The sequence below is a fragment of the Saccostrea cucullata genome, unplaced genomic scaffold, assembly GCF_032062105.1.
Source record: "Saccostrea cucullata isolate Sc308-1 unplaced genomic scaffold, CSIRO_AGI_Scuc_v1 ctg46, whole genome shotgun sequence".
In the NCBI taxonomy this organism is placed as follows: Eukaryota; Metazoa; Mollusca; class Bivalvia; order Ostreida; family Ostreidae; genus Saccostrea; species Saccostrea cuccullata.
Genome location: NW_026935190.1, coordinates 289569 through 347357, shown reverse-complemented (window position 1 = coordinate 347357; position 57789 = coordinate 289569). Strand labels below are relative to the sequence as shown.

Sequence of the window (57789 nt, the reverse complement as noted above, 5' to 3'; positions counted from 1 at the left end):
ACGGTTTCAATCCTGTAGTGGAAACAAGTTTACTTTAATGGACTGCCTTTATAAACATTTTTACTCTTGAGCATAAAGGGAATATACTTTATGAAATGTGACAATGAACAGTGACTGTTCAACAGTCCACTGAATTTTCTTATTATGCCCCCTTCGAAGAAGGGAGGGGCATATTGCTTTGCTGCTCTCGGTCGGTCGGTCTGTCTGTCGGTCCACCATCAGTTTCTGTTCATTTTCTTCGCTGAGATGAGATTTATGGTAAGAATATCTAATTCAAGTTCTGTTTTGGGTACGATCGAGCCATTTTGGACAGAGTTATGCCCCTTGGACTTTGAAAAATTCCAATTGTTTGTAGTTTCCGTTCATATTTTTTTTTTACAGAGGTTGAGCAAATTGAAATGAAATTTGGTATACAGATTTATCATAAGAATATCTAAGTCAAGTTATGATTTGGGTACGATCGAGCCATTTTGGACAGAAATAATATGAAGTGTACAATTCTGAATGTGAAACTCACGATCCCCCAGTTCGGTTCTCCATCATTGCATAATCAAGCAACAGCTCAGTGAGAAACTGCGACAACATTAAAGTCATTAGGTGATAATTCCTTCAGTGGACTTCTTCAAACTGTTGAACATACACTTGTATGTAGTAACAATCCACTCAGAAATTATTAAGGTATTTCTTCTTTCCATGGGGTATGGAAAATATAATATTATATAAAGCCAAAAAATGCACATACTTCACTGAAAAGATTTATTCATGATCATAACATTATCAGAACTCTAATCCAAGATCTCGATTTCTTCATAATCTTAGAATCTTTAATATAAACATGTTTAACAAGACATTTCTCTTTCACCGTGTATCATATTTGAAATTGGCATTGTATTCTGCAAGCTTGCCTCAACTCACCGCACCTCCATTATTGATAACAAAACAAAACCAAAACAAAACCATGAAGAAAGTCAATCTTTATTTTTCTATTTAACTAAAATGGTCATTAGTTCTACACGTATAACATCATGTACACAAGTTGTGATTTTGTGAAAACACATTTCATTTTGAATGATAAAATTATTTTGGGGGTGGGGGAGGAGGAGGGGCAATATTTGATGCTCCCGGTGGCATACCAGGGGGAGGAACAGGAGGGGGCACTGGGGGAGGGGGTGGAGCTGGCATGTTGGGAGGGGGGCCAGGAGGGGGAACACCCCCAGGAGGCATTGGGGGAGGGGGCATACCCTGGCTCATGGGTGGTACTGTTGGCCGGGGTGGCATAGGAGGCCCTCCTGCTGTTTGCCCAACTGGGGGTGGGGGAGGCATTCTTGGGGGAGGGGGCATACGTGGAGGAGGAGGAAGCTGTGGGGGTGCTGAATTGTTGCTGGAGGGAACTGGTACGTCCTTCTTTCCCTCTGTGGGTGGAGGAGGGAGTGGCATGGGGGTCTTGGATTCTATCTTGAATGCAAACTGTAGGAAAAACTGAAAAAAGAAAAACATCACATTGTAAACGTTTCGTGGATTTTTACAACATATATTACTTACAATCATCACATTCTGTGCAAAAATAAACTTTACTGATTAAAGAACTATGCATGCTAACTCTCGTTTTCTACCTATATTTTTTACTCAGTAAATCTCAAATATCAATTCAGTATTGAAAAGTTAAAATATATAAATGGTACCGTCCTAAACTATTAAAAAACAGGGGGGGGGGTGTTGATTTGAACAAAACTAACACTATAACTGAGGATATTTTAATATTTCTTTGACTATTAATGGTTCTACAAGATTTTCAAATATTATATTCCTAAAAGTTTTATCTTCAAACCCCCACCTCCCCAGGTATTGATTCAGATTGATTTGATCAACCTTGAATCTACACTATCTGGGGATGCTTCTGCATTAATATGCCTAATTATGGCTTTGCTGTTCTCAAGAAAAGGGTTTTTGATGATTTTTCCAATGTATTTCAGTGTAAAACTTTGACCTATTGTTGTCCCACCCTACCTAAAGAGATCAAGATTTTAACAAACACTACCTAAGAATGTTTCCAAATAAATATGACCAATCATAGCTCCATGGTTCTTAAAAAGAATATTTTTTCCTATATATTCTAGTTTAAAACCTTGATCATCCATTCTGACCCCACCCTACCCCTGGGGCATGTTTTAAAAAAAAATAAATTTACACTACATTCCATTGGTTCCATATAAATATGACCAACAATCACAGCTTTGCTGTTCTTGAGAAGAAGATTTTTAAGATTACTCCTAGGTAAAAATGATTGTCCATTGTGGTGTAACCCAACCTCTGAGGTCACGTTTTCAATAAACTTGAATCTATCCTACCAGAAAATCTTTCCATATAAAATATATAAATATGACCAACCATGGCTTTGTTGTTCTTGAGAAGAAGATTTCCCCTATATATTCCTTTGCAAAACACATATTTAATTCAATGTACTTTAACAAAAGTGGATGAACAAATAATTTAAGATTTTAATTCTATTTTAACAATCTCCATTGGTTTATTAGACTTGGGACAGAAAATTCTTTATGTAATTGAAATCCTTTGTTAGTTGTCTGATATTTATTTGTACTTTAGAGAAATCTACATTTCCAGTCTTCATCACCATACTACTCAATTAATTCTCAATACAAACAATTAGATAGTCTAGCAGCTTTAAATAAGTTGCATGAATCATGTTATACTGCACTTCATATCTTGATTTCTACTTGATATCTAATACTTTAAGCAATTTCATCTTTAATGGACGAAGATAATCAAGGCATGTCTCGATTTTATTTATCTCAAGTCTAACCGACCCTTAAAACTATGAAAATACTTATATTTATTAAACTGACCTTTAGGACAATTACATTACATGTATCTATGGTGATTGATTATCAAATGTGACTAGGTAAGGGAAATAACTTCTCTCAGAATTTCAAACATCTATAAATATAAAATGTCTAATTTGGATATCTGTACACCATGCGCTTTCCAATGTGATGAAAAGGCTGTTTATTGTTCCACAGAACAGTGCATCAAATACAGGTACTTCGTAATAGTCAGAAATTATACACAACATCAATTTGTTTCCCCTAATTTGTTTAAATTTTAGTTTGATTATCTTTAAGAACCTACAATATCCTATAAAATCTCTACAACAGAAATTCAGTAAATAGAATAAGTTTCCTTGCTCACTTCAATTTTGTTTATGTGCACATGCACTCGTTTTTGTTTTATGAAGACATGTTTACCTAAATTGGGGTTATAAACAAAAACTACTGGTACTTTAATGAATCATACATCCATTGAGCACAAAAAATTCATTCCCTTAACTAGATTTTCCCTTTTACCATGGAAAAAATAACTTTTTCATATTATTTAACCTGCATCATGTCAAAAAGAAGCTTTGGTGGTGTAAAATGTTGATGACAAATCAATTCAGATTGATTAATGAATATAGATAAACAATCACATTAACTGAAAAATTTCACACTCATACGATCCCTACCTGCTTTGTTTCCCTGTTCCAGTGTGACCATAGCTTTTTGGGATCTTTGTCAACTTCCCTGCTAGGGACCTACATGTTACAAGAAAGATAACTCTTCAGTACACAGATATCAAGTTAGTCACATCAGAGTTGCTAAGCTGCATGGGCCGATACGATCAGTACCGGTATGCAATTTTTTCATCTGGTTCTATCAATTCTACCTTGGTAAAATCCACACACTATCTAAATATTTATCTTTAATTCCAATTCTTCATGAAGAAAATAAAATTACATGAGAAAAGAGTTAGGGTGTTGTCCATGAACTATAAGCATTTATCATTTCTGCTTGACTTGATTACATACTTTGAATGCTATGGTTTCGTAAGGTTCCGCAGCAAACAACAGATACTGCCACTTCCTGTCCGGTGGTTCCACCTTCTGTTCATAAGCTGCCATAAATCTGTGGCGCGGAGCAATTCCCTCCACAATCTCAGGGTAATCAATCTGGATAATAGAAAAAGAAGTTTATACAAAGAAATATAACTCTTACTTCCTTTCTCTTACTTTAGACAGAAAATGTTTGAAAACCTATGATCCCCTTACCAATAATTATACACATAAAAAGACAATTTATTTATTGTCTCTTTCAGGATTGTTCACTAATATTTGAACTATTATAATCACATAGAGGACTGACCTGAAACAGCAAGCTCTGTTGGCCATTGTCTGGGTCCCTCTGCTTAGTCACTGGAAAGTAAGACAAACTAAAACATGAGACCTCCTCTTACCATATATGTGACAAGTTTCAGACATAAACACAGCACAGAATTTTGAAAATTCTCACATTAAGGAAAATATATTGTACACCAGAACAAATGGCTCCATCCCAGGGGATGACAAATCCAACTGCCCGACGCCTGGGGCTAATGAACTTTAGGGGTGGGCAAGTGAAATTTTATCAACTACTTGCCCGTGGGCAAGTGACGTATCAAAAATAAAATCAAAGTAAGCCATAGATTTAAAGCTGAGCATAGAGGTTTGCATGATCTACTCAGTATTTATCTTCCTCTTTTCTTGAAATATTTATAAATACAGTATTAGTTTATGGTAGGGCAAGCAAACATTCAGGTAGGGCAAGTGAATTTTGACCAGTACTTGCCCTTGGACAAGTGCCTTAAAAATCCATTTTTCAGCCCCTGCATCTTCATATTTTTTTCCTCAAAATTTGATTAAAGCTACATTTTATACTTGATTTTCATTTCTAGCATACTGACCTCACAGAAACATATTTAAAACCAAAATAAATCAATCGACAAACACAGACCTTTATATCCTGGCCTTCCTATTTTTACGAATTTCTTGATGTCCACCCTGGCTTTCTCAGGAGCTGGCTGAGCTGGGGCCTCTTTAGCTTCCTTGGCAGCTCGACGAGCCCTGACAACAGAGGTTTACAAGTATTGAGATTTTAGAAATTATCTTACAGAACTTTTTCTTTTGCATTTGCTTTCATTTGTAATTAAGCCACGTTAACAATTATGAAGTGGTTTTCATTCAACTCAATTTTTTCGCTAGTTAGTTTTGCTTTCAAGATATAGAAATGTGTTCAAGAATTTTTTTTCTTTATTTTTGGGTGCTCAAAAATTTGTAAAGCCTTGTCTACAATATATTCTCAGAGTTAGAATGAAATTACTTAATATTAATTTATCTTTTGGGCAACATGTTAATCTTGGATGTGAACTTACAAGTTTGCCTGATGCTTCTTTCCTTGTGTGTGTGCCAAGTAGCTTCCCTGTAAAAGTCGAACAGTCTGAATTATGTAATTTCAATTCAAATTATCACCTTTAACATTGTTTAAATTTTCTGAGTTCAGTCATGATCATAAATTTGAACTCAATCATAAAATTATTTTTAAATGCACATATTGCCTTGTCAAGACTTACCTCATTGTTGTGAAGAGTAAGACATAGTTTACATTCATATGACCCCAAATGATTTTTCATGAAATATGGATCCTGAAAAGACAAGAAAAGATAGGCTTAGATTTCTTTTTGGTCCCTGCTTAGGAGCATCTATTAGAACCATGAAAAAGTTCACAACCTGAAAGCGGTTTTTATCCCCATCAACAATTAAGCATCCGTAATTTCTCATAATAGGAAACATACAGATCACAGGTAAGTCACAAACTTGTCAAACGCTTTATCTTTTTAAGACACTTTTTTCAGAAAAGACATAGCTTAAGCTTGTTGAGCTACCATTTATATTTTTTATACATTAGTATCAGATACACTTTGTGTAAGAAAATCTTGGATAGGCAGGGTTGTACCGGTACTCTGCTTTTTCAAAGAGAAAAGTATGTATCTCAATTCCGATAAAATTCCATCAAAATTGAGTAATTTTCTGTCTTCTTGTGGCTTCAGTGTATGATATGAAGCAAAACAATGCTGGTTTAAAAACAAACATCACATACAAGTTTTTTTTTATCTGCAACCTTTAACAGTGTTAACTTCCTTTTTTTGTAATTCTTATATTAGACTGTTACCATATACATGTACTCTGTTATCACATTTTTCAGCTATAGATTAATGAATCAATTTCAAAAGTAACCAAACTATGATCCCAGAATATTAAATTTTTATAATGAATAGTTTCTGTTTGAAAAATTGTACAGTATTGATGTCACCATTTGCCTTTTTACATTAATCAGCTTGAAATATAAAGTTTCAAGAGATCGATGAATTATATCATAAACAAATTTCAAAATTAGTCAAACTATCAATATTATCTCATAATTTAATATTTTAAGTAGATAAGCTCTCTGTTGAAAATTTGTACAATATTGATGAAAGTAGTTGCAAAACAATGTTCACTTGCAAAAGGTGTACAACATATATTTCTTACACTGTTTAAATATTGTATGACTGATCAAAGTTTTCAGTAAGCACAAGTACCTGTTGTAGACTTACCTTATTGAGGTCGATGGTTTCCAGGGCCAGCTGTCTCAGCCTCTCCCTCCTGTCCCTGTTAGACTCCGAGGCTGAGGCCACGCCCCCTACACCTGTCTTACCCCCAGCCCTGTGCTGGAAGTCCATCTTTGTTTACTTCTGTTTATGCAACTGGATGAAGAACTTTACCAAACACAATACATCTACAAAAAATATAATAAAACAGTTAAACTTGGTAATTTTTTTGTTGTACTTGTAAATCATGCAAATTGTTAGAAAGGTCATATCAATCCTTTGTCTCCTGCTATGAAATAATGAGTTTATTCCTTTATCTTGATGTGCCTCTGCCTTCAACTAAAAGATATTACCTGAAACCTCAAAAGTAAATTCTTATCTCATGTTCAATTCCTACACAAATTATCTACTGAATAGGTATTCAAAAAGAAATGAATTAATTTAAGAAAATTTAGGGAGAAAAAAGTTTTTCTTAAAGGCGGATCCAGGGCCGGCACACCGGACATATAAAATTTATATGTCCATTATCTTAAAATCAAGGAAAAAACATCTCATATTTGTAAAAATTTGTCAGCTTCCGGGGGATTCACTACCGGACCTCCACCAGGGCCTTGCCCTAGACCCACTGGGGCTTCAGTGCAGCCCTCCAACCCCCTGCCATCTACCGCGCCCTCCCGTTACGAAATTCCTGGATCCGCCACTGTTTATTCCTTCAATATTATTAAAAGGTGATGCATACAAAAACTGGTTGAACATTTTCTGTGAAGTATAAGAAATTGAGCTAGTTATCTCAACAGTGGAGGCTAAGACCCTGGACGGCTTTAAGAGTTAAGACCCAGCTGTCCAGTGCCAGCCACTACACATCACATCTCTGCGCTTTTAATCTTTTAATTTTATGAGCACTGTATATAGACACTCACACCCTCACGTAGTGTGTGAGAAAACTTTAGTGGTTTTGCACTGTATGGGAAGAAGAAATATATAGAAAAGCTGTATGGTTTATTTATTACCTTTTTATAGTTTACTGACACAACTGAAAAACAAAACATTTATAGACAATGTAACATTACATTGTCTCTGCACGCATGGTGTGCTGCCATTTAACAGGCAGGAAGTAGACCCATGTGTCTCAGTAATAAAGAAAAGAAAGCTGTAAGGCGGCCGTTTCCTAAAATGATCTATGTAAAAGGTATTGATTAATAGTAAAATACAAGTCTGAAGTTGGCTAGGAGAGAGCGGGGGGCTGGCAAAGAGTTAGGTTCCTTATATAATATACTAGTCAGGGCTCTCGATTCTCTAAAATTGGGGCCGTTCAACGGCCCCGTTCCCAATGCAAAAAAGGTACCTTTTTTCCCAAAAGAAAGGTGTAAATTTCCCAATTTCCATCCAGAGTAAAATCTTAATTAAAAAATAAAAGTCCATCAAACCTAATCGCAAAAAAAAAACCCAAACAAAACACATTTGCAAATGAAAGTGAAACTGTACTACTATTTTATTAGTTCGCGCCAAATGCATTCGTAAACTGGTTCGGGGAACCAGGTTATTGTTTTTACAAAAATGTATACAACTATGAGTGCAGAGTATCTTGTAATGTAGTTTCGACAAAAACCAGCATTTTGGTTTCAAAAATAGACATTTCATTTAAACATTAGTAAGCTGCACTTAGAAACATACCCGCGCTTCGGCATGTTCAGTCTCGCGCTGTATTGGTAAGCAAAGTTGCCCATGTGATCGAGGAAATTCAGGACTATGTGACTAGCGACTGTCACGCAGTAAGACATATAACCGCAATATCAACACTCAAAGATAGTAATGACAAAGCTAATGTACTTTCATAAATAGCCTACGTACCCATGTTTGTTCTGTTTAACTGTTTATTCAAACGAGAGTTTGCATTGATGATAAAATGCTAGAAAGGCAAAATTTGAGGATTTTTTAAAAATGAATTTGTGTTATCCAACTTTTCCCAAAATGACGATAATTTTCCCAATTTGAATGGCCCTGGCCCCAGTCCCAAAAAGTGGTGTGAGAGCCCTGCTAGTATAGGAATATGTATATAATATACTAGTAGAGGAATACGAAGCAAGTACCTGTGGACTGCACAGGCGCTTTTTTCATTCAGTAAGTTTAGTTTTCTACTATATAATAACACTAGCTTATTGTATGAAACAAGCGCCTGTGGTGGACTGCCACAAAACTATTAACTAATCAAATTACAGTATAAAGACCTAGAAAGTAAAGTTGGAGGATAATGCTCTATCTAGCAGGCTCATGTCTTATTTATACTTCAAGATGACCAGATTATTAACCACACATACATTAATAAAACATTATTAACACACATATGACACTGTGAATGTAATTTTTACCATGTTTACAGTAAAGAAATAAAAAAGTGGATCCGAGAACAGAGAAAATTCGAATTTGCATTTTCTTTCATATTGTGATATTGCGATTTGTTTTTAAATTGGTATCGTATCTACTTACAATCTATTTGCAGGATTCTGTAATAAAATTATAGGGAAAAATTATTTTACTGCAATTTTACTTACAAGAGAAGGAAACGTGTGAACAACGAATGAAGCCACTTTCGGAACTCTCTGCTGTTGTTGATAATGCAAGAGTAATAATGTAAACTAATTTTAGAACCCATTTCCGAAATATTACAATCAATTGTATGCTCGACTTGTTTTATGTTCCACATAAGTTTAGAGGTCAAAGATTTTTTGTTGGAAGACACTATCAACTATCAATGTTCCCTGACAAGCAAAAAAAAAAAATTATTATTTCTAATATATTTCAATGTAAAAATTTGATTCCCACTAGTGTGGCCCTGCCGTACCCCTGAGGTCAATGATTTGAAAAATGTAGAATCTTCACTACCCCCAGGATATACTTCCACATTAGTTTCAGCTTTCCTGACCTAGTGATTCTCGAGAAGAAAATTTTTGAAGATTTTTCCTATATATATTTCACTATAAAAATTAACTTGCATTCCCTACATTGTGGCCTCGCTCTACCCCTGAGGCTCATGATTTGAACAATTTAGAATGCTTCAATATAAGTATCAGTTTTTCTAGTTCAGTGGTTCTTGAGTATAATTTTTTTTATTGACCCCACACTATTTTCGAATTTTTTTGATTATCTCCCCTTGAAGGGGGACTTGGCCGCACTTCATTTAAAAACGATGTGAACTCCCCTTTACTCAAGAATGCTTTGTACTAGGTTTGGTTAAAATTGGCCGAGCAATTCTTGAGAAGAAGTTGAAAATGTGAAAAGTTTACAGACGGACGGACAGAAAGACGGACGGACGGACGGACTTTGTGTGATCAGAAAAGCTCACTTGAGTTTTCAGCTCAGGCGAGCTATACATGTAATCTGCACGTGACCTTGTCAGCAAATAAAATCTATCGTAAGTCAAAAGGTTTTTTTTTTGTTCATAAAAATTGCTGGGGTATTATATTTTTTCAGTTTGGCCGTTTTAGCACACGGCGGGTGTGACCTGTCGACAGGGGATTCTTACTACTCCATGGCACCTGATCGCATCAACGTTTTAGATATCCATTTTGCTCTGCTCACAAACTGTATTTTTTTCAATGGACTTTTGAGCTTGACTACTGTTTGTTATCTTCAAATTTCATCTTGGAACAGAGCTTAAAAAATATCTAAAGCAGTGGAGAGTGGTTCTAAATTAACATCGATTTTGTTTTTTTCTTTCTGTCATTGTCACAAAAATCTAACATGTTGTTCTTCAATGACGCAAATCACACGTCTATTTTCAGAAAAATTTTTTCAGTTTAATTTTTTGAGCAATTTATATTATTTTTTGCTCATTGAAATTTATAGTGCATGCACTAAAATTTCGAATTGATTGGAATAAACAAATCACTTTTGTATTATTTCTATAATAGTTATAGTGCTAAATAAAAACATTTTTGTATTAATTGGAATAAAACAGAACTTGTTGGATTTATTGAAACGGGGTCCAAATTTGAAGCTAGATTTTTCCCCAAGTGAATTTCATATCATTTTTCCAATGACGTGGTTTAATACATTGATACGTATCATTTGTATTTTTCTATTACGCAATCACGTACATGTATATGTTATAAAATAAATTGTCGAATAACGAATGAAATTGATTAAGAAATCAACTTTTATTTTTAGAACTGTTTCATGACAATATCATTATGCATATAAAATCTAAGGGAATTTTTTTATTATGGCATCGTGTTTAAATTTCATACCTGTACTTCAGAATTTTTAAATTACCTACTGAAGCTTTTTAAAATGATGTCTTATCCCCTTGCAAAGAAATTTGCAATATTACGAGATTTTCTACCAAAACTAGACAAGAGGGGAGGGATCGAGGCATGATTTGAAGAGATAAGAAGCTTTGTTATAACCTTTAAAAAATTGTTTCTATACAAATCTATACGAAGAAAAGTCTAACATTTCTAATCTTTTTACTGAGCGGTCATAAAAAAATCGATGTTTGACAACTGAGTGAGATGTTGGGCCTGTCAATAAGATGTTGGACCGCTTACGTCACACAGTGGGCGGTGCCTAATTTCATTTGCATTCGTTGGTGTTCAATAGTGACGGACTTCCTGTTACATCACGAAAGACAGTACATATGTACAAGATACAATCATGTATGTAAAAAAAAAATATAAAAATGAAAGGAATAACAAAACATTTATTGACTCTGTTCTCGGGCAAAATTCGTTTTGTTGACCCTCAATCTTAAATGTCTGCCTTCGGCCTAACGGTAGGTCCGTAGGAAGCAATTTCAGTTTGGGCCACAATGGCTATCAGACGTTTTTATTGAGGGGGCTCAAGCATATAGTAGCCATGTTTTTATAGACTTAGTATTATATAGTACTACAAATGTATATATATGTCGGCAAAATTATTGGGGGACACAGCCCCCCGGTCCCCCCCCTTGTTCATACGGCCATGAGTTTCTCAGGCAGTTCTCTCAGTTTGGTTCTTGGGTCCGACAAGTCGCACTCTAACTCAGTCAATAAATGTATAATATATCATGGGAATTCCTCCAATGTATATTTATAACGAAACAGTTTTCAAGCTCAAAAGTCCATTAAACAATACAAAATTGGAGCCGAGCAAACATGAACCTCCCAAACACCAGAGGTGGGATCAGGTGCCGTGGAGGAATGAGCATTCCCCTACCGAACGGTCACACTAGCCGTGTGTCCTCATCATGATCTGGAAATAACGAAAACATCCGCCGAAAATTCAGTGTGTATATAATGGCCTAGCAATTAGTATGAAAAATGTCAGTCAGCATGTGATTAATTGTATTTGCTGACAAGATCATTGTATCGACCACAGAACTTAGGAAATGGTGACTTTAAACGAGACTGATGATATTCTTGTTTCAGCAACATGTTTATCAATAATTTACCTCATTTTAGAAATTGTTCATACGTAGAGTATGCTTCTGTGTATCAAATCAACTGAGAGATACAAACCCCGTATGCAGGTGATGAAGGTATATTGCTGCATGGTAAGTAATGGAATTGACAACTGAAAAGTTAAGGCCATATCTCGTTTATCATAAAGCTTGGTTATTAGATAACCATTAACGTCTTTTTCGAGTAATACTCCAGTATATCTAGTTATGAAACAGATGTGTCCGAATCTGACATCTTTTATTTCAAGTATATATCGTATCGACATAAGAATGGAAATAAACCACTGTTAATTGACAATACGTCGTCGATATACTAGTATCTAATTGTCGAGTTGTAGGCAACAGCAAGTGTTTTCTTTTCACGTAAAAGATTTTGGACAAATTCTCCTTAATATGAATACAAAAGCAGGTCTGCTAATAACGGAGCGCAATTGGTACTAGCTGCAGATCTGTAGCGTTATGGTTTTATATATTTGTCTTTATGGTCAAAGACAAATATAACCATAACGCTACAGATCTGCAGCTAAATTGGTACCCATAGGAATTTCAATAGATTGTTGGAAGACTTGGTCTCCAAATTAAAATACCACATAGATATTGTCAATCAGAAACTCAAGTATCTTTTTTCTTTGAATAATCAGTATGCTTTTAACAAAACAATTTTGCAAATGACCAGTGACAAGGTAAATAAATTTTACAAGTTTCATTTTTATTGAAAAAGCAGCTGCCAATGATTTCAAAAAGCCTGAACTTTAATTTATCGTGGAGGATGGTTGTATATCGTGGAACCAACCATAGTTCATATACTAAAGAATCGGAATCTGCAATATGCCAGAAAGCAGACATTTTAATTTTTTAAACCAGGTAGGTCTTAAGCACAGCAGAAATGGCAAAGGGGCACTATTTTTATATATTATACTTTCATGTAAATTACTTGAATCTGATTGCACTACTAAATAATGGCCACGCCCTCCTGCGTAGCAACAGTCAACATAGGGGTGGTATTCCAAAAAATAGCGACTGCGCGGAATTTATGCGCGCACGGTTCACTGTAATATGTTTTATAAAACATTCAGTATAATATAATAAATATAGCATGTAGTTGAGTGTAACATTGAAAATTTTCAGAAATGTCAACCTCGGCTGCGCCTCGGTTGACAATGGTTTTCTTGGCAATGTTACACTCAACTACATGCAATATTTATATAATCTAACCGTTGCAAAAGGCTAGGATGAAGTCAAAATGTTATTTTTTTTGAAGATTTGATAATAAATTCCTCGTTGCAGTTATCAATTTTTTTTTGCAACGGATAAATATTGTAGATGTTTACCAATGTGAGAAACAATTATTGATAAAGACCCAGATGTGATAATTTGTTGACAGTTAAATGTGATTCCTACTTGCAGAAAATATATAAAAATAATTTGATGAGGTATAAACCCTTAAAGTATCGTCTAGCTTTTGTATTTGTACCAATTGTTTTCCTGAAGATGACATAGCAATGCCGATATTAAAATCGATCTAATCCTGCTGAATGTTTAATCAGCATGACGAGGGGTTTATCGTTTATTATATAGGTTCTAATTGCCTATCTTTTAAATGCCTCTTTCCAAGAACTTGACTTGGACGACGCATGCTCCATTTTCATCTCAGCTGCGGAAACTGGACTTCAGTCTGCCAATAAATCTTAAATCACATGTCGCCGGGCTAGTGCTCATTGATACATTGATTTTGGTTGAAAGGGAACAATATATCATAGCCATCGTGAAAAAAAACATACAGATTGTGGACACGTCACAGCCTCATTGGACCCTAGAAAACGTGAAAGCCCAAAAGTATTGACTGGTCATGTTTCGCTGAGATCTACCTCTGTTATAACTTAGAAGGTGCAACAATTGGAAAACTTTATCTTTAACACTTGGAGATTTTGGACAGTGACTATGGCCCATGTCAGAATATCGGCAGCTAACAGCATTAAACAGAAGTACAATCTGCGCCGCGCCTCGGCGCCCGTGCAGACTCACCACATGGTCGTAAAGGTAAGCAATTTTATCTATCACTTTTATTTACTCCAAGGTACCTATAGTGTATCCCACCCTAGAACTCACACCGGCTCGATTCGGGGGGGGGGGGGGGGGGGGGGTGTTGTCCGGAGGAAGCCATAACCTAGGCCTCTTCCCAGCCTGTATCTTCAATCAGGACTTATATTTAGGTGGGAGGAAGAACTATAGACCGTCTGGAGTAAGGGCTAATAATGAATTGTTACACAGTCAGTGCACTTTAATATTTTTTATTTCGATTTTTTCCTCTAATATTTCAAATGGTATAGTTTATCATACTTAATATCATACTTAAAACATGATTGTTTATTGCACAATACGCATAAAATGTTGTTTCGAATTACCAGTATAAATGTATTACAAAGAGTATAGCTTTTTAATTAGTTTTTATATACAAATTAAGCAATAAGTATAGCTATAAATCATACATTACATGGTTATTGCACTACGCATGAAAGGTCATTTATAAGCTGTTGCAGCGCTTCACCACGTGACAATTTAAGACTAGAGCTTTTTGCAATAGACCATCAGGATTTCTCTTTTTGACGTGGAAACCGTAAGCACATCACCAACTGGCAAGTCTATGACTGTGAATAGTACTCCATTCAGTATAAATGTATTTAAATATAATTCTATACAATTCCTTTATATATATGCTCTTAAATTTCTTATCTGATCTTAGGGTTTGACATTTATTAAATTCAATACAGTATTTTTATCAAAATGCTTACTGAGTACTTCTAAAAGTTCATAGAATTATCTAACTTCTACTGAACTTCTAACGGAAGAGTACTAGCAGTATTTGTATCTTGAATTTCAACTTAATTGGAATTGTTTTCTGTTTTGTTATCTGTCGTTTTGAAAGTATGTAACACAGAAATTACACAATAAATTCACTAAATTGATATGGAATGTTTTTGTTCGACTGCGAGACAGAGCAACAGTTAGGGATCTGACATTTTGCCTGATGTAATCTGATACATGAATTTATGCGCGCACGGTTCACTGTTATATGTATTTGTATAAAACATTCAGTATAACATAATAAATATTGCATGTAGTTGAGTGTAACATTGAAAATTTTCACCCCTCGAAAACCATTGACAACCTCGGCTGCGCCTCGGTTGACAATGGTTTTCTTGAAGTGAAAATGTTACACTCAACTACATGCAATATTTATTATATTATACTGAATGTTTTATACAAATACATATAACAGTGAACCTTGCGCGCATAAATTCTGCGCAGTCGCTATTTTTTGTAATACCACCCGTCGTCAAGCAATGTTGACTGTTGCTACGCTGGAGGGCGTGGCTTCATTATTCAGCGGGTAATAGTGTTTTTTAGCAAATGTTTCTCGACCAATCAGATTCAACTAATTTACATGAAAGTATAATATTTATATAATATCTAACGGAGCGGGGGTTCGATGGGATGGGGTAGGGGTAGATTGAAGAAATGTTTATAAACAAGGAATTGAAGAAGAAAACAAGACAAGTTAAGGTCTTTCCACCCTCACAATTTTAATGGTTCAAAGTATAAAAACTTTCATTCATTTTTATGTTATATAGTTCAAATTTACCAATTATTGCAAAAAAATGTATAGGTTGTATTATTATTTAAGATGGAAAGATAAACAGAAGTACATGTCAACATAAAAAATCGTACATTTTTTTGTAAACAATAGTAGAAATAAAATACTAAAAACCTGTTCAAATGCATTATTCTGATGCTGAAAGTTCCGAAATACTTGCTACTGATACTTTTGAATTCTGAATACTGCGGTATAAGGGAAACTATTTTACATTAGAAACTAGTACAGTAAAGAAAATGCCTGAATGAAGATACCTGAGAAGGAGTTACTGACCTTGTAAATATTTTTTAAACTTGAATAATTGATAAGATAAAAAAACAACACATTTTTAAAATTATTTTACTTAACAATATTTATCATTACACCCATTGATACACATTCTTCCAACAGATATGGTTCTAGTGGGTATGGATTTAAATTAATAACAGTTTTTTTTTCAAAAACTTATAACATCATAGGAGGATGGAAAAACCTTAACACTTTCAATGTTGTCTTTTTTTCGTCCTGTTCCTGTATTCATCCGCGAACTCTACATTGGATGGAATTGAATGCAGTGATGAGGAAAGAATATCATAGCTCATACGTTCACTTGATGATATAACCCAAAGTATGGTTTGCGCTGAAATGTTTGATCGCTACTTTTTGATTACTCATAGTCATACGGTATAAATCAAACTTATACTTTTAGTATGTTTGTTTATGTTTTAGATAAGAATCATTAATTAAAAACACGTTAGACAAAAAAAAGACACATTTTACTAAAAATATTATTGTATTATCACAGTTCCAGTTTTTTAAGCACATACATGAATGATACATGTAATATTAAATGTAAAATACGTAAAAGCTGTTAACTCCCTAGTATTATACTTTTTTGGAAGTTGCTTTTACAAAAGACAAATGCATTTTTAGAACAGTATAGTTTGGGTAAAATCCTTTTCTCGCCGTTAATGCTTCACTTCCCTCTTTCAAATTAAAAAGAATATGACACATTTAAAAAATGACGCACTAAGACAAGCCTTTATTATCTTGAACTGGATTAACGCTACATCAAAAATACATGTATATCGAGAACAATAACTAAAAGTATGAAATATGACAGGACACGATGTATTCTAGCATTTGAAAATTAAAACAGCATTTACGTAAGTTTGACACAGAAATATAACACTGAGATCAAGTCACATGTTTCAGTTATAGTTTATACAACTCAAACACATGTATAGCATTTTTTATAATAAAAGCATCCGATCCTATAAATACTCAAGGGATGGAAGTTGGGATGTATAGAAAAGTGAGTAAATTTCTTTAGCTGTACAGAGGTTAAACGAACATTACTTTAATTTTTAACATTTTATAATGCAAGGAAACAAAAGATTAAAAAGTCTGATAAGAAAAGTGCATAGAATTATTTATTTTTTTATTGGTACCAGAAAAAATTGTTATGAGAACTAGGTGTTTTACATTTATGTGGCTATTTCTTTTTATCGAACCATTACCTTTATTTCATATTTTAAAAAAAATGACATCAGTAGAGAAGTGTTCATCATTTATTAATAAATTCTGCAAATTTCAAGAACATTGCAATTTCTCAAACCTGTTTTCCAAAATCTGGATTCTCAAAACGAAATTTTATTACAGAAAATGAAAGCACCAAGTGTCTACTTTATTTTGATATATGAAATGGGAAAGAGGGTTATAGTTAATAAATTGATATAAGTACAGGGCCATTTTATGCATAAGATGGCTCTTGCTCTTTACCGATATGATGTTAATGCAATATTTATACATGTACAAATGTTATCTTGAAAGACGTTTTGTATCTTTTTTCAGCGCTTAGCATTGCAAGACACTCCCTTTGTACAACGTTGGTTTCCAGAAAAAGGGAAAAATTGTAAACCTTAAATATATATACATTGTAACTACCTTGTGGACAAAAAAAAACATAAAATTGCGAAACTAGAAATGTAAACTTAAACACGATTCTATGAAAGTCGGTAATCCGAGCACACAATGTGTCGCATTAGCCTGTTAACCATAAGCAAATATTATAGTAAAACCACGAGATAGCACCAAACAAAAATCGTTTTGTTGAATATAGCAACATATTGGTTAATTCATCAAGCTCAATAAAAGACTTCGTTTGTCTTTCTATTATTCATAACAGATAAACTGTTCTTATTGTGAATTTGCAGTGACGAGGCATGGCTTAAACAGTAAGTGAATATTGCATCACGTATCATGGAATCATCAGATCAATATGAGTATTGTATACCTCTGTTTCAATGCTAGAATGAGAGTTCTTTCATTTCAGTATCTTGTGTATACTTCATGTTCCACAATACTCGGATAAAATACAAAGGCGAGTCACTTAATAATTTATGTTTTGCTTAGAAATATTAGTATAGTTCTTTCTTTTTTGTATTAAAGGGACATTGACACAGTATTTTTTTAAACCAGTTTTTATGTTTGCAACATTATATAACATTATTTGGGTTATTGTGAATACATCACGACCGATAACATTGAAATTTGTTTTTAAATTAAAAAAAAACAAACTTAAAAACAGCGTCCATTTTATACTATTTTTAATCGGAAGAGATTGTTGGTTAAGTTTCATATCAATATACTGGAATTTAATTATGTTTTTTCAAAGCAAAATGAATTTAAATGTAGGCGACGGAATACGTTTATTTAAAAGAATCCATGACATACCAATACACATGTATATTTCAATTAAAACAAAATAATTAATGGAATTTGGGTTCCCAATGAAGAAAACAAGATAAGGGCAAAAGACCTGGGAAAAAAAATGAGATAAAGAAATCCACATCAAGTGACCTCATATTTCAATACAAATCTTTTAAAACCTGAATTAAAGTTAGAACCCGAAAAATAATTTTAAAATGTTTGCAGTGTATAATTTGGACCTTGGTCTTTAACCTTGGTCTTTAAGTCACTGGTAGTTATGATGTAAAAATTTCATTGCAAATGCTCAGCGAAATTTAGTTATCGGGAAACCCATCGTCTCAAGCCACGGTCCGAAGTCCACATATAGCTTTCTCTGACAGAATGGGAGAGGATCGTACATTTTGGTCGTGGTTTGCGACGATGCGGGAAACCATTTTTGCAATGTATGAAATTCGGATCTTGACCTTTTCACCTAAGAATAAACAAGGGATTTTTTTAAGTGACCAGGAGTTATGATAAATAACTTCACTGAAAAACTATAGTTATTATCGGAAGACATTATACTAGGATATGACCATGAACTTTAACATTTGACCTCAAAATTGGTAGGGGGTCATGTCATAAGGTTACAGGGAGTGGCATAATTTTGGTGGTATAGATGTATTCATAATGCATATATAGGCACGATATAAATGAAAAAAAGATTTTTGTCATGAAATTGCATAAGTTCTTATCTAATTTTCAAAAGAATAGATAGATTAGATTATTTATTTTGATCACAACCAACATGTATAAATCAGGCTCAATGGCGTCACACAGAGAAAATTCGGATTATGATATTTCGGGTTAACCGATATCTATTAGGAAAACAATCCCCATCAAACTGCCTTTATATGTGAACTCCATTTTATTATATCCATACAAGGCTCTAAGTGGGGTACCTGTCGTCCTCGAAAATACCGATCCGATTTATAGCAACACTGAATCTGATAACCATAAAAGCGGAATTCTGATTCTAATAATCTTAACATTCTTAAGAGTGAAAAGATAAATTTTTATTTGACAGAGTTTGAAATTAGAATCATTAGAACCTCAGTTTTCAATAACCGACCAAAAAGTGTCAATGAGCTAATTATTACGTTTAGATCTATTTTCTGTCATTTTATGTCATGATTTTCTTTTTCCAGCCAAAAGTTCCATCGATTTGAATAAGAAATTATACTAATCAAAACATCACAGGAAAGATGGGGGGAAGTCAACGGACGAACAAGAGAACCGATAATGAAATAAAACAAGAGTTTAAAATAGAATAAAACCGCCCAAGTTTGTGGTCAATGGTTTCACTGTCTTCCAATTCAATAAAATGACTTCCTAACCTACATTGAAAAGAAAACTAATTTCCCTAGAAAGTGGGTAACATCGTCTGTAATTCAATTTTCAGGCAAACTTAGAACAGTTTGAAAGGAACGTGTTCGGATAACGCAATAGTCATCGATCTCCGTTCCCTCATTTAATTCATTCTAAGATAAAGGTGACAACTTCATTCATATAGCCGTGTCAGTCACAAGTCTTATACAGTGTACATCCAAGAGGAAGACTGGTTATAAATAAGACTAAAAAAGCGTTAAATTTTAAAATGAGGGACAGAAATATGTCAGTTTTCGTCTTGTCTAGAATTCTTGGCAATTCTTCCTTTTGAAAAAAAATTTTGTTTTGTCGGTGATTTTAGTGAGTAGGTTTTCCTTGTTTGTATCAAAGAATGTGTTAACGCTTTCTTCAATGTCCTAAAGCCATTATAGGGCAGATCAGACGTCACAAGAAAATAAATTTCTGTCGTTTCTTGATTGTTTGAGTAAATACTCAGTCGCTAGGTTGTCGTAAATAATTACATGTTGAGGCGTCTTGGGTTCTTTTCAGTACATGAATGTAGTCAACTGGTGTGACTTGACAAGATTTTTTTGAATTCTCGGATTTTTTTTTTTTAAAAAGAGCAAAATGTCAGTGCTGTTGTTAATGTTTCAACAGAACATACGGAAGTACCCAAAACAGAGCTTGTCCGGAAAGAGAAGAATAGATCTAGGTGTGTCGAGCAACAACGTGTCTGATGTAAGCTTAATTAATATCTTTCTTTTGCATAATATCATTTTGTTTAATTTTATATGTTTTTACGCCCAAATTAAGAATTTTCCACTCATACAGAAATGTCATGCAGCACCAGTGAAGGGCTTCATTTAGACCTTTACTCGGCACTTAGGCAGTTAGGGCCACTGAGCAGCGAGGGTTCTTTATCATGCCAACGAATGTCATTTAAAGGAACCTCGGTTTTTAGGTCTCATCTGGAGGAACCGCAACTTTCACTTTAATTTAAAGTACCGAGCACTTGGTGAAGGACAGCTGCTATCTATTTTTCGTCGACTTGCAAGTCTATGTCAGTCGTCCCGGAGTTTCGAACCCACGACCTTTCATTCAATATCATTTTGACAATATGTGGTCACTGAAATAGGCATTAAGCTGTTTAGATGTCAAAAGAATATGCGAAGTTGCAGAATCTGTAAAAACCCAGTACTGAGTACTTAAAATGAGGTATCTACTACACAGACATACTTTCTTTAAGTTTTTCCTCGCTCTGTTGGGAATAAGAACGTGTTGTGATCTTGGTCTTTAATTTATTAATTCCTCACGAAAAGACTTTTTAGTCAAAAGAAAAAGTTTTGTACGTCTATTATGTATGAATGTTACAGAATGATTGCCAAAGCTATTATATTTATGTAAACAATAGTTTCAAGTTAAACACAAAGTTTTTCGTTCTCGGGAAGAGTATTTTTAAAATGGTCCTAAGATCATTGGTCTTAATAATATTTGAGTCTCTAGCCTCTTGGTTAAGGACTAAATTGGAACATATATACCAGTATCAGATTGTATAAAAATACAAATGGAAAAGCTCCTTCATTTCAGTTTTTCTGACTTATTTTGCAATTTGTATTTCACGGTTTCCTGACAGTTCAAATATCCAATATGTGAAAAACGGAATGTTAGGTTCTTTGTAGCTGCAGATCTGAAGCGTTATGGTTTTATATATTTGTCTTTGACCAAATCTTGCACCTTTTTTGCATTACGGGATCTGTAGCGTTATGGTCAAAGACAAGACGAAAACTGGCATATTTCTGTCCCTCATTTTAAAATTTAACGCTTTTTTAGTCTTATTTATAACCAGTCTTCCTCTTGGATGTACACTGTATAAGACTTGTGACTGACACGACTATATGAATGAAGTTGTCACCTTTATCTTGCCACAAACTCCATACAGTGTCAATTCTCCGGGACTACTTTTTCCCTACGAATAATGATATGGAGCTGTAGCGTAACGTAATACTGAGCTGTCTGGAGCTTGACTTTACCACGCGAACACATCGCGAACTAAGACGTCAAATCGCGAAATATTTCATTCTCGAGAGGTTGACTGATAAAGATATTTTACTTGGTTTTAATATCATAAAAATAACAGCGAGTAACTTAATCGATTTTGGTTGTGATACTTTTCGCGAAATTACGCGATAATTAATTCTTCCTGTATATTTAGGGTTTTACAGTGCTTGTAGTCTTACATATTTTTCTTTATATAACACAAAATTTTATGAACATTTAAACTTCATCTATCATAGAACAAGATTCAGTTTGTAGATTTTTCTCTGAAAAGTTTCTTTCCCAGACATTCCCAAAATAAAGCTGAGAAAGAAAGCAATCGATTCCGTTTTCTTTTTTAGTGCGTCGTTACCGTTTTTACTGAAATAGAGATAGATTAGTTTTACGGAACTCCTCCAGGGTTTCCCATCTCCAAGAGGATATCTTTTAAAAAAACTATAAATGTTAAGATTTTTTCCCTATTTAGTCTTGAAAGAAACCTTCCATTTGGGGGGAATATTTTTGTTTCATTTTTGTGAGCGGATACAGTTGGACCAAATTACGGAAACAGAAGTTGCCTCGCAGAATATTGCAATTTATCAAAAATCTAATTTAACCAAACGTCGTATGATTTGGTTAGCCTGTCATTGATCGTACGTCGACCATGATTGGATGTTGCACCCATCTCGATGTACAAACGCCTATTTAAAATAACTCTGAACTCCGCCTGACCCATATTTAATTTGCCATACATGACCGACTCGATTCCACAATTACGTGCATCGAGATAGCCTAAGGGCTTTATCTTGATTGAAAAATAACTTCTCCCGCACCAGCAGATTATGGTAAAAATAAGATACTTGGATCACAAGACGCCGTCTTTTAGAATCTTGATATTACATGTAATTTCGTCTTGACAGCAAAGTGTTATTACATTCCTAGATTTATTTCTCGGACAAGTTCTGAAATTGCCATGAAATTAAAAATAATCCTCTACAACATTTCTAATGGGAAATATAACAATATCATATTTGTAAAATTCATATTTTAATTAAAATATTTAAGGTGGGATTTTTCTCATATATTATGAAATTTTCATAGAATCACGAAGACAATATGGAAATGTTTAATGAATATGCTATATATATATTCAATCTGTAAAAGGTGAAGCTAGACAGCGAACATGCAGGGACCGATCTCAAAAAAAAAAAATAAAAAATTACAATATAAAATATATGAAGGGGACATTTAATCCTTTCCAGGTTATGGAAAATTTGTTTTCCAAAAATTGGTTTTCGCGAAAATGACACTTTCTCACTGGATAATTTTAAGGAGAAATATGTGTATTGAACTTAAAAACATTAGTTCATTAGCTAATTGAAGAATATGTACATGTAATTCATTCAAAATTTTAAAAAATAAATGTTTCGTGTATCCTGTCGAATTTGCTATATCTGACTTTTATTTGGATCCATTGGATCCAAGTGCAATGCTTTATGTAATGTGTCGTATTGTAAAACTTTTAACTGGGTTATATGTTTGGAACAAAACAGTACTGTTAGCTTCATGGTCTTCCAAAGTGAACTTCAAGCTGTGTGTGTAACAGTTTTTTAAAAGTCTGTATTTTTCTTTATTATATATTATATGATATGATAAATATTTGTAAAGCGCACAGTCTTTTTATAATTAGCAATAAGTAATGCCAAAAAGATACACACACAAAAACTGGACTAAGAACATAAATATTTTCAATAAAAAGTCCACTTATACTGGATTAAGACACAAAAATGCCACAGTCCATCAAGTTCTGAAATTATATGACCATGAAATAGTACTAAAAACAAAAGTAAACGTTGATTTTTCTCTCTCAATAATAATATATCACTTGGAATAGAGGCTTAGCCTTATTTGCAAAAACACCTGAATACTTAAGTGAGATTTCAAATCATGGAACATTTTTCACAAGGAAGAAGCATGATTTTCCTATTTACTGTCATGTAATCTTTTCAATACAATATGCTTATAGAAAATCAAATGCTTTGGCGTATCCTGACAAAATTATGAATTATTTACAATCCATAATGCGGGCCTTAGAATTACATCAATGGAAAAAGGGTCTGTAAAAGCCTTTGTACAGAAAGTCAAACGTAGTATTTAGTGTGTTTAAGTCAACTTGGAAACAATGTGATTTTGTCTCAACAAAAGTTTAGTATACATATTACCAATTAGTAAAATCAAAAGTTTGAATTTAAAAATTTAAAAATATGGTTTCAGCAAAAAGAATTTCATCCCATTATGAAGATCGATACATGAGTGTACCAATCTTTGTTCTTTACGTATTGCTAATGTACTTCATTAAACTATTATATTACAGATAATCGACATTCAAATTTTAAAATACATTTTAACTTTAGCTCTTACATTGTTGGAATATGAAATTTGAATAGTGTGGAATTAAGAGTATTCATTAAATGAAATTGACGTTCACCAAGAATCGAACAATAGCACCGATAATTGGTGATATTTAGATTATACAGAAATCATGTCTGTCTGTCTGCTCGTTTGTTAAAGCTTGTCGGAAAATGTCACTAAAGGTAGTCACGCACATCTTTCTTAATTGCAACATTTTCCTCCTTTAACAACCTTATTCATAAAAAATGAACAGGTTTAAATGATAAATCCATTCTGTTATATATTTTATATCCCAATGATATTGTGTATAGCCAAAATACAGTTCCCAATGCATCTACTGGTTTCTGCTAAAGTAACACAGCCTCGATACATCTCACACCAGGATTCTAATACATCAATTAAATTATAGTCTTCTCCAGTCCTACGTCTTCTAAATTTGGCTTAATTGTCGACAAGATGTATATTGCTTTTCTTCCCAATGTCAAATCGGCGTGAAAACCCAATTTAACAGGACCACCTGACACAATTTACGACTAGATTCTAGGAAAACAAAGATGGCAGTCGGTACCGAAAGTCATGTGACCATAATTACACCAATCATTTTACAGAGGTGCAAATATTTGGGTATTTCAAACGTCAGAATTCATTATAAACCTCCTTTTTGATATTGCTAAAATCAGTAGTAACTGCTTAGGAATTGAAACAAAAAGGCATTTTTGTTGTATTATAAGGAAAACTCGCGTATGGATTTGTGAACCTATTTTGATCACGGGAGTAAAGATTTTTGTCTGATTTTTTACAATCAACTGAGCTTAGAAGGAATGGCTTATTTGTGAATAGTTTGAATTTGTCATTTTTAATATTTTCCTACGCTTAATGGTATGAACTCGGCAACCGAGGAACTGTCTCCGAATGAGGTCTGAGAAAATAATTCTAACAGCGTGAATCTGCTTTAATAAACTTCGTATTTGGAACACAAATAATAAACCCTTTTTTCTTTCAGGCTCAAAGATCACGAAGTTTGAATGATATAGGAGTTCCAGAGGACCAAAAAAGAGGTACAAATGTTGCTTCAAGTCAAAACCATGAATATAATTTTGTTACTTGAACATAAGTCGTTACAGTTGAATGTTGATTTCAGAACTAAAGGAAGCATTTGGGATGTTCAAGACCAGGAAAGGAAAGATGTTTGCAAAAGATCTGGGTCCTCTACTTCGCTGTTTAGGGCTAAACCCGTCCGAAAGAGATTTAGAGGAAGCCAGGCATGAACTGGACGTTTGTGGTAAGTTAACAAGGTGATTTTCATATCTTTGTACATGCATGCATAAGTATCTCTTTTTTTCTTGTTACTTAGTATACACTTTTTCTCTATGCAACTGGAATAAAGAGTTTTGAACAATTGTCGTGTGAATTTATAGACTCCTAACTTATTCGACCTTTATTCTCAGAAATGCTGATACATTTTTCACGATGAATAAAGATAAAGTTTTATTATTTTTCAGTATCTTGATTAAAACAAAAATGTATTATTTTTTTTTCCAGCCAAAGGAAAAATTAGCTACGCTGATGTCGAGCGTTATGTGATTTCTCATGGCGACGTCTACGCCGAGGAAACAGAGGACATTCTAGAAGCATTCCGAGTCTTGGACAAATGTGGAAGCGGGAAAATATCCGTGTCGGACTTCCGAAGGTGCATGACAACCATGGGGGACCGCATGACACCAGAGGAGGTGGAAGAGATCATTCAATATGCAAAATCTGATGGATTCATCGAATATGAAGGTATGCTTGAAAAACTCATGTTATTTAATCGACATTGTTATATAAGTAATAAGGGGGTAACGTTTACAATATATGTATAAAAAAAAAACTGACCACAGAACCTTTAATTTAGCTTATATCCTTTATTGCAAACATTTTATATTGTTAATCTGATTTTCTTTACCATTCTTTATTTTAGAAGATGTTCAGATCTCTTGCTTTATACTTACCTTGAAACTTTTCATTCTTTATGTAACATTTATACGATCTTTAAAATTTCAGATTTGTTACGAGAACTAAGCGAATCAACAAAATAAGAGAAAAGCCTCTGCTTTTGATTTTTTGACAATTATGTCCTACATGGTGTGCGTGCATGGTGTGTACAGAAACGCGTACTTTATGGGCGAAGTCTGTTTTCCGGTATGGAGGGACCAAAGAAGAAGCAGCTATATTGTATTCGGCACCATTTCTGTTTGTGTGTCGCAAATGGACCTTTTGCAGTATATAGCAATTTGTAGCATTACATGATCAAACATCGACTTTCTTGTTCCTACATGTTGCCACATCTGGTCGCTAGAATGCATTCTTATTTAGAATGATTGTCTTAAGACTTGAGAGAGTAGTACTAAGGCATTTCAAACCTTCGGGACATAGCAATTATTTTTCATGTACATTTGTACTCAATGATCATTACATTTTTGTAAATTAAGTTTAGATATTTTTGATATACTTCATGTTTTGTATAATGCACAAACAGGTCACATGTTTAATGTATATGTTAGAATTGTACATGTACCAGGTGCAGGTTATCGTTACAATGAATTGGTGAAGGAGAACTGTATAGTCATCGAAATCATCTTTTATATCTGGATCCACAAGAAAATGTAGCACTCCTTAAATTGTGATATAGAATTTCCTTATTCTGCAGTGGTTACACAATATGATTGCAATATTTTTGAGATTCGGGTAATGTTCTTGTTCGATATTTTCTAGATGCAGAACTGTGGCTGTATGGCTTTACTATTAAGTCTTTGACCATTAGACAACAAGTACATGTATATGATGTCAGACTAAAATATAAAACCATAACGCTACAGTCCTGCAGCTAGTTATTTGCTTGATATTTGTCAGAATTACCAAATATTCTATTTGTTATCACAATTACCAATATTTCTATTTTTTGTTATTTCATTACTATTCTATTTGTTATCATAATTATCCAGTATTCTATATGTTATGATAATAACCAAATGTTCTATTTTCCAGTATTACATTTGTTATATAACACAATCCCTTTTTAAATAAAGTTAGTTTCTTATTACAAAAATTCCTGTTTTCTTTCATTACGGTTTAACAATACGTTTACATACACAAAATATAGTTACCTCGGAAAAATCTATAGAATTTTTAGATGTACAAAATACTTCTGCAGATACCATTACATATAAATTACAATGTATCTAAAATATTAAAGAAAAAAGCTAGGCAACCTAAAATAAAAAATAAGAATATTTACAACTTTTGAATATTGTAATATTGCCAGTAAACCTCTTTTTCAGATGGAGAGAAATTATAAAAATTTAACAGATATCATCAGAAGTTTTATTTAGATTTCAAACTTCATTTTGAAGCCCCCTCCAAGAACCCGAGTTTACATCCGTTCTTCAAAGGAATTCATTATCAAATTTTGATTCTGGGAAACCTGATACAGATCTGAAAAGAAAACCCTGCGAAGAATGTTACATTGTATTCAATGCATGGTTCCAGTGAAGACAAAATGAAAGCACAAGCAGAATAAAACCCAGATTTCATTTGACTCGCGATACTGGATTCCACCAAACATAATAGTTTGAAAATTAAAGAACACAATAAGCGGTTTATGATCTGCAAAAATCAATCACAAACCTCTTCACTTCCTTGATTAGATTTTTATTACTCTCGCGAAGCTGGGAGAACCGTGTGTGAGTTAATACAACGGCCTTGCTATAATTGTGATTACTGGTTAAAATATAGAATTCAGTCAGTGACTATTAGCTCCGAAATCGATAGTAAAATTGTCCATGGCATGTATATATTTCCGTACCTCATCCAAAGTTCTCGAATGATGGTGCCGATTCAGTTCCCCTGTAATCGGTTTTGGCGGTAAACTCAGCCAATAAGATTTCCTTTCCCCAATAAAGAAGAGAGGTCCTGTCAATTGTGTCAATACCTACTTTTCATTATAGGATTTCTCTTTTGCCTTGCCACATTACTTGTCAGTGTTTGTCACTGCTCAATCTCATCTGTGGGAGAAACTCCGAGATTTCCATCGCTGCTGAGTAGACAAGGGTCGCTAAAATCAACAACTTGTGTGTTTTTGTGGCCAACTCCTGTAAATCATTATCCGATTTCTGAACGAACTTTGTCCGCATGTAGTGTTGGGGGGTGGGGATGGGGGTTCTGGCCCCCACTTTCCCAAGCATATATTATTCCAATGCATATATAGGTATATATCTGATCGTCATTTAACTTCACCATATAATTAAATCAATTGATTGGTCTTGGAAAGGTAAGTTCAAGCACATGTATATTTTAATGCCCCCGTAATCAAAGGTTCTTGAGTAAATAGTTTTTGCCTTGTCCGTCAAAAACCCTAACCTTTCGCATAACTGGCTAGAGCTATATGCATGGATTTCACAAAAATGAGCTATAGTTTCACAGTCGATAAACTAGGTTTATCGGTTGTAAACTATAGTTTACGGACTGTAAACTATAATTAAACTTTAATCTATACCGGTATTTATGCACCCGGATCGATATATCAAGGGCGTATATTGTTTTTGTCCTGTCTGTCTGTTTGTTTGTCTGGTTGTTTGTTTGTCTCGAACTTTAACCTTCACCATAACTTTTGAACCATGAAAGATAGAGACTTCATATTTGGTATGCATACTCCACTAATTAACTTCTTTAATATGACACCAAGGTCAATGACCTTGTGACCTTAACTGTGGCCTATATGCTAAAAATAGCTTTTTCTGCAAACTTTAACCTTCGCCATAACTTTGGAACCATGAAAGATAGAGACTTCATATTTGGTATGTATACTCCACTAATCAGGTTCTTCCAAATGACACCAAGATCAATGACCTTGTGACCTATATGCTAAAAATAGCTTTTTTGAACCCTCACTATAACTTTTGAACCATGAGAGATTGAGATTTCATATTTAGTACGCATACTCCACTAATCAAGCTCTTTCAAATGACACCAAGGTCAATGACCTTGTGACCTTGACTGTGACCTTAATGCTAAAAATAGCTTTTTCCGAACTTTGTTGCCACCGAGCGCATAGTGTTTCACAAACACATCTTGTTTACATCTGTAAACCATAGTTAACGCGATACTAGTGGATCTATGATTCAGAACCGTAAATTATACTTAAAACTGAAAACCATCATTTGCGATTGCAAAACATATATTATCTGATATATATACAGTTTCACAATTTGTAAACTATGGTTTACAACTCTTAACTATAGTTAACAATCTGATAAATATAGTTTCATGATTTGTGAAACTTTGATTAACAATTCTTAACTATAGTTCATGATTGTAAATTATAGTTTACAGACGTGAATCTATGTTTATCAACAAAATCTGTTGTTAACGTTTTATTACAGACAGACAAACTTAGATTAGCATTCGTAAACTATAGCTAACAACCGTTAAATATAGTTTCACAGATGAAAACTATAGTTAACGAATTGTTAACTATAGTTCACGGTTTGTAAACTATAGTTTACAGTCGATAAACCTAGTTTATCAACAGTGAAACTATGTTTAGCTCATTTTTGTGAATTTGACTTGCCATAAATACCTGAATACTGTAAAAGCGAATTCGATTCTGAATAGCACAATTTTTTACAAAATAGCAATACTTTCAATTTTCACAAAAACTGACATAAATTGGATGCTGTAAATACATTTTTAATATAGAGTGGGTCATTTTTCTGAGAACGAGAAATGAAATGCAATGGAAAAATTTTTTTTTTTACAGTTGCAAAAAGTGGTATGATGACCCACTCTATAAAGAAATTAAATTTATAACTGAAATTTTCACCGTAGTCATAATTTTTTAAGGCCAAATACGCTTGTCAAATAGAGAGAGAGAGCTGCATGGTATTTTAATGGCTATATATGTGAAACTGCTTGATGCACTGGTTACCGATGAGCTCTTTCAACCGATGGTTAGTGAGGAAAGTGTTCTAACAATGTTAGACATTCTGTGGCAAAAAATAAAAATGAAATATTTAGCTTGTTTAGATTCTAGATATCACTTTCACAATTACTTTACTTTACTTGTAAACCTTGTGACAAAACCTTTCTCTTGATATCAACAATACTGACCTTGGAGTTTGACCTTCAAGCTTCGCCATAAGATGCAATAGGGGGTATCAGTGTTTCAAAGACACATCTTGTTTTTGTAGAAATAACCTGAATCGTATGTTATTATCTATTCAGATTTTATGCCCCCGTTACGAAGTTTCGGGGGTATATAGTTTTTGTCCTGTCCGTATGACTGTCTGTCTGTTTGTCCTCAAAAACTTTAACCCTGTCCATAACTTCTGAGTGTGTTGGGATATGGCTTTCAAATTTCACTGGTGTATTCCTTGTGACAAGACCTTTTTGGGGGTGCCACAAAATTTGACCTCTTTACCTTGAATTTGGAGTTTGACTTACTTCTACTAAATATAACACTTAAACCTTGGCCATAACTTTTTAACAATTGGAGCTAGCGCTTTCATACTTCACATGTGTACTCATTGTGACAAGACCTCTCAGTAGTATAAATATTTTTTTTATCTTTTGACCTTTACCTTAGACTTTAGCCCACTTTTTAAAAAACTTGAACTTTGGCCATAACTTTTGAACAGTTAGAACTAGGGCCTATATATTTCACAGGTGTGTTCCTTGTAACTATACCATCCTTTGGGTACCAACACTTTTGACCTTGACTTTTAAGTTTGACATGCATTTGAGAAAATTCAACCTTTGCCATAAGCTGCCATTCTGGGGCATCAGTGTCTCACAAACACATCTTGTTTTTTTAATTTACTAAATTAAATCAAATATAACAATCATATAAGGACAAGTGTATTTAATCAAAAGTAAGATTAATTGAAAACAAGCATGACAAGGAGTTGGATGTTAAAAAAAAATATGACAAGCAACAAACACATGTTGAGTGGAGATCATATTCTATAACACATGATTTATCTTAATGTACTCTAGCATCTCACTCTAGCTACTCAACATTCCTACCAACAACAGTCAGAATTATCAGTACATATCGTAAAGAATAAAGATTTGTAACTTGCAAAATATTTAACAAATAAACATTTACTCCATTTTTTTTTTCTAGGTAATCTCTCTCTCTCTCTCTCTCTCTCTCTCTCTCTTAGCACTTTTCAAAGCCAATTTTATATTTAAATATTATAAAGACTTTGGATAATTTTGAATTTATGATTACTCTAAATATTGTAATTTTAAATAAACAAGAGGCCCAGGGGCCACAGCGCTCACCTGAGCACATCAGCTAGGAAAAAACACATATCAGATCAGACCTGAAATTTAACTTAAGTCGGGGGGGGGGGGGGGGGGGGGCTTTAAAAAAAGATATTTTTTAACCCCAAAGGGATCATAATTTGAACGAACTAGAATCTACATTACCTGAGGATGATTCCATACAAATATAACTAATCCTGGCTTTGAAGTACTTGAAAAGAAGATTTAAAAAGTTTTCCCTATATATTTCTATGTAAAACTTTGGTCGGCCATTTTGGCCACACCCTTACCCCGTGGTCATGACTTGAACAAACTTGAATCTACACTACCTGAGGATAATTTCACAAGAGTTTCATCTTTCCTGTTTCAATGGTTCTTGAGAAGAAGATTTTTTAAGATTTTTCCTATATATTCCTATATAAAACTTTGATCGGCCATTTTGGCCCCACCCTACCCCCGGGGGGTCATTACTTAAACAAACTTCAATCAACATTACCTAAGGATGATATTCCACATGAGTTTCATCTTTCCTGGCCCAGTGGTTCTTGAGAAGAAGATTTTTAAAGATTTTTCCTATATAATCCTATGTAAAACTTTGATCGGCCATTTTGGCCCTGCCCTACCCGCGGGGGTCATGACTTGAACAAACTTCAATCTACACTACCTGAGGATGATTCCACATGAGTTTCATCTTTTTTATGGCCCAGTGATTCTTGAGAAGAAGATTTTTAAAGATTTTTCCCATATGTATTCCTATGTAAAACTTTGATTGGCCATTTTGGCCCCGCCCTACCCCCGGGGGTCATGACTTGAACAAACTTCAATCTACACTACCTGAGGATGATTCCACATGCGTTTCATCTTTCCTGTCCCAGTGGTTCTTGAGAAGATTTTTAAAGATTTTTCCTATATATTCCTATGTAAAACATTGATTGGCCATTTTGGCCCCGCCCTACCCCCGGGGGTCATGACTTGAACAAACTTCAATCTACACTACCTGAGGATGATTCCACATGAGATTCATCTATCCTGTCCCAGTGGTTCTTGAGAAGAAGATTTTTAAAGATTTTTCCTATATATTCCTATGTAAAACTTTGATCAGCCATTTTGGCCCCGCCCTACCCCCGGGGGTCATGACTTGAACAAACTTCAATCTACACTACCTGAGGATGATTCCACATGAGTTTCATCTTTCCTGTCCCAGTGGTTCTTGAGAAGAAGATTTTTAAAGATTTTTCCTATATATTCCTATGTAAAACTTTGATCGGCCATTTTGGCCCCGCCACTACACCACTGTGTTGCTTTACAACATGTGAAGTACCCCCGGGGGTCATGACTTGAACAAACTTGGATCTACACTACCTGAGGATGATTCCACATGAGTTTCATCTTTCCTGTCCCAGTAGTTCTTGAGAAGAAGATTTTTAAAATATGCTACCAAATTTTCATTTATTCCCAATTATCTCCCCTTGAATGAGGGCGTGGCCCTTCATTTGAACAAACTTGAATCCCCTTTACCCAAGGATACTTTGTGGCAAGTTTGGTTGAAATTGGCCCAGCGGTTCTTGAGAAGAAGTCGAAAATGTGAAAAGTTTACAGACAGACGGACAGACAGACAGACGGACGCCGGACAAAATGTGATCAGAAAAGCTCACTTGAGCCTTCGGCTCAGGTGAGCTAAAAAATAAATTGCATAGATTCATTTTAGATATGTCTCAATAACATTATACAAAGACATAAAAAGATCTTTTCAACCTAAAAATATAAAACATGTAACCAGTCAAAAAAAAGTGGAGATAGCACTTTACATAAAGATATTATTTTAATAATGGTTCAAAATGATTTTCATACAAAAAAACATTTACTCAGTGCATTAAAAAAGATAAAATATTAATTTTTTTAATATCATTGGATTAGATTTTTGACCTGAAACAACTAGCATTTTGTACACAGCAAAGTCTACAGACTTCAATGTTTTACCCTGTTATATGAGACAAAAATTACACATAATAAACAATATTGCAAGTCAAGTTTACAGATCATCATTAGCAAATAATTAAATGCTACTTCATACATTTACCTTATGTGTATATGCAAGTAGTGGAGATAAATTTTAAAATTTGGAACTTTAAGAAAAAAAAAATGTGTTTTCTGTTTTACTAGTTTAAAAGAATACAAAAATACACATACTGTATCTTTTATGAATAATGTCTATCATTTAAAGGTGTTACTTATCAAAGGTAAGCTATATACTTTTTCTACTTTATTATTACACACATTTTTAAAAAAAATATTATCAGCTGTTGATTTGATGAAAATTTTCAAACCATTTTATTTTCACAGATTTAGAGCTGTGTTGGAAAAGTGTCTTAACAATTTAGTCAAAATTACACAGTCAAATAAAGAATCTTGAAGGATTATGTGTAATATATATTTATCACAGGAATTGTAGATTATACTTTCTATTCCCTTCCTAAGCAATATGTTTCTCCAACTTTCCAGAATAACATACCTTCGATGCGAGGTTACTCTATGTACAAATTTTTGGTGCAGAATTTAGGAAATACAATGATGCTAAATATTATACATGTATATGTACATGTAATTAAGAGAATCTGCTTTGATAGTAACATTCATAAGGCTTAAAAATCTGAGCATAAAAGGAGACATTTTTAAACCAAATAACATTATGTACTCTATCTACTCAATATATTTTAGTCTCTATGAATGAAAATATATTTAATGAGAGACTCAATCAAAGATAGCACCTTCTAATGGAGACTTTGATTCAGAACATGTACCTTGTAAAGAGATACTGAACAATATAACAACAGTAAGATAAACAAATGACTAGTTATCCGAACTAGGAATATAAATACATCCAATCACTTGTAAGTTAGGAGGTTAAGATAACTTCAACCATAATAGAGTGGATCTAAAAATTTGAAATAATATAAGCCTTCATATCTAAATCTAAGAGAATTTAAAGACCATCTAAAAATGAGTAGAAAGTTGATAATGCATGAACTGTGTTAATGTGACTTGCAGATTTATATTGCATTAAAAATATTTCTCAGACAGCACACAAACACAAGAGGCCCATGGGCCACATCGCTCACCTGAGTAACTTGGGTGATGCAGATCTTTTTAAAAGATTTGTTCTATATATATTTTTATGTAAAACTTGGATTCCCCATTGTGGCCCCGCCCTACGCCCGAGGGTCATGATTTTAGCAATTTAATATCTACACTACCCAAGGATGCTCCAACATAAGTTTCAGCTTTCCTGGCCAAGTGGTTCTTGAGAAGAAGATTTTCAAAGATTTGTTCTATATATTTCTATGTAAAACTTGGATTCCCTATTGTGGCCCCGCCCTACCCCCGGAGGTCATGATTTTTACAATTTAATATCTACACTATCCAAGGATGCTTCCACATAAGTTTCAGCTTTCCTGGCCCAGTGGTTCTTGAGAAGAAGATTTTTAAAGATTTGTTCTATATATTTCTATGTAAAACTTGGATTCCCTATTGTGGCCCCGTTTCTACCCTCGGGGGTCATTATTTTTACAGTTTAATATCTACACTACACCAGGATGCTTCCACATAAATTTCAGCTTTCCTGGCCAAGTGGTTCTTGAAAAGAAGATTTTTAACGATTTGTTCTATATATTTCTATGTAAAACCCTATTGTGGCCCCGCCCTACCCCCTGGGGTCATGATTTTAACAATTTAATATTTACACTACCCAAGGATGCTCCCACATATGTTTCAGCTCTCTTGGCCCAGTGGTTCTTGAGAAGAAGATTTTTAAAGATTTGTTCTATATATTTCTATGTAAAACTTGGGATTCCCTATTGTGGCCCCGCCCTACCCCCGGGGGTCATGATTTTAACAATTTAATATCTACACGACCCAAGGATGCTTCCACATAAGTTTCAGCTTTCCTGGCCAAGTGGTTCTTGAGAAGAAGATTTTTAAAGATTTGTTCTATATATTTCTATGTAAAACTTGGATTCCCTATTGTGGCCCCGCCCTACCCCCGGGGGTCATGATTTTTACAATTTAATATCTACACTACCCAAGGATGCTTCCACATAAGTTTAAGCTTTTCTGGTCCAGTGGTTCTTGAAAAGAAGATTTTTAAAGATTTGTTCTATATATTTCTATGTAAAACTTGGATTCCCCATTGTGGCCCCGCCCTACCCCCGGGGGTCATGATTTTTACAATTTAATATCTACACTACCCAAGGATGCTTTCACATAAGTTTCAGCTTTCCTGGCCCAGTGGTTCTTGAGAAGAAGATTTTTAAAGATTTGTTCTATATATTTCTATGTAAAACTTGGATTCCCCATTGTGGCCCTACCCTACCCCCGGGGGTCATGATTTTTACAATTTAATATCTACACTACCCATGGATGCTTCCATATAAGTTTAAGCTTTCCTGGCCCAGTGGTTCTTGAGAAGAAGATTTTTAAGTATTTGTTCTATATATTTCTATGTAAAACTTGGATTCCCTATTGTGGCCCTGTCCAAACCCTGGGGGTCATGATTTTTACAATTTAATATCTACACTACCCAAGGATGCTTCCACATAAGTTTAAGCTTTTCTGGTCCAGTGGTTCTTGAAAAGAAGATTTTTAAAGATTTGTTCTATATATTTCTATGTAAAACTTGGATTCCCTATTGTGGCCCCGCCCTACCCCCAGGGGTCATGATTTTAACAATTTAATATCTACACTACCCCAGAATGCTTCCACATAAATTTCAGCTTTTTTGGCCCAGTGGTTCTTGAGAAGAAGATTTTTTAATGACCCCACCCTATTTTCGTATTTTTGTTACAAAACAAAGAAAAGCTCTTGATTATCTCCCCTTGGAAGGGGTCTTGGCCCTTGATTTTAACAATTTAAATTCCCCTTAACCCAAGGATGCTTTGTGGCAAGTTTGGTTAAAATTGGCCCAGTGGTTCTTGAGAAGAAGTCGAAAATGTAAAAAAGTTTACAGACAGCTATACGGACAGACGGACTACCGACAAAATATGATCAAAAAAGCTCACTTGAGCTTTCAGCTCAGGTGAGCTAATAAAAATAAGCAAAGAAATTAATTCAAAAGTAAATAATACTGCAATAGACTCAGAATATTAACAAACCTCTAGCTGAATGCTTTTGATTTCTGAAGGGGATGGGGTGGGGGTAATCTGCTGCCACTCATTTGACCAAAGCAAAAACTGAACTGTAATAAATTAATTGTTTCTGATCAGAAAGACAGCTTCTAGGTTAAAAGCATTAAAACCAGCTTGAGAACACTGTTCCTTCAGCATCCAATCATAATGGATCTCCTTAGCTGCCTCAGGAATCGGTCCAGATTGGGTGGAGCAAAATCTACAGCATCTTCTGTGTCCTGTAGTAAAATCACAAATATATGTGATTTACATTAAATTTTTGATATATCTATGGTAATCTGTTTATGAGACATTAGAATATGTGTTTTTTAAAGAATTTATAGAGGTTTAAGAACTTAATCAAATTTACCGATTCTTCATTCTGAGAGAACACATCTGGAAAAAGCAGAGGTACTACTTCTTTCATTATCTCTTCAACTTTGCCATCAATATCTGGGAGAGAATAAAGCATTGTATATTTATGTTCTGTGAATTTATAAGTACATTGTACAAGTATAATAGAGAGGTTTAGTTACACGTTTTGTGACGAACTTGTACGGGTGACGTCATCAATTGTTGTGTTCTTCAACATCATGATGTCAACTCCGAGGTGTAGCTACAAGTTTAGAACGTGTAATACACTGTCTACACGTACGACGTAAGGTCTTTAAATTTTGATTCTGACAGTTGATTGATTTTTATGCAATAAAACAAAAACACTAGACTATCTAAAAAAAATTACTGAATGATGATTCGATGATTCCATCAAAGTATTTGTATATTGTATTTTTATCATTGAAAAGTTAAACTCAAATTGATACCAAACAGCAAGTGTATTTTGTACGCAGGATTCTTTTGAAGAATTTTTAGACCCCACCAACCTCCTCCACAAAGTGCAAAATGTGGTCGTTTTTATTTTATCGTCAATTAAATATTTTTGTGATTGCTTCCATTTTTAAAGTGATGCAGAATTAAAAGCTTGTCCTATAGAGATACTAGGTGACAAAATATTTAGAGTGCTTCACTGCAGTGAGATGACAATACATATAACAATTTTTCATAGTTTATGATATCTATGACTAGAATAAGTATAAATTCAATGCCGTTCAATTAATTTACCGTCTCTCCAATCACGAAATTTGCATACGTACACCGTGTACCTATAACTAAATCATGTTATTGACGTTGACGTCACGTATAACGTTTACGTCAAAGTTTCGTGTACACGTTGTTATGTCACTTGTATCTAAACCTCCCTATTGTGCATATCCTTGTAAATTACTGTTACATATAGCTTAGTGGTGCTTTATATTCTAATATTTCTACCAAATGAATGCAACTTTGATTCAAATGTAAATAGATAATGCGCTGAACAGCTCATTGAATACAAAAACATTAACTTCCCCTTTTAATGACATTTTGTCTGAATCTAAAAGATCATCTGTATTAAAGTCTGTTTTCAATCTTTTTCCCTTGGTAATATGGTCTTAATCACTGTATGCTGTGCTTGGACATTATGACAGTGGTTTCACTTGAAGTGGAGGTGCCTGAGCTTTATAATGATATTAATGCATGGACTTACTTGACTGCATCATTTCATCTACTGTTCGCTTCAAATTAAGAAGGTCCTCAGTTGTAACCACTTTCAGGGCACTTTCAAATAAACAGAACATCTCAGCTTTCTCTTCATTCGGTAATCCTTGCATCTAATATATAGAAATTTTCAATGGCTTACAGAATTTGGAGTACTTGACAATTCTCATTCTTCTTAAATATATTTATTTATCAATGTAATTTTGTAATCAGATATGTTCTCAATACCCTTTCTAATATTTTCTGTTTCCAGTTTTCTTCAAGGTCAGTTTGACTTTCAAATTCTTCTCCAAGATACAATGCACTGAAGTTCCTGACAGCATTAAGGACGTCGGACTTGATTCCAGCATATCCACCCTTATCTTCTATTCTCCCAGCATTCCCAAAGTCTAGTACTTTCACTTTCACTTCACAGTCAGACTTTTTCTGTATCATTACATTCCCAGCTAAAATTAAAAAAACATTTTATCACTGCAGTTTTACTGAAGTATGTTGACTTTATTGAGGCTCTGTATTAAAAAAAAACTGATTACACACTTTTTTTTTCAAATGGGGTCATAATTCTGTGAAAGCATTATTTCTTACAATCAATCCGAGGGTAGAAAATTATGCAGATTTGTATGTCTTAGATGCACATTAAATATTCTGGGACAAATATCCACAGAAATTTGTGACCATGTACATAGGAAAAAATAAATCACATACTGAAATAATTATATCTTTACATATTACCAGGTAAGTCCTAGCTATAAGGTTAAAACTTACAGTGAAGGTCTCTGTGAGTCCAACCCTTTTCATGCATGGACTGTACCACACTAAGGATGTTGTTAAATACAAACAGAGAGAAAGGCTTAACCAGGGAACTATTTGTCTGCATCAGAGTGTTCATGTGGACGTCTATCACCTCATTTAAAGTGACAGCTGCAAAAAATTAGAATATAATTTCAAGAATAGGAAGTACATTGTACTTTTAACTATAGCAGGTTTGCGAAGTTATATTTTCTCTGCCAAGGATTTTTTAGGGTTCTGTTTTCTCCTGAATTTTTTATCATTATTTTAGATAATAAAAATTAAATACTTTAATCAGTATACTTTCAAGTTCATATTATAAATCAATAAAGTGGTAGTCTAACAATTAAAAAAATCCCTTCATAGAAAATGTTGCACAGGAGTTAATTATATTTGATGAATCTAGATTATGCAGTTTCAGTGTACCATTATCTAACTTTTCCATGTGAACTACTATCCTGTTACCCTCCAGTCTGAACAAGTAAAGTTCTGGGCTGATTCCATCTTCACTTAGATCCACCCACGCTTTTATCTCCTCGGGACGGAAAACTGAGATCATAATCTACAAAATAATTAATCTATATATGAACATGTATAATATAGCCAAACCTCATTCTCTCAAACTCAGTGGAACCAATGTAAAATTTCAAGACATCCATACATTCCTGAAACTGAGTTTAAAATAAAAAGAAAAAAATATCAGGACTTCCAACTGACTTTGAGATAAGAATATAGTGTTTAAGATATCCATGTCTGAGCTATCAACATGATCAAAGTTCAATTTTAAACAAGAAGTCTGTGAGCCAATACTCACTAGTAATACCCCTGCTTTGATGTGAATAAACACTATCATGTTAATATACAGAAGATCAGTTATGAGCATATGCACAGATAAACAGGAAGTTGACATCAGATTTGAACAAAAATAAATCCCTATATGGCATGCCTCTGCAAAGAATGTGCCAAAATTTCAAGCATCTGCGATGAGTTATTGCTGAGAAAACTGTGACTGAAATTTGTTATGTATGGTATGGACAGACGGACAGATAAATAGGAAGTTGACATCGAATTTAAACAAAAATGAATCCAATCATTTGGCATGCCTCAGCAAAGAATGTGCTAAAAATTCAAGCATCAGCAATGAGTAGTTACTGAGAAAATTGTGACGAAAATTTGTTATGCATGGTATTGGAGAGACCCATGGATAAACAGGAAGTTGACATTGGATTCGAACAAAAATGAATCCCACCATATGGCATGCCTCAGCAAAGAAAGTGATAAAATTTCAAACATCTGTCATGAGTAGTTACTGAGAAAACTGTGACCAAAAGTTTTAAGGACAGACAATGGACGGACAGACAACTAGATGAATGCACAGTCACACAAGGGTTAAACAGTATACCCTCCTCTCCTTTGGAGTGGGGGTATAATAAATCTGACATAAGCTTACAATCTATGAAGCCAGAAAGATATTTTTTCTTTCATATACAGTGGACCTTCAGATATCCGGATGCCAGATATCTGGATGCTTCAGTATCCGGATGACTTTTCATAGGAACAGAATTTTATAATGTTATTTTGTCTTGTTTAACTGGTGATCCAGGTATCCGGACGCTTCACATATCCGGACAAATTGATTAGGAACCAAAGCGTCCAGATAAATGAGGCTCCACTGTAGCTAATTTAGTCATAACAACTTGAATAGAAATGCATGTTCACTTACTGTTTTTTGAGCATGCTCTATTTCTGTCTCTTTGTCTTTTATAACTACGATATCTCCTGCTGAATTTCCTCTGCCTAAGATTTGCTTTGTCTTCTCAAACTCTATACCCTCTCTATATTGTCCTTTGTCTGTCTGAATCTGTAAAACAGGGAAATATCATCCTTTAAAAATTCTATAGAGATTCATTAAAAATTATATTATACAAAATTTAAGTGACAAAGAACTATCAAAGAAAGAAAGAAACTTTGCCAGTCTTTACATAAGTACCTTAGTTTTGTCAAGAAGAATTCCTGATGGTGATTTTGTTACTTTGAGGTATTCTAACATTTCCAGACAGACAGACATTTTTGCTTTCAGATCTTGTTCTGATTTTGGAGCAGCAATCTTGTTTGCATTTGAAGCATCCCAGTACAGTTTCCTTAATAATAATAATAATACATCTTCCATAACAATTATATACGGTATATCATAACTGTCCATTGAAAACTATATTGTTAGTGGTAGTGACTGGTACAAGAACAACTGTTGCATGTCAAAAAATGACTTAGTTTCAGGGAGTGGTAGTACATATAGTTTCAGGGAGTAGTAATTCAGATCCAAAATAGAAATCCTTTATGTGGTGAATAAGAAAACTGTATCTTACTACAGAAAAATATGGAACACTGATCAGTGTAAATATTCTTACTGTTTCTGGCTGTACTGTACAGTTGGTCGTCCCCTTTCATCTTCACCTACCACAGCTTTAAGAGAAAATCAAAGAGACAGGTATCAATATTAAAGATTTGTTAGTAGCACTGGAAAACTGGCATCATTTCAGAAATTGCTACTTTTTACCTGAGTGGTTACTAAGACTCTCTATGATTATCTGTAGTTTTCCTCTAGTTGCTGGAGACAGGTTTTCAATTTGACCAGACAATGCATCTTAAAATTAAAAAAAAAAGTGTTACACTTACAGAGAAATATTGTCAAAGAGTCACAATCTTGAAATATGAAAAAGGTTAAATGATAATCAATGAAGCACAGACCGATTAGATAAAAAGTACTGAGAACAGAAAATCAGTACATCTTTAATTAAATTTGAAGTACCATATACCCCATGTAAGTTATAAATTTTGTTTGTACATACCTTTATCATGACCAGTTATATCTAGGGGTTTGAACTGGTTGGTCTTCAAATTTTGACAATAATCCCCTTTCTCTGAAGGATGCTCTATTCCACCTGAATAGAATAAAGTACAAAAAAATGATTTAATTCAAAAATGTCATATTTTATTTTGATTATTTTCTTTATTTTTAAAAAGAAAAGATATACATGTATTTAAGTTTTACTTTATGGTGCAATTAAGCTTACATTTTTCACTCCCACTAGAGGTCAGAGTTACCCCCCTTACACCATCATCACCTGTGTTGTGGTCTTCAGTACATTCTGACATTCTTTACTCCTAGTTCAACATGTAAATCTCTATAACACAAAATAAAGGGATGTAAGTTATAAAAAAATTAAACAATGATTGATTTAACATGACATACAAGCAAGCAAGTGTAATCTATATTGACATTAAAACTACTGTGCGATCATCTGACACCAAGCCTATACTTTAAATCAAAGCCTTTTTTGTAGAGTAATCTTTTGGCAAACTCCCATACACTTCCTTAATTATCACAAATGTAAACACTTATTAAGTTTTCTTAATACCCGTAGTCTGAAAAAATCAATGCATAACATTTCCTTATATATTATTATTATTATTAACAGATTATGAGTATTAAATATAGATTATACAAATTAAATATTTTCTTATTTCCTTGAAATTACACAAAAATGTCAAATAATATACCTTTTACAGTCCTACTCCACTAAAGTCTTTTAAATATATTAAACAAGTTTTTTACACATATATATTCATACATTAAATACTTTGGAGTCCAAGCAGGAGAACTAGCTGTTATCTAATGTTTATTCAAAAGTTTACATCCATAAAAATAGGTATTATCTGAAATAATATTAATCTGAAAATAACCATACATGTATTGTTAGAGGATGTTTTCATATTTCTAACTGGGTCAAGTTGGTTTAATCCCTGTTTTCAAATAAAGAAATGGACATGCAGTCATGCTTCAAAAAATGTCTTAAACCTAACCAGTGATGATACACACAGCTTGTCATATGTGTACAATAATCCACATCCTATATATTAAACTCAAGCAAATAAAAAAACCCTCAGAATTTGAAAAGAAAGACATAAAAATAATTGACCTAGCCAGTAATTGATTCGTACTTTGAATTCTACAATTCTTTTCATAGCATTATTTTTTTTTTCAAGAAATGCAGAAAATACTGCTGAGTAATTATCCAAACTAATGCCAATGAATCTTATTTTAATCTCTATAATCACATTGAAAAAGGTTTATAAGTAGCACAGTCATGAATTCACAGATGAAATACCAGAAAAGCCCTGAACTGAACGACCTCAAGTGACCAGACATGAAAGCATTCTGAAAATAAATAGAGCTTTCTGGAAAATTACACACAATTAAGAACTGTTCATTATATACAAACTTGTGCCTGGTTTGGCTCTGGCTCATACCAAGTGTTTGGATAGGGTTATTCAGCTTTCATAACAGAAAACTATTTTTAATTGTCAATTTCTTTTCTTTTTTTACATAAAGTTGTAATCAATCTGTGAAAAGAAACTTGGTTTAAAATGGATTAAAATTTACAGTTCACCAGATAAGTAAATAGAGCTGATAAAGAAAACACAGGATGGTGCTAAATAGAGAAAACATGTACACTGTATCTATATACTATAGAAGTACTTTTTTCCGCGTGGTATTAATTTACACTATGTATGCAGTCACAAATTTTCTGCGGAAATTTGTTAAAGCGTACTTAATGTAAATGTAACTAAGACATACAGTGACAGTCTAGAAATCCGCGTAATTTACAACCCACGGATTAAAAAAAAATTGAAATTCCGCGGAATTAGGACCCCATGGAAAAAAGTACGTCTACAGTTCCCCTGTGTCCTTCATATTTAATTCATATTTAAACAAGCAGCATAGCTAATAGAACAGGTGGAAAGGATGAGCCAAATGGGGATCGAGTGGGCTCAGACCTTGGGGGTGCAATCTTCCCCAGTCCCACTTGAATTTTAATTCTTACTATGTGTCCTTAACAATGGTCATAATAATATATAGTTTATTTTTGTACTATTTGTTTCAAATATGTATTGAAGAGGATCTTAGTTTGTGGAAAATTTAAGCATGATATCTTAACAGAAGGGCCATTAAAAAAGAAAGGAGATGATATCGCGATGATCTAGTCTGCAGAACGGAAAATAACAAGAGGCCCAAGGTCCTTAACAGTTGCCTAACCCCTCGTTCACACAGAGCTGTGACTTTAGGGCGATCATCCCGATCAAGCCATTCTGAAAAAGTTTTGGATTGGGACAAATCGCAGCTGATCGGCGTCTAAATAGAGCAATTTGGAAAGATATGGTCTTCACTATGACCACACTATGATGTCACTACGTCAAACTGGCTGCTAACACACTTCTACTACGATGTAATGCAGACTATTGCCGACTAGTGGCCGATTAAGCTGCACTACGCTGATGATATGAGGTTCAAGATCATACTACAATGCTAGGCAGAGTTAGATGACCTAGATTAAACAAATCTGGTTCATTACAACTTTGTACTCTGTTATCCTCCTCATTGCCAAGATCGAGGCAGATAAGATGATTTTTACAAAAATAATTAATACATAATTTTTAATACATGATTAAAGACAATACAGCTGAATTTTTTTTTAACTGTAATATGCCAATTCAGGCACAATAAGAAATCCTGAACCATGGAAAAGAAATTCACAATTTTAACAGCAGTACTTACTGTGGAATCATGCTTATTCATAGGTCTGCATGGAGTCAATGTTCATGGGTGAGCAAAAATTTGTTGGTTCATTGGGATGCAATTTTGTGGATAACTTGTAAACGAAGAAGATTAAAAAAATATATATTGACAAAAAAAAAACATGAAAAAATCAGGGGGTGGGGGTTGTGGGAAGGGGTGTAAATTCATGGATTAGGGTGACACATAAAATCCACAAACATTGGTCTCCCACAAACAATAATGATTCCACAGTAGTTTGTAACTTTGTATGCTAATTATCATGGAGCATAACTTAGAGGAAGATTTTCCAAGAATTAATTCATCCACTTTCACCAGGTCCAGCACAATGTCTTGATTAAGCTATATAGCTTTATAAAGCTATATAGCTTTATTAAGCTATTCAAAATAGCTTAATAAAGCTATTTATATGCAGTTTTTAACAAAAACGTTTTTAATGAGAAATAAACAAAAAGTCGCAAGTATCTGACTATTCATATATGTACTTTGGGCTATCAAAAAAACAACCTAAATCATAGAAAGTTCTAACATTGCTGTTGTTGAATACTTTTAAGCAGAAGATGAATTTCCATTGTTTGGGTAACTGTACATGGGGAAAGTGTCCTATTGAGTGCGTTGAGGCGTGGATAAGTATGATTACCTCTCATTGTGTTGAACTCTTACTAACCAATTATCCTGTTGGCCATAACTGACCTCCTTTATAATTTCATTCAAGAAATAACTGTGTGGTCACTCACCAATAGCCCCCAAACTTTTAAAAATTTGAGTACAAAGTACGCGTCTCTCAAGGAGACACAATTTGGTGAGTGATTTTTACATGCATTGTATTCAGACGAGTTCAAAGTTGAATATTTCCACTGCACCAAAGTGCGACTTTTTGCACATGCTGAAAAAATAAAACATTTGAGAAAAAATTGTGATAAAATAGCTTAATTAAGCTATTCCGAATAGCTTGATAAAGCTATATAGCTAAATCAAGCTATATAGCTTAATCAAGACATTGTGCCGGACCTGTTCACATTGTCTTAAAATCTTTTTGTGAATATCGACTGATTACTTCCAATATTTGTATAATGGCTTCGTACAGTTGATTTGCTTTTAAATTCATGCAGTCAGGCTTTTGAAGGTTTCAACATAAATCAATCCGACAGCAAAAATGATTAATGTGTTTATACCTTAAACAGGTCCGGCACAATGTCTTGATTAAGCTATATAGCTTGATAAACATGCTATATAGCTTTATAAAGCTATATAGCTTAATCAAGACATTGTGCTGGACCTGTTAAATGCAACTTTAGCTTTGTTGTTCAACTTGTTGACATAATTTGTATAATTGCGTGTATTTGACAACAAGCAAAGTAAAAGTTAACTAATATAAAGGCTTCTTTACTCATCATATATCAAAGAGCTATGCATACGCAGCAATCAGTCGTTTTTGGGTTTTTTTACCTACCAGATCAGGAACCGTAGACCACCATCTTTTGTATCACGTGACCATTTACAGGGACCAGCAAGTTTACTTTTTTTGATAAACATGCTATTTCTTAAATAGAAAGATAATTCTTATTTCTTGATATGATAAAAAATATAACATATAAATATTCTTTTTAAATAGTGTATTTAAAAAGAAGTGCATTATATTTTGTCTGTTTCGCAGCATTCATTCAAAATATGAACAACTACTGCCCCCTGATCAAAGATCAACTTCGAAAGCGAAAGCTCCCTGTGCAAGCGCGGTCAGCAGACATCACCAACATGAATGCTGTGCTAGAATTTTTTGTCACATTATTTTATGTTATATACTATTGGTTAGAAGCCATAGTATTGACATTTATACCAGCAGGACTTAGAGGCAAAAGTGTGGCGGGTGAAACTGTGCTCGTTACTGGCGCAGGTAATTTTGAACAGTATCCTAGCCAGCTAGCAGATACAAATAAGTCAAGGGTTTTGGGGTGTACCGAAGTCCAACGCTGCATTTTAATAATTTCAAATAAAAAGTAATATGGTTTATGCATTTGACTCATCGCACATTAATTACGTTACACTGTTATACGTAAACTAAGTTTAGAAAATAGACCCTTGCACCTCCCCTGCCCCCCCCCCCCCACACACACACTCATCATCATGGTACCATGGTTCTTAAGCACAAGAGAGCAATGAGTTTTAGAGTTGTAATAGCTTGAAAGCAAAATTAAAAAATGAATAATAAAAAATAATTGAACTGTTCAAACTTGAAAATTTGATTTCTTGTGTGGGGTGAGCACATAGGCGTTCCACATATAAGTTTGTGGATGATGAAATGGTCTACATAGGTCTACCCCTCTATACTATAAATTGCATTCTATGATTAATATGCAGTATTAAAGTTCTCGTGATTATTAACCTGATTTACAGTACATACAGTATGTATTTTATTTCCAGGGAGTGGAATAGGGCGGTTACTATCAAAGAGGTTTGCGGAGCTTGGTAGCAGGCTTGTGTTGTGGGACATCAACCAGGCTGGGAATGAGGAGACAGCAGAGCAGGTCAAGGCCATTGGTGCCACAGTTAAGACGTACACTGTAGATCTCAGTAGCCGAGACGCAATATACAAGGCTGCACAACAGGTGCTTGATTTTGTCATCATAATATGCTAAAGATTTCTATAACCTACTTGTAGTGAAGCAAACTTTTCTGTTTTTGTATCCTGTTATCAATCAAGCATAAAATGTATACATCAGATGACATCCTAAATTCTCGCTTACAAACATTGAATTATTGGATATTTGTTTGTCCTATAAAATGTTATATATCAGATGACATCCTAAGAGAAACATTGAATTAAATTTGTGCCAAAAATGCATATTATTATGTTTCATAATATACTATAATCCGCATGTAAAAATGATTTCTGAAAATGCCTTACATTTATATTAAGAACTAGCAACCTGTGTATAGATCATTAATTTTATTATTGAACTTGCAAAATATATATGTATAGTATAACATCAATTCAAGAGTATTGTACAGAAATAATTTTTAATAGCAAACCATACATGATTTAAACCCCAGAGATTTCAATAACTGAATTTTACGACTTTATTAACAGGTGAAGAAGGACGTTGGGGAGGTGGACATCCTGGTTAACAATGCTGGTATTGTCACCGGGAAAAAGTTCCTGGACTGTCCTGATCACATGATTCAGAAAACTTTCGAAGTCAACACAATAGCACATTTCTGGGTAATAATTATTTCAATTTGATTTACTGGGTATACCTTTGTGTTAATAAAAAAAGGGACCTTAAGGAAAACCTTGAGTTTTCTATCCTTTACATTTTAACAAATTTTAAGGAAATTTATATTAGCTCACATGTATCTTCATTTAGTGTAGGTACATATTTGTTCAAATCATGACCGTTTTAGGCAAAGGCAGGGTCATAACTTAGTCGATTTTAATATGGGTTAAAGATTTATAAAGGAATACAAAGTACATATAAGGGAAAATCTTCAAAAATTATCCTCTAAAAGAAAGAGTAAGGCCATAATCATTCTTATATGTGTGGGTAGAAATTGTGAATCCTCATTTCACCTCTACTAACGTTAAAAACTTCTACTCATTGACAGACTTGTAAAGCATTTCTCCCTGGGATGATGGAACGTAATCATGGACACATTGTGAACATCGCCAGCTCTGCTGGTCTGATTGGGGTTAACGGACTCGCTGACTACTGTGCCAGTAAGTTTGGAGCTGTAGGATTTGATGAGTCACTGCGCTTGGAGCTTAGCATGCAGGGTAAAAATGGAGTTCATACCACAGTTGTCTGCCCTTACTTTATCTCTACTGGAATGTTTGAGGGAGCTAAAACAAGGTATTAAACCAACCCTGTTTGAGATTCAAGTATTGTTAGGTTGTACAATGTTCATCTCTCACTCTGTTGAGTATATTTTAGTATTTTGTAACATATTCATATATAAGTTTGCTATGTTTTGTTGAAAGGTTTCCTGCCATTTTGCCAATTCTGAAGCCTGAAGAAGTTGTCCTGCGTATTGTTGATGCAGTTTTATGTAACCAACACATTATCATGATACCTAGAATTATCTACCTTTTTGCTTTGCTTAAAGGGTAAGTATTAAGTGGCATTTAAATTTTTAGAAATTAAACCTGAAATATATGCTGCAAGAAATCTCTGAAGGTTCTCTGTATCCAGCAGTAAGCTGCATTTTTTGTTGATTGTTTACTGGTTTTCTCTGTGATGATATGTTGAATAGAAGCATTTATTGTTATATTGATTCCTTTAATTTGTAGGAATTTTTTGAAAAGTATCATACCAGTTTACGATACATGTATGCTATGTACATGTCATGTACAGTACAATGTACTGTGGTTTCTTCAATTTTTGTTGGCATCAATTTTCGTGGATTTTGTAAAACAAACGTTTTGAGGATATGTTAATTCGTGGACAAAATCATTGCCTATACAAATGAAAATCATATTTATTAATTCGATGAACATTTGATTTCGTGGATCTGCTCAACAACAAAATCCTCGAAAATTGGTGCTCAACAAATATTGATGAAAACACAGTATATTAAATGTAATCAAGGTCAAAAGGTAAATCTATACCAGTACATGTACCTTGCAAAGGGATTTTAAGCTGAATGTGTAACTGACCTGTTAGCAAACCGTATTCAGTCACAATATGAATAAGTAACAAATTCACCCCTTCAAGGACTTGTATACTGTTGTTCATGAATATAGAAAAAACTTTATTGTACTTGAGAAATAAGAAATATGTTAGGTCGTAAAAAATCAAAAATTTTTAAGATTGACAAGAGTGCAAATGTCCATGACATCAGGATTATTTTGTGACAAAGTGGAATGTTTGACCCAATATGATATTTATTTACAAGTCACAGGAAGGATTGCTATAACTATAGTACTGTTTCTCTGTTTCGATCATTATAAATTTTTTTAGTAGATCTACCACCCCCCTCCCCTCCCTCACCAAGAATACTTAATTTGTATTCAAGACACTTACGTATCAAAACTGCGAGATATTTAAACATTTTAAACACTGTTTTGTAAAACTAACTCAAGAATCAAGATTAAGCGTGCATAGTTCTTTCACTACTAACTGCATGTACCATGGTTATTTTATCCACTTACTACACTAATGGAATAGTATAACAGTAATACAATTGAATATCATGGCCTAACACTTACCACAATTCTGTAAATTTGATGCTTTGACTTAAAAAATTAATGAATTGCAGGGTTCTACCTGCTAAATGCTGTGAAGTTGGAATGACATATATGGGTGGTTCAAAATTCATGGACACTTTTAGAGGAAGAAACCTGAGTTAGATTTGTATACTCAGAGGTCAGTTCACTCAGTTGGTCAAACCCTTCTTGTTCTGGTAGGTTGTATGTAAACCTGGCTCTAGTTTTATCATGCTAAGGAAGATCTGTCAAGGGGCATTGTTCTTTCTATGGATAAATTAATGGATATTTGGTGAAATCAGATTTCTGTCTTAGAAGCAATTACTTTCAAATTTTCTGCAGGAATTTTGGTTTTATTCAAATGCAAAATATATGGATTTAAGATAATCTAATCACTGAATTAATTCTTGACACAAGCATACATTTCTATCAGTTTCAATCTTTAAATAAAATAGCATTTTACTGATAACATGAAGAGTAAAAGGTTAGAAGTTATAGTGAAAAATAATTGGCATAAAACTCAGGAGTAAGAAATTGACCTAAATAATTAGAATATGCATGAGTAAATCTAGTCTACTCTCTGAGTGTGGTATATAAAAGATCCCTTTGAAAGTAGGAATGTAAATGTATGTTGTAAGAAGGAATATGTGTCACTTTGATGTTAAAGATTTTGTTCAGAGATAAATGTTCTTTTGGCCTCACAATCACACATCATCACATGCACAAGTCTTGTTGGAAACTTGCCCCATTTTGGTAAAGAAATGACTTATTGTATGTGCATGTATATTGAGTGTAAAGCATGTTCTAGAGTTTACAGGTATACCTGAAATAATTACTTCTGCTTCTGTAAACAGCATTTTACATCATATGAATTAAGTTTATTAACAAAAAACTAAAACATGAAGAACAATCAAGGTTAAAAATGTTTTTCAGATTTTTTCCGACTAAAGTTTCGGCACTTCTTTCGGAATATTTTGGAGCGTCTAACTCTATGGATGAATTCAAAGGGCGAGCTGCCAGAAAACTTGACTAAATCCTACGTTATCAACACATTTGTTTGTCTGATTATGTGATATTTCAAAGACAATACCAATATAGTATGTGTCAAATTGAATGATGAGTAATAAACGTGTGCTACTGGTTAAGTATTTGTTATACATTATTTTATAAATTGACTTCCAATGTCAGAGGAAAATAATTGTACAAGTAGATCATCTTTAATGAAAATTTCCTTTTATGTTTATGCTCCTAAATCTTTTATGCTAGTCATCAACATTTAGATATAGTATTTTTATGACTAAAATTCGGTACTTGAATTGGGAAAAACTAGTGTGCTTGTGATGTATGTTCTTTATATATTCTGTGATTTTTGAAAGTTATAAGTAAGATTTTGTAATAATTGAATGATGTAAAGAAGCATATGTGATCTTGAAGAATGATTATCATTATTTTTAATTAGTCTGAGTGAAATTATTTAATGTACACATATTTGTTATACATTATTGTTTGTCTTGTAACCTCAAGTATTAATAGCTAGTACTCATACATTTAAAAAGAAAATGACTAAAAGTTTCTATTTTCAAGGCAATAAACTCTTTAAATAAAAACTGTTTTGATTTCTCTCTCTTGAAGCATGGATTTTTCATTAGAGAGTGAACTTTGGTACAGTGATATATTCCTTATCCCTAAAACAAATACCTGATCGTGCATTAGTCTAGTTTAACTGTTGTAAAATTTCTAACATATTCATAATAGAGAATTCTTTGACCCATCTACACTGAAGTTTAATTTTCCTATTGCTGTGTAGTAAGCAGTTAAATGGCAGCTTTTGTAAGATTGGTTTAAAAAGGGCAAGGTTCTAACATCCATTAATTTTGTTTGATGAACCACAGAGTTAACCATCAGGTAGAGATTATATAATCTCTTGGTAATATTGAAAAAAGTTCTGGGTGTGGTTTGCAGCCTCAGAATTAAGATGCTCAAAAATGTGTTACAAAATTTGTGAAGAGTTTCTATATGCTTTATTATTACATGTACTAAAACACCTTCATTTTGTTTCATCGTGGAATTTAGCTTATTCTTGCATTATCATTTATGCAAAACATGAAAAATGCCCCCCCCCCTAAAAAAAATTTGCTTATGTTGTAGATTATACGGAGGTATATTTATATCATGTATTAATAATTGCATTATAATTGTGTGATAATATTATGGTAAATTAAATTCACCCATGGAGTATAAATCTGCAAATATCAGTTTTCAAAACGTTTTCATTGTTTCAAAAAATCTAAACAACAAAGCAAAATGTTGAAAAATGGACATAACACAACTTTAATAACTATATTTTTATACTTACAGAGATAAAAACTAACTCGATAAAATAAGGTTTCTTTTTTCGAAATGATGATTTTTTTTAAGCATTACACCCCCCTTTTTTAAAACAAGAAATAAAAATATGACAGTATTTATTTTTACAAGTATTGTGCGTGTCAAACAAGGGTCTGAACATCTTCCCACCTCTCGCACAGATTTTGAGAATTCCTTAATTCTATAAATTATGTAGGCCCAGTAACGCGATTGACAATTCTGTGATTAGAATTCTATTCAAACAGTCCAATCGATCTCATGAATCCGAGTGACGCGAATCTTTAGAAATTAAAGACACTTGCGGAAAGGTATACCAAATACCTACCTGTATATTTACCTGTTGAGTGGGGATCAAGGTACGAGTCGAAATAACGTGAGGCACAGCAGGGAAGTTAAATCGATCATTTCTTGGTATCTTTCAACTACCCCCCCCCCCCTTTAAAAAAAAAATCCTTTCCCACTCTAAACACACAATAAACAGCGAAGAGAATCCTCAAATTGTCATTTACATTTTTTTTATTACAGTGTACATGCATCACAAATTTATTTTTGTTTTTTATGCGAGGTCTAAGAATTACTTAGTAAAAAGAAAACTTCGTTCCTTTAAATCAAATTTATTTGATACAGTGTATTTGGCTGCTTATATCAAATACTGCAGAGTATTGTCCTCTACAAAAATTTGAATTTTTCAATTAAAATTTGTATGATAATTGTCATATACAAATCTGATTGAAAAATTCAAAAATCTTGTAGAGGACAGCACTCTGAAACCATTGACTTCCTGCAAGTGACAGATGCGTGAAAGTACAAAACGCAGCAAAATATAATTTTAGGTTTCCAATCACTACAATTTTATATGGTAGCTTTGCCATGGCCTCAAATTTTTCATGAGGAAACCTTCCAAAACGGATGTGACATGAATATTGCATAATGATAATTACCCCTTTTAGAATGATTTACTCAACTGTTCAATGTTTATAAATCTCTTCTCTTTTTTGCTATACTTTTAATGACTGCTATGTTCAATCACGTAATGTTAGTACCAAAGTTCTCGCCATGCGTCATACGCCTAATCCAGGTTATGTTGAACTTGCAATGGATGAAATAATGGAAAATTAATCTTTTAACGCCATGAGGATTATGCTGTACAAGTGCAGGAAATTTAATATCCATACATATAAATCCTTTTAAACAATTGTGCACCCCCTTCGTGGGGCCTTCAAAGTTTGGTGTTTTAAATATCTACAAAGTATGTATTGAAAGATTTGGGAAAGGTGTATGTCTAATATACCGGGCCAAATATCGCTGGTTATGATTTCCAACTCAGAACGACAGTGTTTGACTTAGATAAAATGTGTTTGGATTCGGGCTTTATCATGGCCACAAAAAGCAATCGTTAACTGCTAAATCAGGAGGATTCCATAGAAAAGCCATTTGTTCCCTCTAAGACTTGTGCCTGACATTTTCTTCAAGGTCTGCGCAAAGTTGGATTTTTTTTTCAGTCTTCATTGAGGATTTGTGCATTTCTGGAAATTCTTGAAGAAGAGATTTTCTCATTGGGAAAAAAGGGAAAGAAATATTCGATCGTAATTTGAAGAAAGTTCTAGCTAAATCATTCAGTGAAATTTTAACACATTGATTATGGTTTCGTAAATAGATAGGACCACTAATTTTGTTTTCGGGATTTTGTGCCTGGTCATAGGGACACGAAATGAAGTGTCGGGTGGGGCTGGATTGGATCGCCTGTATTGTACAGGTGGTGGCCACCCTCTTCTTTACCATTGGATTCTCCACAAAATACTGGGCCACCTCTGAGGACTCGGTGAATTCAGGACTCTTCACCACGTGTAAGGGACATTATTGCTACGACACTCACGTCTTCTATCATGGAAAGATCGGTAAGTTGGCTAAGTACTCAATATTTTTAGCGGTAAAAGTGACTTTTTTTGACAGAAAATTGCGGCGTTTTTCGAGAAGGCGTAAAAATTTGGTAGAACACAGAAAAATCTCTCGACATTACATACAGGAGACCATATTGCATGGAACTTGCATTTTCAATTCCTTATAAAACTTGTATTAAAAATATATAAGTCAAATCAATCACAACACCTTGTTTTCAAAATCAGAAAAAATAATTTTTTCCTTATTTTTTCGATATAAAAATTAATTACTAGTAATACAAAAAAATTGCATAATTTGTTTAATTTCAGAGAAAGCAGCGATTATGGGGGCGGCGGTGATGGAGATTTTCACTCTTTGTGGTGTCTACTTTGTGATCCTGCTAATGTTGCTGTACATGTGTGGGTTATTTGATGAACGGTCTCTATCTAGGGGAGCAGCCTTAACTGCCTTTGTAACAGGTACGTACAGAAATCTGTTCTATTACCCCAATTATTAGAATTTTATTTTGACGAAGTTTGGCATATTTGAAGGTATAATTTACAATTTTGTTTAATTATTTATGTTGTTGATTGTGGCACAGGAGTTCGTGTACCTATCAATTTTACCGAAATTTTCGGTAAATAATTAAAAAAAAATACGTAATATCTATAATATTTTTATCGGTATTATGTATTTTTTTCAATTTACTGAAAATTTTGGTAAAATTGATAGGTACGCGAACTCCTGTGATTGCGGTATAATATACATGTAACCATTATGTTAGCTTCTTGATTATTCTGAATAAAGAAATAACAAGACACATTGGGTTTTTTTTTAGACATCTTTTATCTTGGTGTATATCTATATGCTCTAAAAGTGTATTTTAAAAAAATCCTCTTTTTTGTGACAAAGAAAAATAATTAATTGGTTTTATATAACTTTTTATAATAATATAAAAATCTTCTTAATCCCCCCCCCTCCCACTGGCATAAACTAGGTAAATATGGTGAAACATTGCAAATTCAATTCTAGATTAAATTTTTATATCATATATAAATACAATTCACATTATACAAACATGTCAATATTATTTTATATTTGTCCTTATTTTTACATGTACACCGACATTTAAGATATATACATTTTTTTCCAATTTATTGAAATTTTCAAAAACGTTTTAATTTTTTTGTTTTTCTTATGCTCTTATGTCATTCAAGAATGTATACCTTATCTAAATTTAACGTAGTGCTTAATATAAATCTAATACTGCAGGTTAAGAACAAGGTTTTTTTCCCTATTGTGCACCAGTTTTACAAGATGAATATACTAGTTACCAGTCATTGCTTCGCATTTGAAATCTCTAACTATTTTCTAAAAATATATAATTTAAAAATTAAAACTGTGGTTTATGTAATTAAATTTAGCTTCAGAAGTTAAGGGTATAGAACCCGAATTCACTTTGATAGAAATTGTTTTGTTTTGCAAGTAAATTTTCATTCTGTGTTTGAATTGTCCAGTTTAATCTAAAACATATAATTTTACAACCTTCTCTATTGTTTCCTCCGCAAAATCACAGTTAACACTTCTACGACAAATCACAGTTTTGCTTCGTAATATTACTTACAATCCTAGTTTATCAAAATATAAAATTATAAATTATTTGACTCAAAAAAAAAAAAAATAGAAGAAGAAATTACTGCGAAATATTTAAGAATAAAAATCATTATGAGTTAAAATTCACGTTACAACTATAAAAATTATAACTCAGCTGTTAATGCTGATTTAACGGTCCGTTAACGGTCGCAAATACCAAATTAAAAGATTTGTTATTCCCTAATTCTAATGCAATCCATGCATTTTGTTTGTTGTTTACGTCTTATTTTGTTACATGAATTACGTCACGGAGCATATTATGACGTCACAATGAAAAAGTTTTCACAATGCTCGTTTTACTGCTTCAAACATCACATTTCAAAACGTGTTTTACAAAACAATTGCATTAGAATGCAGTTTTTAGTTTGACTTGTAGTTTACGACATGAATCTTTACAACTAAATACATTTTGATTTACATGTATCTGAGTATAAAACTAAAGATTAAAGTAGTTTTTGAAGCAAAGCTATTGTAAAACTATAACTCAAAATCAAAAACTCAATACAAAATACACTCGAACATTTATATATAATTGTAAGTAAAGTTTCATGAAATGAAATTATTTGATAAACCATGCTCTAAAATATAGATACCGACAATCTCCTGTACATATAATTTAGAAAGAAAATATATTTTTGAATGCAACGAAAAATATGTAAATAGAACAATATATAAGCGATCCATCTGAAAAAAAATCCAAACAGTACAAATCTGTAAATGAGGCATAAACACGGATTCCTGGGAATTCCAGAGGTGGGATCAGGTGCCTGGGAGGACTAAGCATCCCCTGTTAAAAAGTCACAACCGCTGTGCAAAGGCTCAACAAATAAAGATATCATATCCTTTGCAAACCATATTTTTACAATTACTACTTATATTTTTATCAAATGCAACATAATAAGAACATTGCAAAATGAATGATAAATTTTTACACAAACAGAAATGACTTATATATTGTTCCGCTTCCCCTGTGACATTCTTGAATCGGGATTTTTAACTTAATACGTTTTGTTTATATCTTATGTCCTTGGAGTGTTGTAATTAAATAAAAATATCTAATTGATCGGCATGAATTATTACGATGACGTTTTAAACAAATAAAGTTTAGAATACATAATTAATATTTATTTTAATTAGTTAATTACATAACAATTGCAAGATACGAAGTGGTCTACTATTAAAGCTTTAGAGTCATCGGCATGAACTAGCCGAACTTTAATACTTTAGATCTTAAATAAGATGGCAATTCAGTTGACAGGTCGGATCGAGACAATCTTTCATTCAGCTTTATAAATTGTAGAAATATGTATCAAGATTGTCGCCTTATGATAAACCACCCCGTGTCAAAAATCACGAAGAATGCGTTAATCAGCAGGGGAAATAAAGATCTAGCCCCAATATACAGCGTGGCACTGCACTATATACATCGTGTACAAAAACCCTGTTTTATGGTTTAGAGTCGATTTTTGTCTCAGATATTTCGGGCTAAGGTTCGACAAACAACATTAGACAATTAAAGATTTAGATGCACGAAGCAAACATTAATATAAAAAACTTTAATCCTTAACGCATTCATGTCGTGTAATACACATAATATATGCTAACGACATCTTGTGAAATTTAATCTCAAAGCATACAGACTTGGACAGAAGCATTTGGAATTGAAATGTATCACGTGAATTACATGGATGATTTCGAATTCAGGGACATTAACAAACGGGGGGTCAGAAAAAAGAAGATTGAAAACCTTCTGTTTTCATACCCTGAAAATAATTACCCAAAACTCACATAAGGCGATTACATGTAGTCTCTTTTTTATATTAGAGTGGCTGATCTCTATTGTATGTGTTCAAGGAACTGGAATAAAATTTAGTAGGTTTATCAAAGTCGATTAATAACACAATTGAACTCCTGTGTGTATTTCAACTTCTTAGTAAGAAAGAAAACATTTATAAAATCGTTTTTCATACGGGTGATATTAAATTAAACAGGGCATGTAATTGGAAGTCCTAACTGTAAAACGAAGAAAGGCATAAAAATAGAAACATCCGATCCAATAAAAACACATAGCAATGCCATTTTTCGTAAATAAAATAGTATGGAATGATGTTCTATTAATTGATTTTTAAAAAGGAGAGTCAATTTTGAAATAAT

General features: G+C 33.5%; 5 protein-coding genes across 8 annotated transcripts in view; 3 read left to right on the top strand and 2 right to left on the bottom strand.

The window, feature by feature from the left end:
* Positions 1–959: 959 nt before the first annotated feature.
* Positions 960–9067, bottom strand: LOC134242165 (splicing factor 3A subunit 2-like). The gene is made up of 9 exons (XM_062724221.1): positions 9009–9067; positions 6463–6644; positions 5440–5511; positions 5242–5288; positions 4824–4933; positions 4197–4246; positions 3863–4003; positions 3521–3589; positions 960–1479 (listed from the first exon to the last, which is right to left on the bottom strand). The coding sequence occupies exons 2-9, from the start codon at positions 6586–6588 to the stop codon at positions 1078–1080; spliced, it is 1017 nt and encodes a 338-aa protein (XP_062580205.1). The 5' UTR covers positions 6589–6644; positions 9009–9067; the 3' UTR covers positions 960–1077.
* A 4455-nt stretch (positions 9068–13522) lies between these two features.
* Positions 13523–27133, top strand: LOC134242164 (calmodulin-A-like). Of its 3 annotated transcripts, none has more exons than XM_062724219.1 (5): positions 13523–13933; positions 25057–25111; positions 25195–25335; positions 25596–25835; positions 26097–27133. In XM_062724219.1, exons 1-5 carry the CDS (start codon positions 13835–13837, stop codon positions 26129–26131), a joined length of 570 nt encoding a protein of 189 aa, XP_062580203.1. In that variant the 5' UTR covers positions 13523–13834; the 3' UTR covers positions 26132–27133. The 3 variants fall into 3 exon arrangements, with proteins under 3 accessions (XP_062580203.1, XP_062580201.1, XP_062580204.1); XM_062724217.1 differs by lacking the exon at positions 13523–13933 and adding an exon at positions 20098–20345 and having other exon boundaries at positions 26097–27131; XM_062724220.1 differs by lacking the exon at positions 13523–13933 and adding an exon at positions 24828–24970.
* A 9309-nt stretch (positions 27134–36442) lies between these two features.
* Positions 36443–42166, bottom strand: LOC134242162 (uncharacterized). The gene is made up of 12 exons (XM_062724214.1): positions 41974–42166; positions 41749–41841; positions 41457–41543; positions 41308–41362; positions 40890–41040; positions 40623–40760; positions 39326–39461; positions 38876–39031; positions 38339–38556; positions 38100–38223; positions 36888–36970; positions 36443–36756 (listed from the first exon to the last, which is right to left on the bottom strand). The coding sequence occupies exons 1-12, from the start codon at positions 42053–42055 to the stop codon at positions 36670–36672; spliced, it is 1410 nt and encodes a 469-aa protein (XP_062580198.1). The 5' UTR covers positions 42056–42166; the 3' UTR covers positions 36443–36669.
* A 4024-nt stretch (positions 42167–46190) lies between these two features.
* LOC134242163 (epidermal retinol dehydrogenase 2-like) lies at positions 46191–51342 on the top strand. 2 transcript variants are annotated; one of them, XM_062724215.1, is made up of 6 exons: positions 46191–46428; positions 46956–47140; positions 47623–47754; positions 48138–48382; positions 48511–48636; positions 50668–51342. In XM_062724215.1, exons 1-6 carry the CDS (start codon positions 46206–46208, stop codon positions 50765–50767), a joined length of 1011 nt encoding a protein of 336 aa, XP_062580199.1. In that variant the 5' UTR covers positions 46191–46205; the 3' UTR covers positions 50768–51342. The 2 variants fall into 2 exon arrangements, with proteins under 2 accessions (XP_062580199.1, XP_062580200.1); XM_062724216.1 differs by lacking the exon at positions 50668–51342 and adding an exon at positions 49788–49898.
* Positions 51343–53358: 2016 nt separating this feature from the next.
* LOC134242190 (exosome complex component MTR3-like) overlaps positions 53359–57789 on the top strand; it is a 15041-nt gene continuing 10610 nt past the window's right edge. Inside the window, exons 1-2 of the mRNA XM_062724259.1 lie at positions 53359–53999; positions 54312–54461. Of these exons, the coding sequence (XP_062580243.1) occupies positions 53813–53999; positions 54312–54461 (337 nt within the window). The 5' untranslated portion in view covers positions 53359–53812. The remainder of the gene's footprint in view (positions 54000–54311; positions 54462–57789) is intronic.

Coding starts and splice junctions, on each gene's coding strand:
- LOC134242165 (XM_062724221.1), bottom strand. CDS start 6,588: ATGGACTTCCAGCACAGGGCTGGGGGTAAGACAGGTGTAGGGGGCGTG. Junction 5,512..6,462: donor AAACCATCGACCTCAATAAG/GTAAGTCTACAA, acceptor TTGTCTTTTCAG/GATCCATATTTCATGAAAAA. Junction 1,480..3,520: donor GGAACAGGGAAACAAAGCAG/GTAGGGATCGTA, acceptor TTCTTTTTTCAG/TTTTTCCTACAGTTTGCATT.
- LOC134242164 (XM_062724217.1), top strand. CDS start 20,235: ATGTCAGTGCTGTTGTTAATGTTTCAACAGAACATACGGAAGTACCCA. Junction 25,112..25,194: donor TCCAGAGGACCAAAAAAGAG/GTACAAATGTTG, acceptor TGTTGATTTCAG/AACTAAAGGAAGCATTTGGG. Junction 25,836..26,096: donor TGGATTCATCGAATATGAAG/GTATGCTTGAAA, acceptor TTAAAATTTCAG/ATTTGTTACGAGAACTAAGC.
- LOC134242162 (XM_062724214.1), bottom strand. CDS start 42,055: ATGTCAGAATGTACTGAAGACCACAACACAGGTGATGATGGTGTAAGG. Junction 41,842..41,973: donor CTCTAGTGGGAGTGAAAAAT/GTAAGCTTAATT, acceptor TATTCTATTCAG/GTGGAATAGAGCATCCTTCA. Junction 36,971..38,099: donor AGATGAAATGATGCAGTCAA/GTAAGTCCATGC, acceptor ATTCTCTCCCAG/ATATTGATGGCAAAGTTGAA.
- LOC134242163 (XM_062724215.1), top strand. CDS start 46,206: ATGAACAACTACTGCCCCCTGATCAAAGATCAACTTCGAAAGCGAAAG. Junction 46,429..46,955: donor TGTGCTCGTTACTGGCGCAG/GTAATTTTGAAC, acceptor TTTTATTTCCAG/GGAGTGGAATAGGGCGGTTA. Junction 47,755..48,137: donor ACACAATAGCACATTTCTGG/GTAATAATTATT, acceptor ACTCATTGACAG/ACTTGTAAAGCATTTCTCCC.